The 52,585-nt window shown below is 35.9% G+C and overlaps 4 protein-coding genes across 4 annotated transcripts; 2 read left to right on the forward strand and 2 right to left on the reverse strand.

The window, feature by feature from the left end:
• Positions 1–29,797: 29,797 nt before the first annotated feature.
• Positions 29,798–30,715, reverse strand: LOC101897670 (uncharacterized). The gene is made up of 3 exons (XM_005178115.4): positions 30,622–30,715; positions 30,387–30,557; positions 29,798–30,326 (listed from the first exon to the last, which is right to left on the reverse strand). The coding sequence occupies exons 1-3, from the start codon at positions 30,644–30,646 to the stop codon at positions 30,004–30,006; spliced, it is 519 nt and encodes a 172-aa protein (XP_005178172.3). The 5' UTR covers positions 30,647–30,715; the 3' UTR covers positions 29,798–30,003.
• Positions 30,716–31,096: 381 nt separating this feature from the next.
• LOC131800443 (uncharacterized) lies at positions 31,097–31,942 on the forward strand. Its single transcript, XM_059121504.1, has 3 exons — positions 31,097–31,184; positions 31,249–31,419; positions 31,475–31,942. The coding sequence occupies exons 1-3, from the start codon at positions 31,160–31,162 to the stop codon at positions 31,795–31,797; spliced, it is 519 nt and encodes a 172-aa protein (XP_058977487.1). The 5' UTR covers positions 31,097–31,159; the 3' UTR covers positions 31,798–31,942.
• A 1,691-nt stretch (positions 31,943–33,633) lies between these two features.
• On the reverse strand, positions 33,634–34,316 carry LOC131802118 (uncharacterized). The gene is made up of 2 exons (XM_059121503.1): positions 34,032–34,316; positions 33,634–33,971 (listed from the first exon to the last, which is right to left on the reverse strand). The coding sequence occupies exons 1-2, from the start codon at positions 34,246–34,248 to the stop codon at positions 33,649–33,651; spliced, it is 540 nt and encodes a 179-aa protein (XP_058977486.1). The 5' UTR covers positions 34,249–34,316; the 3' UTR covers positions 33,634–33,648.
• Positions 34,317–34,802: 486 nt separating this feature from the next.
• On the forward strand, positions 34,803–35,445 carry LOC101897843 (uncharacterized). Its single transcript, XM_059121772.1, has 3 exons — positions 34,803–34,827; positions 34,892–35,062; positions 35,123–35,445. The coding sequence occupies exons 1-3, from the start codon at positions 34,803–34,805 to the stop codon at positions 35,443–35,445; spliced, it is 519 nt and encodes a 172-aa protein (XP_058977755.1).
• The last annotated feature ends 17,140 nt before the right edge of the window (positions 35,446–52,585 follow it).

Genomic DNA, 52,585 nt, shown 5'->3' on the forward strand with positions numbered 1-52,585 from the left:
ATATTTAATGCTCTTCCTCTATCTCTCTGTTTAACTGCCACACACACATTCGCATTTCAATTTCAAATTGTTGATTACATGGATTTAGACATTCATTTGACCCAAATAATAGATTATGCAAATGCCTCAAAATTGAACATTTCAGTTCGGTTATGGTGTTTAAATTAATTTTTAACTTTTCACACAATTCAAAGGATTTCGAGTGAATTTTCGATTCTTTGCAAATTATTGCAATGAGTCGAAAAGGACTAAAGGTTTTCTGGAAACGAAAAACCTAAACTTGAAAAGAAAATCCCTATTCGACAAATAAGTTGGAGAGTATGCACGTATGTGTGTGTGTTTTTTAATGCTGGGTATAAATGTCACAATGTTGTAAACAGTTTGACCACACAATGGGCGGTAGTCCTTGGTCAAAAGATAAACAAAAGGAGCAGAGGATACAAACAAAGAAAGAAAAATGAAAAAAACTATTACAACAAACATTGGTAACTGTGCTTAACCCTTTACTGTCAAATCATTTGCCATTCATTTATGTGGTAATTTACTTTTTGTTGTTGTTGTTGTTATGGTCATCGTTGTTGTTTCTTTTTGTTAACCTTACTTATATGCTTTGTTTTCGTTCGAATGCATGAAGCTAATGCAGACGACGACAGCGACAACGACGATGATGATGATGACAATGATAATGGCCCCAGACCAAGGCTTTTAGTCATTCATGCAAATTTAATGAATGATCAACTGATTGTTCGAACGACCATCCAAACGACCAACCCTTGGGTAGATGTCATTGTGGAAATACAATTTTCAATTTAACATTCTGTTAAGAGGGAAAACTACTTTTCGAAGAAAATGTTTGTGAAGTGGTGCCAGGATTCAAGGGAGAGTAACTATTTTCAAGATTACAATCCTAGTTAAATTTTAAAATGGGAAAATTGATTTCATTATTCAATTAAACATGATGATAGGAAGTATCGAAGAAAAATTTTAAAATCTTTAGACATAATATTTGTATTTTATATGCATTTATTTACAGTACAATGGTTTTGAATTCAATTTCTACAATCCTGGTTCTCATGAATAGATTTCAGGGTACAAAATAGTATCTGCTGTGATTTTCCATTTTTTCCTAATCGTGATTTTCCCAATTTTTTCGTAGGATGAAGAAGATTTTACGGTTTATTAAGGACCTCCTTTAGTATATTACAATAGATTTTTCGTATTATTTTTAATGAAAAATGTCACTGTTTGAAGTTTTCAATATTTTTTTTTGCAATTCTTGTCGACTTTTACTGTGAATTTTCAAAATTTTCCAAACAATGTAAGTTTTACAAACAATTTTAAAGGACTTCAAGTTGTCTATAACCATAGATATTTCTAAACGTTTTATGGACATCCAGCAGTCTATAACTGGGATTTTCCAAACACTTCTCTACAAGATCTTCATTTTTTATACCCTACAACACTATGTGTTGGGGGTATTATAAGTTTGATTGGGCCAACAATTAGGTAACACCTCTAAAAACTGGTTTCCAATATAGGAAAGTAGCTATGTATGTCCGTTCGTCTGTCCATGTTAATTTGTAATCACGCTACAGGTCGCAATAATGGGCCAATCCTCACGAAATTGAAAATGGAGGTAGGGTTATGGTTAGAATAGAAGCCTATTGCTTTTGGAGATGATCGATGATATTTAGGGGTTGAAATGGACCAAAAACTGAGAAATTTCCTGATTTTGCAGTTGCTCTACAGGTCGCATTTATAGACCAATCGACGCGGAAATTAGCATGGGGCTAGAGCTTAGGGCTGGGAAGAAGCCTTCCAATTTGGATGGTCATCGGGTAATATTTAGTTGGTGAAATAGACCATAAGATTTGTGTTAAATAAAAGTCAAATTTTCCACTGAACCGCGAATATTTTTAACCACCACCGAAATCACAATTAGACGAAAAGGTCAATTCTGACCGTTACGCCGATGGCAAATATATCGGATATACAGGGTGAGATGAAAAAAAACTGCAACCAACTTCGGACTGCTGTCAAGCCACTCCCCCGACAGCTGTTAAAATTATTCCAGTGACAGCTCATTATATTTTACAAGGGTACAAAAGCATTTTGGTGAGAATTTTTCAGAAAAAAAGTTATTCGTGATGGAATTCAAGCGTGATAGTGTGATTTTTTTATATTTGACTGGAAAACCATAAGTGGCTATCGTTAGGGCACTCCAGCATTTGAATGTGAATAAATATTTTGTGTCTCGTATCATTGCTCTCTACCATGATACTGGTAACGTAGCCCGACCTCAAGGAAGTGGACGGAAGAAAACAGCAACATCAGCAGAAATGGTTCAAAAAGTAAAGAAGGGACTTGATCGAAACCAGAAACCCGAAAATTGGCTCGTGAGCTGAAAATGTCGCATCGCAATATTCCATTCGGCAAATTTTTAAAAATGAGCTCGGGGTAAAGCCATTGAAATTCCAAAAAGTGCAAGAACTTACACCGCAACAGAAAAAACGTATACTCAAAGAACTGAAGAGTTGCTTCGATTGGCCGAAAAATGGCTCGTGCAAAATGAGCTCGGGGTAAAGCCATTGAAACTCCAAAAAGTGCAAGTGCACTCAGCAGACGCCTCCCAAGAAGTCCTTCCTCGGGAATGAACCAAAATACCGCAGAGCAACATTCGGGCAGTGTGTGACTGTTTCATTGGCCGTTTGAAGGCCATTATTCATGCCAAAGGTGATCAGTGACAGTGACAGTTTTTTTTTTTTCTTTTTTGTCTGACCCTGCATAGCAAGCTGTAAGGAATCCCTGTCATGTTTTGCAAGTTTTAACATATAAAAGTATTGAAGGGGTTCGTAGATATATACAATCTTCACAACAACTCTTGTGTTAGCAAAAATTTTGATTTGTGTGAAATTTGAAAGTTGTATGCTTATTTAGCTAGTTTGACGGTTTTGTTTTTCAAAATCTTTGGACCGATATTGTCCATTTTCGTACCTGATGGTTTTTTGATGGTTTTTGCCACATTTTTTCACTGGTTTGTCTAAAAATTGGTATTTGTGGGTCATAATGGGTCCTAACTCATGTGGCGAAACATTGTAATTATATAGGTCCACGTTTTGGTGTAGCCCCCATATAACGGTACCTCCCGATATTCGGCATTTTAATGGTTTTTGCCACATTTCTTCTAATGTTTCTTTTACCCTAAGGTGGAGGGTATTAAAAGTTTGGCCCGGCCGAACTTAATGTTTTTTTCATTTTTTTTTGAGAATACCAGAAGCAGTTGTCAGATATTGCTTATCTTCGAACTAGATCCAAGTTTTGCCAAGTTTTTAGTTGCAGATTTTTAAGCTGTGAATATCTCAATTTTACTGCTCATGTTATATCTAGTGCAAATATGGGTTATATTAGTCCACTCCTTACGCAAGCTCCTCGAAAAAATGTCAAAAAATGTTTTAAAAAAGCACAAATTGACTTCCTAACTTCATTGATCATCGATTTTTAATGTAATGACTCGGACACAAAAATTTGGAAAAACTGTGTAGTTCTTAAGAATGCGATGTCGTTAGTCATTCTAGTTCTACACACACAAACTCAATATTTGAATTTAAGTTATTTCAAGGTGCACCTACATTTCTGTAGGATTTGTTGAAAAACTTCTGTATTTATATCGCAAGCAGGTTTCCACCACCGATGTACTGTAGGGCATCCCACTACCAATCTGTTAAGAATGGAATATGAACATTTTTTTTAATGATTGCCAAGAACAAGTTCTTTAATTAACCTGGAAACTTGTTACTTGTCGGTGGTATTTACATCCACTTCATTCATTAGTCAGTCGGTCGGTTGGTTATGACACTTGACTTCCATGTCTGAATTGACAGCGAGAATGTTTACATTTTTTCTAGGTTTATGTTACAACTTAATTTAAAAAACAATATTTCTTGTAATCGGATTCGTATTTTTTTTTCTCTTCGCCAGTTTGCCCACCAGTCAACTATGGTTGTCTATCATAACAGATGCTGGGTAAATGTCGAATATGTACTTCTTTTTTTTTTCATTTTTGTCATGAAAAACGAAAAATATTGCAATGACTCCACTCTGTGTATCGTAATGATGACCTTGACCAATGTGTAGAGCAACTGTATTTGCTGACATAGATTTGGTCTAAGTAGTTATACGAAAATGTTATGCAATTTTATAAATTAGATTTTTGAAGAGACGTCAGATATTATGACTCGTCGTAATCATTCACACGAAAATTTGAATTTAAAAATTAATATTTGGTATACAGAGATGGTTTACTTGACCTTTAATTAACCGAGGGGGCCGTTTAACCTTTAATTATGCATATAAATCAACTTTTGATTCGATAATACATTAGATTTTTGTCATCTTACTAATTAATTTGTATTTAAATAAGAATTTGAAGAAAAATATATCATTGCTTAAACAATTTCTATTATCTACACAAATCTCGATAAAATATTAAAACAAATATTCTTGAAATATTAGAAAATAAAACAAAACAATTTAAGCAAAATGTGAGCATGCTCCGGCTTAGACATGTAATATCTTTGTAAGAAAAATGCAATAATAAGAATAGAAATAAATGTATTCAGCAAAAAATTCGTACTGCAATCCAAGATATTTGTTCATTTCTGCAACAACGTTACGAAGTAAATACAATATTATAAACCTTGTAATGTATGCATACTTTTATCAACATGTTTGTTATTATCTTTCGTATTAAGAGAAGAAATATTAGGGTGGGTATTAGAGGGTTTTTAAGAAACTGCAACCAATTTCAGACTGCAGTCATTTCTTGGCCACTCGTCCGACAGCTGTTAAAATTATTCCAGTTACAGTGAATGTTCCAGAAATAATGGTTTTCATTTGAGTGATAGCTTTCGGATTTTTTTTTTAATTTTCAAGTTCTTTCCAAATGGGGGAAGGCCGAACTTAGCTGCTACTTTACTTGCTTTTATTTATTTAGTTTTTATTTTTTTATTTATTTCATTATTATTATTATTATTATTATTATTATTATTATTATTATTATTATTATTATTATTATTATTATTATTATTATTATTATTATTATTATTATTATTATTATTATTATTATTATTATTATTATTATTATCATTATTATTATTATTATTATTATTATTATTATTATTATTATTATTATTATTATTATTATTATTATTATTATTATTATTATTATTATTATTATTATTATTATTATTATTATTATTATTATTATTATTATTATTATTATCATTATTATTATTATTATTATTATTATTTTTATTATTATTATTATTATTATTATTATTATTATTATTATTATTATTATTATTATTATTATTATTATTATTATTATTATTATTATTATTATTATTATTATTATTATTATTATTATTATTATTATTATTATTATTATTATTATTATTATTATTATTATTCATATCCTCCACCATAGTATGGAGGGCATATCAACTTCGTCATTCCGTTTGTAACTCATCGAAATAATCATTTTTGACTCAACAAAGTATATATATTCTATATATATGATCAGTGTAAAATTTTAAGACGATTTAGCCATGTCCGTCCATCTGTTGTAATCACGCTACAGTCAAAATTTTGCTCAGATCTGTCTTTTGTCTGCAGACAGGTCAAGTTCGAAGATGGGCTATATCGGTCCACGATATCGTATAGCCCCCATATAACGGTACCCCCAAATATTGTGAATACTTTACCCCCTGAATGAGAATTGTCTATATAGGTCCACAATATCGTATAGCCCCCATATAACGGTACCCCCCATTATTCGGTATTTTGATGATTTTAGCCACATTTTTCAACGGAATTTCCTGAAAATCCACACAAGGAGTACCTTAAGAGTACTTAACCCCCGGAAAGAGAATTGTATATAGATCCACCATATCGTATATCCCCCATTTAACGGTACCCCCCCCCCCCCCCCGATATTCGGTATTTTGACGATTTTAGATAGATTTTTCAACGGAACTGTCTGAAAATCCACACAAGGAGTTACTAGTGAGTACTTTACCTAAATGAGAATTGTCTATATAGGTCCACGATATCGTATAGCCCCCATATAACGGTACCCCCCGATATTCGGTATTTTGATGATTTTAGCCATATTTTCCAATGGTATTGTCTGAAATTCTACACAAGAAGTTAATTTTGAGCACTTTACTCCCTGAAAGAGAATAGTCCATATAGGTCTACGATATCGTATATCCCCCATATCATGGTGCCCCCCGATATTCGGTATTTTGATGATTTTAGCCACATTTTTCAACGGAATTGTCTGAATTCCACACAAGGAGTTTGTTTTGGGTACTTTACCCCCTGAAAGAGAATTGTCTATATAGGTGCACGATATCGTATAGCCCCCATAAGTGGTACCCCCCGATGATGATTTTAGCAACATTTTTCAACGGAATTGTCTGAAAATTACAAATGGAGTTCTTTGTGAGTACTTGACCCCCAGACATAGATTTGTCTATATAGGTCCACAATATCGTATATCCTCTTACTGCTTTTTTACTTGTTTTTTTATTGACACCATTTACTAACGTAAAATGTATACATTTCGGACTATCCTTGCGAATATTTTGAAATTCATGAGATACACGTGCTGTACAAACTCTTCCCGAAGAATACATCTTTAGCAGAAAGTAGTAGACCTATTTCTACTAAAGACCATATTTGGGTACCTGTTGGGTTTTGGTATTTTGTACACTAAATTACAAATTTAAAGTTTTCAGTTTTTTTAAAAATATATACGTTTATTTCCGATTTTTGTGTGCTGCTCAAACAGAAAAAAATGTCGAACCCACAGATCAAATCTATTCACCTACCAATCTGTATATTAGACAGTAGAAAGCAGAATGCTTAAATAATGAAATTCTTAAACCAAAATTGTTGCAAAATATAGGTGAGGAATTGATATATGGTATATCAAAAGCCCCCAAATCATCTATATCAACCGAATATTTATTTCCTCCTCACATATTTATATTCTCCAAATTGTTTAAGCTTCCTCGTAGAAAAAAAAAAACTAAAACGAATGATGCTTTATGACACTTTATTTCCTTTCTGCCATGATTTTTTGTAATAAAATAAAATGTGAGTTGCTATTGTTGTTGTTGTTATCATCACATTGCTTTATACACATAATAAAATATTGGTCCAAAGGATGGCAAAAAAGCAAGGATGCACAGCATCATTGTTGGCACTAGGTTTGTACGTTGGATACGGATGTTTTTTGTCTTTACTTCACTTTTGTTTCTTTTTTTTGGATTTTCTTTTATTTTTGCTGTTGCAGTTCAAAAAATAAATATTACTCATTTCCTATTTGTCCTTGCAGTCTATCCGTTTTATTTTTTATTTCTTTTGCTGGATGAGTTTTTTTTTTTTTTTTGGGTGACAATTGTTAAAATACGAGCAAAGTTCATATTTTTAACACATTCACATCATTGTTGGGGAAATTCAGCAACACTATCTGGTTGCAGTTACAGTCAAAAGTCAATTTAATAAATGCAATATTTTATTTGTTCCTGTAGCAAATTCACCCTGCAAATTTTATAACAAATTCCGTTCGTTATAGTTATGTTCCACTTTATGCCATATTTTTTTTTTGCAAGTTGACAATTTTTTTCCGGAGGTCCATCCCTATTCCACACATCGTTTTTTGTTCCTATTTTGTTTGATTTTCTTCCCAATTCGTTTTACAGTTTGGGCCATTATATGGTTTTGTTCATAGAGGGGCTGGTGATGATGATGCTGCTGCTGATATTACTTTGAGTAGAAAAGTGCACAAAAGTTCATAAGTTTTCATACTTTGTCAAGTGTAAATTCTAGTTCAATCTTTTTTTTTTGCTTTGTTTTCATGAGAATAGTCAAATGGAACGGAAACTCATGTTACACATACTCTTAGATATTAATACATATTTTATAGCTTTTCGGAATAGGTTCCGTTATGTTGTTGACCTATACACCAACTATATGGAGAACAATAGTTAGGGGCAGAAAATTTATCATATAAGTTGTATGGGTTACAATAGGAGAGTTAAAATCATATACCAGTAAAAGACAAATATATGAGACTTCCAAAGACAACTCCGCGAAAATTGGAAATAATTAAAAAAAAAAAAAAAAACAAAACGTTGCTGTGAAAAAAGATCTGCCAATAGAACTTGAGTCGAACATGGAGAGTTTCTAGTGTATAATTCGCATATGCTAATTTGCAATAAGTTCGAAATATATACCACTTTCCAGAGAACGGCCCTTGTAAGCCATCATCCACATCAAATATGCCTGATGAGCCGCTTAACCAACGGCGAAACGCGTCGCATAGTGGTGAGTGTGTGATAGTGTCTATCTGGCTTTCCTTTTCACTGCAAATTTCAGATCATTAAGCTCGTCTCGAAAGAGAAAACAAACACTTAAATCATAAAACATATGATCTTCGCCATAACAAGGCAAAACTCAATATTTTATTTACTTGATTAAATATATGTTGAATATACAGGGTGAGATGAAGAAAACTGCAACCAACTTCCGACTGCTGTCATTTTTAAGCCGCTCGTCCGACAGCTTTTAAAATTATTCCAGTGATAGCTCATTATATTGTTTACAAGCGTACCAAAGCATTTTGGTGAGAATTTTCCAGAAAAAGTTATTCGTGATGGAATTCAAGCGTGACAGTGTGATTTCTTTATATTTGGCTGGAAAACCACAAGTGGCTATCGTAGAGCACTTCAGCATTTAAACGTGAATAAATCTTATGTGTCTCGTATACTCGCTCGTTATCGTGATACTGGTAGCGTAGCCCGACGTGAAAGAAGTGGACGGAACATAACAGCAACATCTGCGGAAAGGGGTCGAAAAGTACAGAAGCGACTTGATCGAAATCCGCATCTTAGTGGCCGAAATATGGCTCGTGAGCTGAACATATCGCAATATTCCATTCGGCAAATATTGAGCAATTAGTTCGGGGTAAAGCCATTGAAATTCCAAAAAGAGTAAGAACTTAAACCGCGACAGAGAGAAAATAGACTCAAAAAAGGTAAGGAGTTGCTTCGCTTGGCCGAAAGTGGTGAACTGCCGAGTTTAGTTTTCTCCGACGAAAAATCATTCTTGTCCAGCAGTTTGGAAACAAACAAAATTATCGTATTTACTTGCCAAATGTGCACCTCCGGTTGACCACCAGAACTCAAGCGCCGACCATGGTGATGGTGTGGGCAGCCATAACAGCCGATGGTCGCGCTCCGCTCGTTTTAATCGCCTGTGGCATCAGAGTAAATGCCGAATATTATTGCGAAAATATTCTGGAGGGTGTATTAAAAACTTGGGCACGCAAACATTTTGACCCCAGACCATCGACATTCCAACAGGACTCAGCACCATCGCACTCAGTACGCGCCATCCAAGAATGGTTACAAACTGAGGTTCCGCGTTTTATTTCCTGCGCACAATGGCCACCAAAATCTCCGGATACCAATCCGTTGGACTACTGTGTCTGGAGTATTTTAGAAAGCAAGGTTGGCACTAAAAAATACCAATTTGTCGATCATCTCAAACAAGCGCTTCGCCGGGAATGGGTCAAAATACCGCAGAGCAACATTCGGGCAGCGTGTGACGGTTTCATTGGCCTTTGGAATGCCATAATTCGCGCCAAAGGTGACCAATTCGGACATATCTCAAGTTATTCTAAAATTTGATGCTACTTCGGACATTTTTTGCTTCCATTCAATATTTAAAAAAATAATGTAAAAATGATGGCGTTTCACTTTTTTGCGGCTATTTTATCTTACCCTGTATAGTCTAGATCAGCGTAAAATTCTTGGACGATTTACCCCTGTCCGTCCGTTCGACTCTCCGTCTGTTGTAATCACGCTAGAGTCAAAACGAATTATGGTAGGAAGCTAAAATCTTGCACAGATCAGTTTCTTGTCTCCAGATAGGTCAAGTACGAAGATGGGCTATATCGGTCCATGATATTGTATAGCCCCTATTTAACGGTATCCGCCAATATTCAATATTTAGATGATTGTAGACACACTCTTTTATTCGGTATTTTGATTATATTAGCGATATTATTTAACGATGTTTCAAATGTCGTATGTGAAGTGCAAAATTTGTTACTACAACCTATGAGAAAAAAATACTTATGCAGGTCGACGGACTTTTTTTGAAATTCTCCAAGATTCTTTGAATTGGTGGAGGGTATTAAAAGTTCGAATTAAATAAATAATTACAGAGTTCAACTAAGTGAAACTCAATATCCTTGGAATTTAAAACTTTTTTGATATTACAATCCCAAAAATGAGAATCTGATGTACTCTTAAATTATTATAGGTTTTTATACCCTAAGCCATATGGCTAAAGAGGGTATAAATCACTTGATACAGCCAAAACGTGCATCATAGAAATAACGGATGTAGACTCTAGGTCTCTTTGGACAATATCCATTTCAGGACATTTGGAGTCGATCGAGTTATCTCCGTCCGTCTGACTGGCTGGCTGGCTGGCTGGAGCGCACGATAATTCTCGAAGGGAGTATCCGCTTTGGTCCAAACTTGGTACATCGTAATATTATTATCATACTTAGACCGAGATCTAAGATGGGCAATATCGGTCCACAATTACTGGCATTACCTCCGCGAAAGGTCGAAATTTTCAAAAAAAAAAAAATAATAATAATAATAATAATAATTTTACTACACAGGAAGAAAACGGATAATCCGATTTTGCTCCAATCGTGCAAATCCTATTTTTTTATCAGTGCTAAGTCATGTGCGAAAGTGGACAATATCAGTCTACTCCATTAAGTACCTCCCGTACAAAGGGTTAACATTTTGAAGAATTATAACTCTTATAAAATGTGATGTAAGATTCCTATTGTCTTCAAATTAAATACATTAGAATATTTTTACTAACACAGGGTCTGGTGTAAAGATGGTACCTGGTACCTCCCCCACAAAGGGTCAAAATTTTGAGTATCCATGAAGTTCATAAAACTCGAACTTAACATCCGATTCAACTCACACTTGGCATATATCAACCTTTCTATCAAACCAAGATCTGTTATAAAGGTAGTAGTGATCGGACTATTCTTTCTGGTACCTTGAATAAGCAAAACTATTATAAAATCCGAAATAAGCATCCTGTTCTCATCATATTCCACACATCCCACTATTTCTAGTAATACAAAATCTGCTGTAGAGATAGGATATGTTGGTCTACACATTCTGGTACCTCCCCCATAAAGGGTCAACATTTTGAATAATCATGAAGCTCATAAAACGCGAAATATTGTGAACTACAAAACGCTCAATAAAAACGAAATAAGCATCCAACTCTCTTCAAATTTTACACATCCCATCATTTTTACTAACATAAGATCTTCTGTGAAGATGGGATATATATTTGCGAACCCCTTCTGGCACCTTACCCACATAGGTTCACAACTTTCAACACTTCTACCTGTCATAATTTTCGAAACCACTCAGCGATTCTTTACAACTTGCTATATCTAAATATTTCTCTCAACCGGAAACCTGAGATGAATATATAATTTATGATTTCGCATAAAATTGGATACAAATGTTCGATTTCTCTGAAATTTTGCTCATGCCAATATTTTTATCTCTTTTAGATGAGGTGTAAAAATGGAATATTTCGGTCGATTATATGTGGCACTTCACGTACATTTTCTAGAAGTAGACGATGTAGTTCAAACCCGACACATCGCAAATTTATATCATATTTATTTAGATATGATACGAAATGGACAACATTGGCCCATTCGTTCGGAACCTACTCCATAGAGGGCCAACAATTTGAATAATTATAACAGAAGTCAAAATATATTTAAATAATTGAACATTGGCTGAGGGTAAGCTCTATAAGCAAAACCGACTAATACTTCTTAACATGTTTGAATTATCATTAAATTTCCAATTCGCAGAAGTTTAATTCCCAATAATTTAAAGACGGTATTATATTATTTCCCTCTAAAAACCAAACTACTACATTACATCCTTACACCATTCACCTTCCTTCCTGTTCTTATCTTCCTGTAACAACAAGAACCAACCATGTACTTATTATCAACATGTTAAGCAAGTTATAAAAATAATATTTGTTTGGATATTAATGTCAGTTTAAGTAAAAATAACTTCATCTAATAATCGTTACAACGCAGCACTTGTAACAACAACTTTAATTATTGGCACAGCTTGCAACAAGATGTTTTCATACACAAGGTATGGTTAATAAACGCTAAGAAAATGTACTTCAAGAAAAGGAAGAGATGTGCAACTGAATAAGGACCAACAAGTTTTGTGGTACTTCATTTGTGTGCACGTGTGTTTTTTGTTTAGTCTGTTTTTAGTACGGGAATTTCCCAATGAAAATGGTGGAATCATGTGAAAATTTAAAAGAGATTTCTAAGAAAGTTGAATTGGAGCAAGTCCACGTAATCGAAACTTGCAAAAATGGATTTATGGAAATGTGTGAAAATATGTGACTGTTATAGAACTCAGGACTCAGATACCATATTAACAACTCAGCCAACCATACCCCAAATGTGTACAGCTCCAATTCAAGGTTTTCAGAGTTTTTAATGAAAGGTTCCAATTTATGTAAGACCGCAGAAAAACTTCAACAAATTTAGGACAAGTTTCTAATTTGTTAATATTGGAATCCTTTTATACAGGAACAAAAAGGTCATTGTTCTATACGCCGTGAGTCACAAACGTGCAAAAATTTCCACAAAACTGATATTTGTCCCCATAAACTCTATGTATAAAAAAGTCATTCGGGGTCGAAAAATATAAAGTAGTATTTTTCGTTTTTTTCCGAAAACGGCATGAATTATCAAAAAAAAAAAAAAAACTTTTCAAACAAAAGTTGCAGATGTTAGAATTCCTTGCAAAAATAATTCTTATAATTTTCTATATAAACGTCTTAATATCTTGGTAATTCTCGTAATTCTAAGAATCACACTGTAGAAAATATCCACACATATTAACGCCGTGTGTGAGGTATTCTATATGGTGCGTTTTCTCACGTGGTTTCCCCTGTAGGTGACTCCATCAAGCATTTTATAATTTAAAGTAATTAAATGAAACAGGGCCAAATAAGTTATTATCAAGTTAACATAGGAAGTTTTTTTGGCTGTAATTAAGACATTAGGGGTCAATCTTAAAATTAATATCATTTATATTTGATAGGAGGTTTAGTTTTGCGCCACCTTGAATACTCTATTCAGAATCCACAATGCCAAATTAGATCAAAATCTGTTGAAAAATTTTGCCAAAATCTGGAAAATCCCTCAAATCGGTAGTAGGGTTCTATGGGATCAATATCGAAAACATTCTTAATATTAACAATTTTTGGAACGCCAATTTGTTACCCTATCCCAAACAAAAATGTTAAATTTAGACAAAAACATAATATAAAAATCCTTGAAAGAAGTTAAATATTCAAATGAGGACCCATATTCAAATAGTTGTACAGAAACATTTTTGTCACACCATCCCATACATGTTGGACCACTGCGCATTCTGGTCTGGTATATTCCATTTTCGCACCTGATAAAAATATTGGAATTTGCTAAGTTTGCTCAAAAGGGGGCGACCCTGCCTTGTTATTTTTTTTCTGTGAAAATGTTGACCTTTTCTTGGGGAGGTTCTAAAAGATGTGGTTCGATACATTTCATCTTCACAACAGATCTTGTGTTAAAAAATATTGTGTTAAAAAAAATCGGACTCTTATTCGGACTCGGACTCTTATATTTTATATTTGACCAATTGTGGGGGAGTTACCTGAGGGGTATCCCAATATATCCCATCTTCACGTTAGGTCTTGTGTTTATAAAAATGTTGAGATGTACGAAATTTGAAGACAATCGGGCTCCTATTTCAAATTTTATATGAGTTATGATTATTAAAAATTGTTACCCTTTGTGGAGGAGGTACTTAATGGAGGGTCGGATATATTTAATTTTCGGAGCTGCCATAAAATCGAGAACAATATTGGGATTTTGCAAAGGTTGCTCAAATTAAATTGTTATACCCTCCACCATAGTATAGAGGGTATATTACGTTTATCATTCCGTTTGTAACACCTCGAAATATACATTTTAGACCCCACAAAGTATATATATTCTTGATCAGCACAAAATTCTATGTTGTCTGTGGAAATGACTCTAGCTTCCGAAGGAATTGAAGTAGATTGCTAAAATTTTACTCAAATGCATAATATGTCTGTCTTTTGGTATTTAAAATGGGCCATGTAGGTCCACATTTTGGTATAGCCCCCATATAACGGTACCTTCGGATATTTGGCTCTTTGTTAATTTTAGCGACATTATTCACCGGAATTCTTTGAAATGTGGTATTCAAATTTTGAAATGAATACTACAGCCAATAACAGAAACTTTGGTATTTGAAGTTCGTAGTAGATAATACAGCGTAGGATAGAAAATTGTCTGTGCAGGTCTACGTCTTCGTAAAGCCCCCATATAACGGTACCTCCCGATATTCGATATTTTGATGATTTTAGCTACATAATTCACCTTTTTTTTTTAAGTTTCGCATTTGAATATTGTAAAGGCATATGACAAAAGTTATCTATGCAGGTCCATGTCGTGGTATAGACCCTAATGTAACATCTACATTCGGGGGTTTTTTTTAAGATTTTAACAGAATTTTTAACGGATTTTATTGTTTTTGAGAATTTTCAAATTCGTTTCAAATGGTGGAGGGTATTCAAAGTTTGGCCCAGCCGAACTTACAGTTTTTACTTTTTTTCTTTGAACATTTTGACTTTTTATGTGGGAGATACCAATATTAGGCATCTCCGAACTTGATCTAAGTTTGACAATAATATTACGATGTACCAAGTTTGAACGAAAGCGGATAATTCCTTCGAGAGTTATCGTGCGCACCAGCTAGCTAGACGGTCATCGCTAAATCGACTTCAAATATTTTAAAACAGATTTGGTCCAAAGAGACTTAGGGTTTAAAATCGAAAATTGAAATCGGACTGAGATATATATGTGAGATGTATTATAATTGAGATCAATTATCACTCAATAGGACTTGTCCTTGACCCAAACTAATTTTTTCTGGAGAACTTCGTCTCAATCAGACAATTAATGCGACCAGCACTTTGTTTACAAAATACATGGAAAGATGGACGTACATGCCTACATCGACTTAGAATGTGTGTCCAAGAGTAATCGGTCTAAATATTAATTTTAGCAAAGCACTTTTTTCAACATCTATGATATATACCATTTATAGCCACAAGGCTTCCTACAAACTATTTTTAAAGTCAATCCACGTATTGTTATTGTCCTTATATTGATTACAGCCAGAACTTATGCATTTTGAATGGTTTAACCCAATTTGGGTTGATATTCAACATCTCAACATTCAGTATTCGAAATTTGGTCCATGTTATGTTATTCGAAATTCGGATGCTTTTTGAATTTCCACACAAAATTTTTGAAAATGTTTAACTATTTTTGATTGTATTACCTGGATATAATGAAAAAATTATCAACAACTTTAATTAGTTAATCTGATAGGAACCCAAACTTTATGCTAAATTTCGTGGTATATAGTCAATAATTAGAGTTTTATAATTATTCGTAAAGCCGGAAAATATGTGTACTCATATAAATCGGCATAAGACTTCAACTCATTGTTGTGAAGGGTATAGGAATTTAGAATTGCCTTTATGGCCGATTGCTCGTTATCAAAGGCGTCGCACATATCTTCATTTATTACTTTCCGTAGAATAAAAAAAAAATGCTTCGTATACTAAGCCATAAATACTCAGAGCTATAAGTCTTTCTGGTTGCTTAATATCGGTTATGTACTTTTAGTGTCCTATAGTACTAACAGTGACCTTGTACTTAATTTCAGGATTCAAATAGTTAGTCGATCACTTCACAACTTTATTAATATTACTTTAAATTTATAAATTTATTTAATAATAGAATTGATATTTATTTTCAAATCAATTGCTAAAAAATCTTGTTGGGTTATTTTCATGGCCACATGTTGTTTTTATTTGCCTTCTTTTTCTTCTTCTTATTTTTGCTAAATGTCAATTCGTATAGTGGGAAGCAAGGTTATGCAATAGCTGTGGCAAAGTAAATGACTTTTAGTAACTTCTAGTTGTTCTTTTGGATGTTCTTCTTGTTCTTGTTGCTGTTGTCGCTTTTTCAGTGCAACAATCATGTTTTGAGATGTTGAGGTGGCAGTGTTGCAGGTTGCAATGTTGTTGTGGTGGCATGTTTACCAGTAATTACAATCAATTCAAATCGTTGTCTCTACAGCCCAAACTAGAGGTTGCTTCAATATGACAAGTTCAGTGCAACGAGAAGGCGAATAAGAGGAAATAAAAAAAACAGTATCATTTGCTTTATTTAGGTTTTCCCCGGTTCCTTCTCCCCAGAGACCGAGAGAAGGTGGCAATGCAGCAAAGTACTGCTAAGTGCAGCACCAGCAGCAGGTACCTACTTACTTTTATAGTAAAAGTTAAGAGGACTTCCTTGTTCCTTTAACGGTGTTCTGCCACAACATACATACGTACCTACGTACATGCATATAACAACAAGCTGAAAACATGCTGTTACAGGCAACTGTTGCGAATAGCAGCATCACTTGCATGTTGTTGCTCTTTTCGTGTTTGTTTCTTTTTTTTATGCTTTCAAGTTTGATGCTATTAATACTGCTCATGGCGTTGCTGCTGCTGCCAGCTAGCCATACTAATTTTATGGCGTTTATAAGAGACCCTTTTATGGTATTCCAGAGAAACTTCTTGCCTTTTTTTCTTCTGAGTTCTTTTCTCCTCGTTTTGGTTTTATTAACTATGATTGGCCAGCTAAGTAACAGACAGTCAGTCATAACTACATACTTGTGTAGTGTTTTGTTGGTTGTGCTTCTTGTTTTTCCAATATATACTTTATGCAGAAAATGGAAAAACTTTCTTAAGGAAATTACTAAAATTAGATGGAGAGAGAGAGACAGACAGAGGGAAAACAGCAAAACGACACCAAAGCATCAGAGTTGGCTTTTATGGTCCAGTCAGATTTCCATTTCGAGTCGGATAGCAAAGAACAAACCAGTGTCTGGGTGAGCACTGAACAATGGGATGTTGTTGATAGAAAATGCAATGAATTCTGGCAATGGAGGATAAAATGCTGCACATAAGATTCGAAACGAGTAGATTTCTATTATTTACAATATTTGAAACCTATTGTGCAACAGCATACGGTGCTGTTGCTCTCAGTTATGAATATAAAAGTGAACAAATGGTTGCATTTAATTACAAAGAAATCATAATTAAATGTAATGATGGGATAAAGTGGACCCGACATGATATCGCCTTTCTGGGTAGAAGGGATTGGTAAATTGTTTTTAAATGATTATGGATCATAATGACAATTTATTAACGGAATATCATTTTAAGTGAATATTGTTGAAATTGAAAAGGTAGGAACAACCTAAAACAAGTTAGCAAAGGCTATAGTCGTGCGGGGCCCACTATGTAATAACCTACCCTACAACACTACAATATGTTAGAAACTCCCTTATGTCCAAATCCATTTTGGAAGATTTCGCTTTTGAAATTAAGTCACGGACCACTGCCCAGATATTACACTTGGCATTTCGACCAGGCACATTTGCCCAATATTTACGCACTCCGTCGTGCTGTTAGTTTTTGTGATCCATTTTACAGCTAAAAAATCAAATGGTCATAAATAATGCTAGACATCTTAGGGTTAGGGTTAGAATAGAAGCCAATTGTTTTAGAGATGATGCCATAATATTTTGGGCTTGAAATGGACCAAAAACAGAAAAATTTCCTAATTTTGCTGTTGCTCTATAGGTCATAATTAAAAACCAATCGATGCGGAAATCTCAACCTCAAATATCAAATGGATCTCAATATCAAATTTCAGGATTCCAACCCTATCCCTTCACCCCACCAAATTTAGTACCATTTAGTACTTTTCTTACAAATAAAGTACACACTTCCAAACTACCATCAAATTTCAAACACATACACAATTAATAATCTAAATTTCAAATTTCGGGATTCCAGGTCTATCCGTTTTTCCAATACCAAATGTAGTACCATTTAGTATTTTTCGTATATGTCCAGGCTAAACATGAACAGCAACCCTATTTCCAAAGTTAAAAAAAAATATAGTACCAGTACTTTTCGTACAATTATAGTACACATTTCTGAAACCACCTCCATATGTCCAGGCTACACATAAATATCGTCTCCTACACGAAATTTCAGATATCAAGCCCTATTAGTACTTTTCGTGAACTTGTAGAACACATTTTCAACAGAGACCCGAATACAAAGTGTGATAGTGTGATTTCTGTATATTTGGCTGGAAAAACACAAGTGGCTATCGTTAGAGAACTCCAGCATTTAAATGTGAATAAATCTATTGTGTCTCGTACCATCGCTCGGTACCGTGATACTGGTAACGTAGCCCGACGTCAAGAAAGTGGAGGGAAGAAAACAGGAACATCAGCAGAAATGATTCGAAAAGTAAAGAAGCGACTTGATCGAAATCCGCGTCGCAGTGGCCGAAAAATTGCTCGTGAGCTATAGCAAAATTGCATTCAGAAAATATTGAAAAGTGAGCTCGGGGTAAAGCCATTGAAATTCCAAAAAGTGCAAGAACTTACACAGCAACAGGAAGAAAATAGACGCAAAAGAGCTAAAGAGTTGCTTCGCTTGGCCGAAAATTGTGAACTGCCTAGTTTGGTTTTCTCCGATGCCAAAAACAAAATGATCGTATTTACTTGCTAAAGAGGTCTGCTGAAAATCTGCACCTTCGGTTGGCCACCAGAACTCAAGCGCCGGCCATGGTGATGGTGTGTGCCACCATAACAGCCGATGGTCGCTTTTCGCTCGTATTAAACGACCGTGGCATCAGAATAAATACCGAATATCATCGCGAAAACATTCAGAAGGTTGTATTAAAGCTTTGGGCACGCATACATTTTGGCCGCAGACCTTGGACATTCCAACAAGGCCCAGCACCATCGTACTCAGCACCCAAGAATAGTTACAAAATGATGTTCCTCGCTTCATTTACAGCGCACAATGGCCATCACAATCTCCGAATTGTGTCTGGAGTATTTTGGAAAGCAAGGTTGGCATTAAAAAATACTAAAATGTCGATCACCACAAGGAAGCGGGAATGGTCCACAATCCGCAGAGCAACATTTGGGCAATGTATGACGGTTTCATTGGCCATAATTCGTGCCATAGGTGACCAATTCGAACAAATGTAAACTTATTCTAAAATTTGATGTTATTTCCGACATTTTTTGCTTTCATTCAATAAAATTCGTTGCAGTTTTTTCATCTCACCCTGTAGTACTATTTAGTACGTTTTGTGCAATTTAGTTCATACAATTTACTTCTTTTTGTTTCGTTTTAGTACAACTTTCCGAAACACAGTCCCTTCAAAGTGGGCTTTTAACTATATTTTCAAAAAATAACCGATAACCCTATTTGGCTTGCTTGATGGTTAAAATATCTGACCAAAATAACCCTTTTAATGTAATGAATGCAATGAATCTCAATCCGAAAACTTCCAGAGATGTGGAAGAGGTGAGAACGTGTCCCCTCTATTTGGCCTACTTGGCGATCCACACTTTCAAAACGCCGATACACGTGTCATATTTTTAGTTCTACTAAAATGGCGGTCCATGTATTTTTGTAAACAAAATGCAGGTCCGAATTTTTATCCGATTGATATGCAATTTTCCCAACAATGCCAAATATGCACTCCACAACAATGATATTTGGTATCAGATAAAGCCCAGAAATGCCTCTGTCAAATTTTATTGAGATCGAATCAGATTTGGATAGAGCGTCCATGTATATATCATTATCCGACACAGAGTTATTTTGCACTTAATAGTTAATATCGGCCCAAATGAACTGAATTTTGGCAAATCGGATGGAATTCAGGCCGGAAACAAGTTATTCAATTTTGGTGAAAATCGGTTCAGGTAAAGCTATAGCACCCATATATATGATTCATCCGATTTGATGTTTATGTCCCTCAAATGCGTAATATACAGCACACAACAATGATATTTCATACCGGGCATCATTTACGGCTCGACAATACGTTTCAGATTTTTATGTACCTTTGAGATATCTCCGATTTTACGGTTATTGTTCACCATATATGTAATATTAGCCCAAATTGGATAGATTGTTCATATTCCATTTGGTGAAACTCGGTCCGGTATATCTATTGCTCTAATAAGTTTATTTGTAATGTAATTCCTATCGAAGTCATATCATGCACTATACAGCAATGTTATTTGATACTGGAGGTAAAAGAGCGTCAAACTTGTTTAAAATCGATTAAAAGTTGAATATCGTTCCCAAATTGTGATAACTCTAAGGACATGATACGTATTCTAATAGGGTTCGTAGTTGATATGACCTACTTCTCATAAATTACCAATATAAACTTTTTTTCTTACGGGAGGGTATCGTACAATCCACCCCGATCGATTTTTGACCTTTCCTTACTGGTTTCTAATAGCCATATTTTTAGATTCTTTTTTAGTCTGGGCATTGATAAATTTATATACTCCATTAATCGATTTTTCAAATCACTTCGTATACAAAAGCTCTGTATGTTGTAGGATATAGTATCTGCCAGCCGGACGATTTTAACACAATTTTAACTTTCTTTATGGTAATATTTTAGATTTTATTGTCATTATTAACATTCAAGGTGCTAAAAAATCGCTCTTTGAAATCCATTGTTACATTGTTCGGTAATCTTTTCAATGCAAATATTTTGACATAAAACACGCCGAGAAATGGAGCAAAGGTTCGTCGGTTGTTGATTCAGGCAAACATTTTATTTCCTTTTTCTTTTTAAACAGCCACGCTTTGATGATCTGTCCGTTAAAAGTCAACGTCTCCAGGAGCATTTATTCAATTGTGTGAAGGTGTTCCATATTTATTTTCTTGAGCATTACCCAAAAGCCACAGGTGTTTTTCATGCGTCTTGTTTTTTTTGTTTGTTTTCTCTGTTCGTTTGTCTTTTTCCCCTCTTGGCTTTGTCACGCTTCAGAGAAAATAACGTTTAAAAAACACACACACAGGTGAAATGTCTTGTACAACTTAAGGGGGGAAGGGAGAAGAGAACGGAAGAACAAACAGCCGCTTTAAGTCACTGCCACTCAAAATCATTGAAGTACAGGCTTCTCAACTCTCGAATAAAAGTGGAAATAACAAAGTCAAATTTATGAAATATGTTATGAATTCGTCGTCCTTATCAAAATTCATAACCATTTTTCCATGTCACTTGGCAAACACAATGCCAGGATTTGTTTTCAAACGCTTCGTGAGACTTTGATGTGGGCTTTCGGGATGAATTTCCAAGATACCATGCCATGCCATGCCATGTTTTTTTTTCGATTACATTCGCTTTGATGCTGATATTATGACCTTGACTCGAATATAGATATCAATAATAATGGCAGAAAGGTATTCTCGATGATGCCATGACATTTGTAGAATTTCATGAATTTATGAATGAATTTGTTTTGATTGTACACACAATGTGTATTGATATTGAAATGTTAAATAAAGTCAGGCAGTCATTCAGTTACTCAGTCACTCAGCCGCCAATAGCCATGACAGTGACAATAATACAAATATATATGTATGTGTATATTTTTAAGGCTTATATTCCCATGAAATTTGAATGGGGAATACATTGAAAGGTTAGGTAATTCAAAATTATTTGTGTAGTCCGCCCCCTTCCCACAATTCCGATAATGAAGATTCTGCTCCGGTTGGTTTAGTTTGTTTTGTCAGTTGTCTCCTTTTACATGTTAAATATGTAAGCAATTTCCACGGTCAATGCTGTGTTTTTTAGTTCTTCCTTTTCTAAGCCAGGAATGACAAAGAAAATAGCTTAGCAAAGCATGATTAATGCAGACAGCACTCACAAAAAAAAAAAGAAAAAAACTGTATCAACAACCATCAGAATTTAATATGAATAATTCAATTTACATACATACATAGAGTGGCAACCATCAACAATTGTTGCTGGTGCTGTTGCTGCTGGTCGCCCGCCACCAAAATGATAATGAAATGAAAAAGAATAAAATTCAACGATGCATATCAAGAAATTACATATTCAGGTGGTTTGTTCTTCGACTGTTACAAATGCAAGTGTTAAATGCATGACTCATCGGCACTGTGAGAAAGTTTTGTTTTTTGGAAAATGTTTGCATTTCGTGATGCAGGAACTATAATCTTAAAGCTAAAGTTGGAAAAAGAGCTCAATTCGAAGCACCTTGCCGCACATGGATTTAGAATCAGTTTTTTCTCATTAAAAATTGGCACTGTTTATTTAAAAAGTGGCCCTTTTTCTGGTACATATATTCCGTATAATAGTACCCATGATTTTCGATATTTTGAAATTTTCTGTGGCAATCTACAATGAAATCGGGTTCAATTTTACATTTCAGATTTTAATAGGTAAAATTTCTCTCCGCAAAAATATTTCTGTATAGGATATATCCAGTCACATTTTTCTGCCGAAAGGCCATGAATTTAGTAATTTTGAAGATCCTAACTCACTTTTCAACTGAATGGAGAAAAACTTATAATCTTTAGGATGAAGAATATCAATTTTAAGGCAACTCGCTCCAAAATAATAAAAGTTTTCCAATGATTCGGCCGGGCAGAACCGTTGTTTGTTTTTTTTTAGTTTGTTAATGAAGTCAATCAGTCATTATGTGATAGCTACACAATTATAGCCTACAACACTATGTGGTTGCGACCAGAGTAGAAGAATATACTTATATGGGGACTATACCAAAACGTGGACCTATACATACAATGTTTCGCCACACTATACCCATTACGACCCACAAATACCAATTTTAAGACAAATCAGTGCAAAAATGTGGCAAAAACCATCAAAATACCTAATATCGGGAGGTACCGTTATATGGGGGCTATACCAAATCATGGGGGCTATACCAAACATGCAATGTTTCGCCACCGGAGCTGGAACCCATTATGACCAAAAAAATACCAATTTTTAGACAAATCCGTAATAAAATGTGGCAAAAAAAATGAAAATACCGAATATCGTGAGGTACCTTTATATGGGGGCTATAACAAAACGTGGACCCATACATGCAATGTTTTGCCACACGTACAGGGACCCGTTATGAACTACTCCTACTACTATCTACGGAGAATTTTAGTTCTGTCTTCAATAGTCTAGAGGAGAAGACCTAAAATTTTTCTTTTTTTTTGTCGAAGACACCATAAAATATATATTCATGATCATCATATAATTTTGTGTCGATTTTTTTCTAATAGGTATAGCTTTCAGAAGATCTTTCAAATTTTAGAGCCTGTAAATCTTTCATGCAGACATTTTAAGACATGGTTTTGAATTTTTTTCTAGCCTTCAGTACAAATTGTTTTTCCACGGCATTTTATTAAAAAAAAAAAAAATAAAAATCAGCTAAGTTCTACCGGTCCGAAGATCACTTCTGACCATTACAGTGATGCTGATAGCCAAGATATGAAATATGTAGCAAATAGGTACAATTTATATGTAAAATATATATATCTTAGTTGTTCTTCTCATAAGTCAACAACCACTGGACTGATTTTCACGATTCTCGTAAATTCGGAGTGGTCTCTTGCCAGAAAATAAAAAATCTGCAACCAACTTTATGCTGCTGTCATTTCTAAGCCACTCGTCCGACAACTGTTAAAAATATTGCAGTGACAGCTCTTTATATTTTTCACAGGCACTCAAAAGCATTTTGGTGAGAATTTTCTAGAAAAAAAGTTATTCGTGATGGAATTTAACGATAGTGTGATTTCTTTATATTTGGCTAGAAAGCCACAAGTTGCTATCGTTAGAGCACTACAGCATTTAAATGTGAATAAATATTTTGTGTCTCGTACCATCGCTCGTTACCGTGATTCTGGTATCGCAGTCCTACGTCAAGGGAGTGGACGGAAGAAAACAGCAACATCAGCAGAAATGGTTCGAAAAGTAAAGAAACGACTTGATCGAAACCTGCGTCGCAGCGGCCGAAAAATGGCTCGTGACCTGAACATATCGCAATATTCCATTCGGCAAATATTGGAAAATGAGCTCGGGGAATTGAAATTCCAAAAAGTGAAAGAACTTACACTGCAAGAGAAAAAAAAATAGTCTCAAAAGAGTTAAAGAGTTGCTTCGCTGGGCCTAAAGTGGTGAACTGCCGAATTTAGTTTTCTCCGATGAGAACAAACAAAATTACCTTGTTTACTTGCCAAAGAGGTCAGCTGAAAATGTGCACCTTCGGTTGGCCACCGAGCTCAAGCGCCTGCCATGGTTATGGTGCAAGCGCTTCGCCGGGAATGGGACGAAAAACTGCAGAGCAACATTCGGGCAGCGTGTGACGGCTTCATTGGCCGTTTGAAGGCCATAAATCGTGCCAATTCGAACAAATCAAACTTATTCTAAAATGTTATGCTATTTCCGACATTTTTTGCTTTCATTCAATATAATTTAAGAAAAATGTAAAAAATATAGCGTTTGACCTTTTTGCAGTTTTCTTATCTCACCCTGTGCATACCTTGTGGGGTCTACAACGAATATTTAAGGATTTTACAAACGGAAAGTTAATATAACCTCTTTTTCAAGGTGGAGGGTATAAAAATGTTAAACTTTTTGGAGAAGCTATTAAAAGGAATGAGTGAATTATTTCGTGTTTTAGAAGAGTTATGACTATTTAATATTTTAAACCTCTGTAAACTTGAAAACTTCAGCTTTGAGGTACTCAATGACTTTATCTACCTCGGTACCGCCATAAACAAAACAAATGACATCAGTTTGGAGATTCGGAGAAGGATAGTGTTGGCCAATAGATGCTACTATGGTCTATGTAGGCAGTTCAGAAACAACGCCACATCTCGCCAGACAAAACTCACACTCTACAAGACACTGATACTACCCGTGCTGTTGTATGGATCTGAAGCATGGGTACTTGCGCAAGCAGATGAGGCAGCGCTTGGAGCGTTTGAGAGAAAAATTCTCTGAAAGATCTACGGGCCGATCTGCATCAACGGTGAATATCGACGTCGAACGAACCACGAGCTATACCATCTATACTCGGACATCGACATAGTCAGATGCAGCGACTACGGTGGCTAGGTCATGTTGTACGAATGGATGAGGATGCCCCAGCACATAAGGTATATAAGAGCGAGCCTACTGATGGTTCATTCAGAAGGGGCAGGCCAAGAATTAGATGGAAAGACCAAGTAGAAGACAATATATCGGAACATGGTCTTTCAAATTGGAAAAACTGCGCACAAGACCGACGCGCCTGGAAATCGTTTCTAAACTCGGCTTATGGAACAAATGTTCTGTCTCGAGCCAGCTAAGTAAGTAAGTAAGTTGGGGAATATCACAATGAATCAGTCAATATTGTATATTTTCAGAGCTGATCTATATCTCATACGATTAACGGCCAAAGCCGTTATGTCAAGTGTGTCAAATTTGTGGAAAATCGGCATTTCATCCGATTTGATGTTTAGGTCTCCTAATACGCACTTCATGAGAATGGTATATAAATCGATTTTATATTTAAGTTCAATATTTAGTACGCAAGTGGAGTATGAGAAACCTCCATCAAATTAAGGGGAATTTGATTATATTTTCATTTCTATGATTTAAAATTTAAATCGCTCTGAACCCGAATTTCCAAATCAATAAGGACCATTACAACGATTTATTTTTCTTAAAATACCAATATAAGCATTTATGTGTTACGGGTAGTCCCGGCCGAGATTTGCCCTTTCTTTACTGAACTTTAAGTCGGGATATTTCATAAAAAATTGTATTTTTCTCAGTGTACTAATTCTTCCCCAATACTCCTGCTACACTGGCTACGCGATTATGTTGTTTATTGTTTTTATGCTGTTAGTTTCAGCCGCTTCTTCTGATAATTGTTTTTCCACCCGCCTGTTACAATTTTATTTTTGACCCGGCTTTTGTTTTTTTGTTGAGTTTATTATTTATAATTGCATTTGTTGTTGTTTATTGTAATGAGAAAGGAAGCGTGTGTTTGAGTGTGAGCGTGTGTGTGAAATAAATTTGTCCATGCATTCAATTCAAGTTGGTGAGATACTGCCACAGGGGGAATAGACCACTACGACACTAGGGATGACAAGTGGTTGGTTGTCCGTAGTTGGTAGTGTTGAACGCTCATGATGATGATGATGATGTTGCAGTAAATGACACAGGCTGACGACGAGTGCAACTAGAATGACAATGACAACGACTGGTTGCGCTTTGATGCCTCTCAACTGAAAACAAGTGTTTTATGTTGTCGAATGAAGGAAAATGTGTGTATGTGTGTGTGTGGAAATAAACAATCGAAAAACGAAGAAATAACACAATAATAGGAGAAATAAAAATAATAGTAATGACATTGAGGATAATGCCCTCCATCGGGTTTTGTTATCCCAATTCGAAATTCCTTGCCTTCCATTGTGTTCTACAACAAATTATTTTTCTACTATCTAAACATCTGAGGGTGCTGTTTTGATGTCATTACTATTTGCATTTTTAATGAAATGCAAGAATATATTCGTCTAATTTCTTTTCGTGGAACAATGCGCCTCTTAACGGCTTTGCAGTGTAACAGGGTAGTTCGGATGAATTAAAATTGAATTTTTATAACACACTCGAAAATGTTTTGGGGGTATTATAGGTTTGATTGGGCCAAAAAATTTGTAACACCTCGCAATATTGGTTCTGCACATAGGATGTTATATATGGATCTTCCTATCTCGCCGAGCTGAGTCGATTTATCTATGGATGTCCGTCTGTCGATGTAAGCCACATTTATGATCCGATCATAAAAAAATCTATTATTTTTGATGATCCGAGAATGTTTTGGACAAAAAAATAGAGAAAACTTCCTTGCATTTGCTCCACAGGTCACAATTATAGGTCAATTGATGCGAAATTTCTCATAGGGGCATTGCAGAAGCCAACCACTTTGGATGGTCATAGGATAATATTAAGAAGAGTAAAATAAACCAAAACATTTGTGTAAAAAATACCAAAATTTCCATTAAACAGGCCGACTCTATAATACCCTACACCACTATGCGTATTTAGTAGAGCTCCCGTAGCAAAAAACGTTTATTTAGTGAAGTAGATCATACCAACTATGAACCTTATTTGAATGTGTATCATGACCTAAGAGAAGTCACAATTTGGGAACTATATCCAACCCTGATTCTTTTTTCAACAATTTTGACGGAGGCTTTTCTACTTCTAGTAGCGAATTACATTTATGTAAAGTTATGTATAGAATTTCATTTAAAAACCAATTGATATAACGGACCGAGCTTCACCAAATGGAAAAATTCCGTTGAATATGAAAAAATTTATCGAAGTTAGGCTGATATTATATATGGTGGACAATAGTCGTAAAATCGGATAAAGATGTATATCGAAAGTATATAAAAATCTGAACTGATCTCTATAAAATTTGGCAGAGGTATTTTCAAATAGTATCGGTATCAAATAGTATCGGATGAGATATACACATGGGAGCTATAGCTATATCTGAACCGGGTTCACCAGAATTTGAAGGACTTGTCGAAGCACTTCTGTCGGAAGTGCCAAAATTCAGTCTGCTTGGACTGATATTAGTCATTTCGTGAACAATAAACCTGAAATCGGATAAAGAAAACGGAGCGATATCCAAATCTGAACCGATCTTGACACTTCTTTCTGAGCTCTATCTAATATCGGGTACCAAAGATTATTGTTGTGGAGTGCATATTACGCATGTGAGAGACTTAAGACCCTAATCGAATAAAACATAAAATTTAACAAATGTATTTTTGAGCTCCATAAGTTATCTGGTACCAGATATCATTCTTGTGCAGTGCATATTACGCATGTGAGGGACTTAAAACCCAAAATCGAATGAAACATAAATATGGGAGCTATAATTATATCTGAACCGATTTTCTCCAAGTTTGATGTTCTTGCTTCTGGACTAAATCAAGTGTGCCAAAATTCAGATAATTTGGACTGATATTAGCCATTTGTTGCACAATAAACCTGAATCGTATAAAGGGTATGTATGGGAACTATATTCAAATCTGAACCGACATGTATAAAAATTCTCAGAGGTATTTTGGAATGTATTTGACATGGTACCAAATATAATTCTTGTTTAGTGCATATTACGAATGTGAGGGACTTAAAGCCCAAAATTGGATGAAGCAAATATATGAGAGTTTTGATAATACCTGAACCGATTTTGACCAAATTTAATGTACTTGCTTCTAGACTGAATTCGGCCGGATGTGCCAAAATTCATTGGATAGATATTGGCCATTTGGTGCTCAAGTAACCCGAAATCATTTGAAGATATATATGTGGGCTATATCTAAATCGATTTTCATCAAATTCAATAGGGTTCGTCCTTGGGTTAGACTAATTGTTTAAAAGCGGTCAAAAGCATTTTGGTGAGAATTTTCCAAAAAAAAAAAAAGGTATTCGTGACGGAATTCAAGCGTGATAGTTTGATTTCTTTATATTGGCTGGAAAACAACAAGTGGCTATCGTTAGAGCATTCCAGCATTTAAATGTGAATAAATCTTTGGTGTCTCGTACCATCGCTCGTTACCTCGTTCTCTGGTAGCGTAGCCCGACGTCAAGGAAGTGAATGGAAGAAAACGGAAATGGTTAGGAAAGTAAAGATGTGACTTGATCGAAACCCGCGTCTCAGTGGTCGAAAAATGGCTCGTGAGCAGAACATATCGCAATGTTCCATTCAGCAAATATTGAAAAGTTAGCTCGGGGTAAATCCATTGAAACTCCAACAGTGCAGGAACTTACAATAGAAAAAGGCTCAAAAGAGCTAAAGAGTTTCTTCGTTGTCTAGCAGTTTGTAAACAAACAAAATAATCGTGTATTCTTGCCAAAGAGGTCAGCTGAAAATGTGCACCTTCGGTTGGCCACCAGAACTCAAGCGCCGACCCTGGTGATGGTTTGGACCGCCATAATAGCCGATGGTCTCTCTCCGCTCGTATTATTCGACCGTGTCATCAAAATAAATGCCGAATATTATCGCGAAAATATTCTGGAGGGTGTATTAAAGCCTTGGGAACGCAAATATTTTGGACCTTGGACATTCCAACAGGACTCAGCACCATCGCATTCAGCACGCGCCACCCAAGAACGGTTACAAAATGAGTTTTCTCCCTTCATTTCCAGCGCACAATGGCCACCAAAATCTCCGAATACCAATCTGCTGGACTATTGTGTCTGGAATATTTTGGAAAGCAAGAAAATATTACATCGAGCAAGCGCTTCGCCAGGAATGGACCAAAATACCGCAGAGCAACATTCGGGTGGCGTGTGACGGTTTCATTGGTCGTCCATTGACCGAAGGCCATAATTCGTGCCAAAGGTGACCAATTCGAACATATCTAAACTTATTCTAACATTTGATGCTATTTACGACATGTTTTGCTTTCATCCAATAAAAGTTAAAAAATGTAAAAATTATGGTGTTTGACTTTGTTGCAGTTTTTTTATATCACCTTGTAAACGCCAGGAATGTGTTTGCGTTTTAAAATGACAATTGTTTTAATTGTTTGCATATGTAAATAATTTTATTTGAATATATTTTTACAAGTTTATGAATTGGAAAAAATATAACATGGAAATTGGATATTATAGAATTATCAGACTTTAGACTAAGTTAAAACACGATTAAAAAATCAATTAAATTTGATATTCTAATGACATATCACCATCAGATTTATAAACCGTTTTATAACTCAACAACAGTCTGCACATCTCCATATAACTTCTTAACCCCTTTTGGGTAGAGCTTTACATTTTTGCAATTTCTGTCCAGCTTTCATGCCAGCACAACGGCGAGTATCGGTCCAGCTCAACAAATTCGATCGGCCACGTTGACAATTAACGCGTTGCAATTGACAGGCGGTCAATAGCTGACAATTGTTCTTTTTGGAACGATAACATCTCAGCACCTTGCTAGGGCTGCGGCATTTCAAACGATTACAGTTTGGTGTTGCTGAGCGTGGACTACGTGGATGGGCGGGGGCACATTTACCTCTGCCATTGGGTGATTTAATGTTACGGCAACGTATTGGGTCGACATTGGAAATGGCTAAAAGTCGAAAAAATTAAGAATATAAAAATATTTTTGAAGGTGAACATGTTCTCTTACTTGGTCGCTTGGCGGCTCGTCGACGACAATTCTCCTCATCCAACTGACATTGGCTCATGCGGAAGCACATTTGCTGGTGATTATCAGCGGCACAAACGGCTGGACTGCTTACCCTGGGCCTGCATACCGGACGACATTTTTGTGCCTCACAGGTGGCCACGATAACGAGAGCTATATTGAAATAATTTTGATCTTTCATAATGGAACTATCCTCCATGATAATTTTAGAGCTTACCGAAAATGCAAATAATTTTAAGCATTGCAAGAATTTGAATGTATTCTTAGTTGGACAACTGGAAATTGACTGATGATAATTTTGATAAGTTTTCGTTCATTTATATGGAGTTGTCGAAAATTTTTGTTTTGAAAAGAACCCGGGAAATGGGTTCAGACGGTGCTACATACTGTTTTACATCTGCATCTATATTCCTTCATCCGATAAAGTTGATAAATATAGGCTAACTTCGCGAGTAGCTATAAACACTTGCACACGTGTGAGTCTGCATGTCTGAATTCGATAAAAGCAGACGTTCCAGATACTAGTTAATGCCCAGACAACACGTGTTGGCTGTCAGGGAAGCTCTATTTTAACAATAAAACAATCAATAAATTCCTTCTTTTTCTGAGATTAATTGTTTACTTTCCACGTGTTTTATGGATTATACTTTGACAGTTAATACAATTTTTTCGACACCGGTATATAAATCAACGAAATTTTATCAAAATTATTATCAGTCAACTGACCAGCTACAGAATACATTCAAATCATTGCAATGCTTAAACTTATTTGCATTTTCGGTAAGCTCTAAAATTATCAGGGAGGATAGTTCCATTATAAAGGATCAAATATTCTTCTATATAGCTCTCGTTATCGTGGCCACCTGTGAGGCACAGAAATGTCGTCCGGTATGCAGGCCCAGGGTAAGCAGTCCAGCTGTTTGTGCCGCCGATAATCAACAGCAAATGTGCTTCCGCATCAGTCAATGTCAGTTGGATGAGGAGAATTGCCGACGACGGGCCGCCAAGCGACCAAGTAAGAAAAAGAAGTTAATAATTATTTCTTTAACCGCTATTCCATCCAATTTCAGCCATTTCCAATGTCGATCCAATACGTTGCCGCAACATCAAATCACCCAATGGCAGAGGTAAATGTGCCCCCGCTCATCCCCGCAGTCCACGCTCAGCAACACCAAACTGTAATCGTTTGAAATGCCGCAGCCCCAGCAAGGTGTTGAGATGTTATCGTTCCAAAAAGAATAACTGTCAGCTATTGACCGCCTGTCAATTGCAACGCGTCAATTGCCAACGTGGCCGATCGAATTTGTTGAGCTGGACTGATACTCACCGTTGCGCTGGCATGAAAGCTGGACAGAAATTGCAAAAATGTAAAGCTCTTCCCAAAAGGGGTTAAGAAGTAATGTGGAATTTTACGTCCAGGATATTCAGGCTGATGTTAAGTTATTAAACGATTTGAAAAACTTACGGTGCTATATTAATTGAATATGGAACTATTTTGATTTTTAAGTGTTTAATAACTCAGGCACTGATCTGATAATTCCATAATGTTCCATATATTTTCTATATTATTTTCCCTGCTTTAATTTGTGAGTAAACAAAATTGTAAAAAATATTCAAATACACCTATTTTCAAAAGCAAAAAAGTTTTGAAATTTGATTATTACCGTCTGTAGGCTGAAAAAATGATTTTAACTTTTCTGTTGACTCCAAATAGTTCTTTGCTGTTTTACTACCAATACAGCTTAAAGAAGCACCCGTATCCATTAAACCCAAATATAAGTCGTAAACTTATGCAGCAAAGACAAAAACAAACAGATTTTTACAATTTTAGTAGATTTTTAATTAGTTTAAAAAGTGAAATAACCAATATATGAAATAAAGAGTGAGATGAAAAAACTACAACCAACTTCAAACTGCTGTCATTTCTAAGCCACTCGTCCGACAGCTGTTAAAATTATTCCAGTGACAGCTCATTATATTATTTACAAACATACAAAAGCATTTTGGTGAGAATTTTCCAGAAAAAAAGGTAGTCGTGATGGAATTGAAGCACGATAGTGTGATGTCTTTATATTTGGCTGGAAAACCACAAGTAGCTATCGTTAGAGCACTCCAGCATTTAAATTTGAATCAATATCTTGTGTCTCGTACCATCGATCTATACCGTGATACTGGTAGCGTAGCCCGACGTCAAGGAAGTGGACGGAAGAAAACAACAACATCAGCAGAAATTGTTCGAAAAGTAGAGAAGCGACTTGATCGAACCCCGCATCGCAGTGGCCGAAAAATGGCTCGTGAGCTGAACATATCGCAATATTCCATTCGACAAATATTGAAAAATGAGCTCGGGGTAAAGTCATTGTAATTCCAAAAAGTTCAAGAACTTACACCGCGATAGAAAAAAATAGACTCAAAAGAGCTAAATATTTGTGGTGAACTGCCGAATTTGGTTTTCTCCGATGATAAAACATTCGTTGTCCAGCAGTTTGTAAACAAACCAAATGATCGTGTTTACTTTCCAAAGAGGTCAGCTGAAAATGTGCACCATCGGTTGGCCACCAGAACTTAAGCGCACAATGACCACCAACGCACAATGACCACCAAAATCTCCGGATACCAATCCGTTGGACTATTGTGTTGGGAGTATTTTGGAAAGCAAGGTTGGCACTAAAAAATATCACCTCAAGCAAGCGCTTCGCTAGGAATGGACCAAAATACCGCAGAGCAACATTCGGGTGGCGTGTGACGGTTTCATTGGTCGTCCATTGACCGAAGGCCATAATTCGTGCCAAAGGTGACCAATTCGAACATATCTAAACTTATTCTAACATTTGATGCTATTTACGACATTTCGGCTTTCATTTAATGAAAGTTAAGAAAAGTGTAGAAAATATGGAGTTTGACTCTGTATGTATGTCAATAGAACAACAATTCGTTTTTTTAACAACTCTGTTGCCATTGTAGTGAATATTTTTGTGTGTAAAAAATTACTAATTTTTAAATTATTTGCATATGTATATCATTTTATTGGAATATATCATTAACTTTTTACAAATTTATGATTGAATGAAAAATAATATTTATATTTATGGGACATTGGATATTGGAAAATTTTCAGACTTTAGTCTAGGTTAAAAAATGATTAAAATTCAATTAAACTTGATATTTTAATGATATATCACCATCAGAATAATAAACCATTTAATAACTCAGCATCGGTCTGCGCATATCCCCATGTCACTTCTTAACCCCTTTTGGGTAGAGCTTTACATTTTTGCAATTTCTGTCCAGCTTTCATGCCAGCGCAACGGCGAGAATCAGTCCAGCTCAACAAATTCGATCGGCCACGTTGACAATTAACGCGTTGCAATTGACAGGCGGTCAATAGCTGACAATTGTTCTTTTTGGAACGATAACATCTCAGCACCTTGCTAGGGCTGCGGCATTTCAAACGATTACAGTTTGGTGTTGCTGAGCGTGGACTACGTGGATGAGCGGGGGCACATTTACCTCTGCCATTGGGTGATTTAATGTTACGGCAACGTATTGGATCGACATTGGAAATGGCTAAAATCGAAAAAAAATAGGGATATAAAAATATTTTTGAAGGTTAACATGTCCTCTTACTTGGTCGCTTGGCAGCCCGACGACGACAATTCTCCTCATCCAACTGACATTGGCTCATGCGGAAGCACATTTGCTGATGATTATCGGCGGCACAAACGGCTGGACTGCTTATCTTGGGCCTACATACCGGGCGACATTTTTGTGCCTCACAGGTGGCCACAATAACGAGAGCTATATGGAAATAATTTTGATCTTTCATAATGGAACTATCCTCCATGATAATTTTAGAGCTTACCGAAAATGCAAATAAGCTTAAGCATTGCAAGGATTTGAATGTATTCTTAGTTGGACAACTGGAAATTAACTGATGATAATTTGGATAAGTTTTCGTTCATTTATATGGAGTTGTCGAAAGTTTTTGTTTTGAAAAGAACCCGGGAAATGGGTTCAGACGGTGCTACATATTGTTTTACATCTGCATCTATATTCATTCATCCGATAAAGTTGATAAATATAGGTTAACTTCGCGAATAGCTATAAAAACGTGTGAGTCTGCATGTCTGAATTCGATAAAAGCAGACGTTCCAGATACTAGTTAATGCCCAGACAACACGTGTTGGCTGTCAGGGAAGCTCTATTTTAACAATAAAACAATCAATAAATTCCTTCTTTTTCTGAGATTAATTGTTTACTTTCCACGTGTTTTATGGATTATACTTTTACAGTTAATGCAATTTTTTTCGACACCGGTATATAAATCAACGAAATTTTATCAAAATTATCATCAGTTAACTTCAGCTGTCCAACTAAGAATACATTTAAATCCTTGCAATGCTTAAAGTTATTTGCATTTTCGGTAAGCTCTAAAATTATCACAGAAAATAGTTCCATTATAAACGATCAAAATTATCTCCATATAGCTTTCGTTATCGTGGCCACCTGTGAGGCACAGAAATGTCGTCCGGTATGCAGGCCCAGGGTAAGCAGTCCAGCTGTTTGTGCCGCCGATAATCAACAGCAAATGTGCTTCCGCATGAGCCAATGTCAGTTGGATGAGGAGAATTGTCGTCGACGGGCCGCCAAGCGACCAAGTAAGAACACATTTTAAACTAAAAAAATATTTTTGTATTCTTATTTTTTTCGACTTTTAGCCATATCCAATGTCGACCCAATACGTTGCCGTAACATCAAGTCACCAAATGGTAGAGGTAAATGTGCCCCCGCCCATCCACGTAGTCCACGCTCAGCAACACCAAACTGTAATCATTTGAAATGCCGCAGCCCCAGTAAGGTGTTGAGATGTTATCGTTCCAAAAAGAACAACTGTCAACTATTGACCGCCTGCCAATTGCAACGCGTTAATTGTCAACGTGGCCGATCGAATCTGTTGAGATGGATCGATAATCGCCGTTGCGCTGGCATGAAAGGTGGACAGAAATTGCAAAAATGTAAAGCTCTACCCAAAAGGGGTTAAGAAGTGACATGGATTCATATATAGGAGATATAGAGGCCGATGCTAAGTTATATAACGATTTGAAAAACTTACAGTGCTGTATTAATTGAATATGGAACAACTTAATAATTCAATCTACATTTTTTCTATACACTTTTCCCTACTTCAATTTGTGAACATGTAAAAAAAATTATAAAAAATATTCAAATACACCTATTTTCAAAAGCAAAACAATTTCGAAAGTTATCCTTCCTTTAACCAGTATATAAAAACATTTTATACTAAAATGTTAATAGTTTCTCCATAACGGGTATTTCTATACCCTACAACACTATGTGTTGTACTGGGCCAAAAATTATGTAACACGTTGAAAAATTGGTTTCCCATATAGGAAGTTATTTATGGATCTTCTTATCTCGTCGATCTAGCTATGTATGTCCGTCCGACCGTCTTGTAATCACGTTAGAGGTCGCAATTATAGCCCGAACCTCACGAAATTTGCTATTGCTTTTGGCGATGATCGCAAAATATTTAGGGGTTCAAATGAGCCAAAAAAAAAAATAGAGAAATTTTCCGGATCACACAATTGAAAGCAATTGACATGGAATTTTGCATGAGAAGAGAGTTAAGCACAGGGAAGAAGTCTTGCATTTTGGATGACAATTGAATTATATTTAGCTGTAAAATGGATCACAACAACTAACTACAAAATGGAGTGCATAAATATTGGGCAATTGTGCCTGGTTAAAAAGCTAAGGGTAATATCTGGGCAGTGCTCTATGACATAATTTGAAAAACGAAAACTTCTAACATCGATTGGACATAAGGGGGTTTCTAACATATTGTAGTGTATTAGGGTATCACATGATCGACCCCACATGTCTACAGCCTTTACTTTTTTTTTTTTTTTTTTTTTTTGTTGAATAATTATTGTGTCTTTATTTTTATTGTATGGATGTACATTTTGAATCTTTTGAGCAAAAAATAAATTAATTTTCAATTGAAATCGTTTTGCAACTAAAGTATTTCCTCCATTGTTGTTTCACAACTGTTGAATGTTATTTATATTTAAATTTTTATCAGAGAATATTTTTTTCATAACATATTTTATGTAAGCAACCCAACGCGATTCACTTTAAAATAAAATTCAGACTTACCTCATTACTTTTCCATATGTCACAGAGAAAATATTCCTGTTTCACCCTAATGTAGTAACAATTTCTTTGGAAGAAGATCTTCTAAGGGCGATGGTCTTCAGCAATGCTCCAATAATTTTCGATTCTAGAAAGACAATAAGAAATTTCCACAATTAGAACAGGTGTTAGGAACGTAGTTATAAATAAAATAAAAAGGGCCATGACTTCATCATTTGTATAAATTATTTAAATGTAAAATGCGGGGTATGTAAATTGTGAGTCTTCTTTAGATTAAAGCAACAGCATTGCGTTTTGGGAAACCACCCCCATAAGCACTTAATGTTATTATGGAAAATATGTTATATTCTGAGATGTACAGCCGACAGAAAAAGTCGGCTACGTGGAACCTGAAAATTTTTCAACCAAAAATTTAAAAACAAAATACCATAGTGCTGGATTAATTTAAAATAATATTCAAATTAGGATTAAAACGGAATATTTCGAATTAACAAAGCCATCCCAACAAATAAATGCAAACCTTCTTATACCCTACACCACATAGTGGCAAGGGTATTATGTCGTTGTGCATTTGTTTGTAACATAAAGAGAGAGAGAGAGAGAGAGAGAAGTGAGAGAGACCTTTGAGGATCTTTATAGAATCACTTTCTGAGTTGATTTATGCATGTCTGTCCGTCTGTCCATGTATTTTTGTAAACAAAACGCAGGTCGTATTTATTATTCGATTTCGATGAAATTTTCCAAACAATATTTGTTTGGCCCAGGGACGAAGGCAATTGAATTTGGTGAGAATCGGTTAAAATTTAGATATAGCTCCCATATATATCTTCAACCGATTTCGGGTTAATTGTGCAACAAATGTCCAATACCAGTCCAAATGACCAGCATTTTGGCACATCCTACAAAATTCAGTTTAGAAGCAAGCACATCAAAATTTTTTTGCAAATCGGTTCAGATGTAGCTATGGCTCTCATATACAGGGTGAGATAAAAAAACTGGCAACAAAGTCAAACGCCATAGTTTTTACTTTTTATACCCTACAACACTATGTGTTGGGGGTATTATAAGTTTGATTGGGCCAAAAATTATGTAACACTTCGAAATATTGGTTTCCCACATAGGAAAGTATATATGGATCTTCCTAGCTCGCCGAGCTGAGTCGATCTAGCTATGTATGTCCGTCCGTCCGTCTGTCCGTCTGTCCATGTTAATTTGTAATCACGCTACAGGTCGCAATTATGGCCCGATCTTCACGAAATTTAGAATGTAGGTGGGGTTAAGCTCAGAATAGAACCCTATTTCTTTTGGAGATGATCGCCAAATGTTTAGGGGTTGAAATGGACCAAATACTGAAAAAATGTCGGATTTTACAGTAGCTATACAGGTCGCAATTATGGACCAATCGACGCGAAATTTCGCATGTAGATAGAGTTTAGGGCGGGGAAGAAGCCTACTAATTTGGGTGGTCATCGGATAATATTTAGCGGGTAAAATATACCATATCTTTTGTGTTGAAAAAAATCAAAATTTTTCATTAAACCGTGAATATTTTAAATCCCTGCGAAATCACAAAGCCATCAAAAGGTTACTTCTGACCTTTACATTGATGTTATTATCCAACAAATCGGATATATAGCAAAATATGTGCGATATATATGTCTATCAAAGGAGATATGCTTAAAAAATCTCTTATATGTCGAGAACGGCTGAACTGATTTTGACAGTTCTCATTAATTCAGAATGGCCTCTTGGCAGGAAAGAAAAAACGTCTAAAAAAATCGCAAAAAAATATCTCTCTAAGGATGAAAATATTGATTTTGTAACATTTTCTCATATTTTTTCAAATTTTGTCATATTTTTTTGGCATATTTTCATTTTGTTTTGAATTAAACATTTGGTAATATTTCTACAGCTAACAAAACTAAGTAGTTAGGATATCTGGATATCATATACAGATCTCATTTATGGCCCGATCCTTACGAAATTTTGCATGGGGATAAGATGAGGGTCAGAATAGAAGTCTACTCTTTTTGGAGATGATCGCAATATATTTAGGGGTTGAAATGGACCAAAAAACTGCAAAATTGTCGGCAGGTCGGAATTATCGCCCGATCCTCACGCACATTTGAATGGGGGTTACCGCACATTGTAAAAGCCAAGCTGTTTTGGACGGCCATCCAAAAATATTCAATGTGTGAAGGAGTTTGCCAACTTTTGTAGACAAAATATGAAAATGTCCATTCCAGTGACTTTTTGGAGATTTCACAAATACGGGAAAGACGCACTTCCGACTATTTCCTTAACGCTGATTTCGTTGAAGAATATAGTTAAATGGCTGTATCTCATATAGATGCGTTTCAGTCAAAAACCAATAATAAATGTTAATCTTTTGTCACTTCTGATAGATTATAGGTCTTTGGGAAATATTGGTTCCAGATCTAGGAAGACCATTTACGTGCAACATCTACCAATAAATTGGAAATGAGCAAATTAGTTAAAGTTGCTATTATTCGAAAATTAGAGAACGAAACCTGATGGTTTTCTTTTATTATTTGTCACAATATCTTGTGTAATTCTTTCGAGTATCTCGCCTATATGAACTGTATCGTTTATTATAGTGTTGTAGGGTATTCAACGGTCGGCCCCGATCGACTGTAGCCTTTGCTTACTTGTTTTTATTAATTTTATTGAATGAAAGCTAAAAATGTCGAAAATAGCATCAAATTTTAAAATAAGTTTAGATTTGTTCGAATTAATTACCTTTGGCACGAATTATAACCTTCAAACGGGCAATGAAACCGTCACACGCTGCCCGAATGTTGCTCTACGATATTTTGGCCCATTCCCGGCGAAGCGCTTGCTTGAGGTGATCGACACTGTGGTATTTTTTAGTGCCAACATTTCTTTCCAAATACTCCAGACACAATAGTCCAATGGATTGGTATCCGGAGGTTTTGGTGACCATTGTGCACTGGAAATGAAGCGAGGAACCTCATTTTTGTATCCATTCTTGGGTGGCGCGTGATGAAATTTTTTCGTGCCCAAGGCTTTAATACACCCTTGAGAATATTTTCGGAATGATATTCGGCATTTATTCTGATGCCACGGTCGATTAATACGAGCGGAGAGCGACCATCGGCTGTTATGGCGGCCCACACCATCACCATGTCTGGCGCTAGAGTTCTGGTGGCCAACCGAAGGCGCATTTCAGCCGATTTCTATTGCACGTAAGCAATATCATTTTGTTTGTTTACAAACTGCTGGACAACGAATTTTTTCTCATCGAAGAAAACCGAATTTGGCAGTTCACCACTTTCGGCCAAGCCAAGCAACTCTCCAGCTCCTTTGAGTCTATTTTCTTTCTGTTGCGGTGTAAGTTTTTGCACTTTGATATTTTAATATTTGCCGAATGGAATATTGTGATATGTTGAGCTCACGAGCCATTTTTCGGCCAATGGGACGCGGGTTTCGGTCAAGTCGCTTCTTTACTTTTCGAACCATTTCTGCTGATGTTGCTGTTTTCTTCCGTCCACTTCCTTGACGTCGGTCTACGCTACCAGTATCACGGCAACGAGCGATAGAACGAGACACAAAAGATTTATTCACATTTAAATGCTGGGGTGCTCTAGCGATAGCCACTTGTGGTTTTCTAGCCAAATATAAAGAAATCACTCCATCACGAGTAACTTTTTTCTGTAACTGCTTTGTAAGCTTGTAAATAAAACATAGCATGGAGGGTATATTAAGTTTGTCATTCCGTTTGTAACACCTCGAAACAGACGTTTTAGACATTATAAGTCGATTTAGCAATTTCCGTCCGTCTGTGAATATCACTCTAGCTTCCGAACGAATTGAAGTAGATTGATAAAATTTTACTCAAATGCATGTTATGTCTGCAGGCCTTTTGGCATTGAAAATGGTCCACGTAGTCATATAGGTCCACGTTTTGTTATAGCCCCCATATAACAGTAGCTCCCGATATTCGGTATTTTGATGATTTTAGCGAATTGATTCACCGGAATTATTTCAATTTTGAGATATAATGTTCGTAATGGATACTACAGCCTATGACAGAAAATTGTTTGTGCAGGTCCACGTCATAGTATAGGTCCCATATAACGGTACCTCCCGATATTCGGTACTTTGTTGATTTTAGCGACATTATTCACCGGAATTGTTTCAATATTGTTATTTGAAGTTCATAATGGATACTACAGCCTATGAGAGGAGATTGTCCGTGCAGGTTCACGCCTTCATTAACGTAACGTTACCTTCCGATAATAGGTATTTCAATGATTTTACCGACATTGTTCACCGGAATTGTTTTAATTTTGAGAGGAAATTGTCTGTGCAGGTCCACGCTTTCGTATAGCCCTCATATAACGGTACCTCCCATTCTTCGCTATTTTGATGAAAAACAGAAAATTGTTTGTGCAGGTCTGCGTCTTCGTATAGCCCCCATATAACGGTACCTCCCGATATTCGGTATTTTGATGATTTTAGCTCATTTTTTATCGCTGTTTTTTTGTTTAAGTTTCGCATTTGAATATAACAGCTACATTCGGTATTTTTAAGATTTTAATAGAGTTTTTTAACGGATATTATTGTTTTTGAGAATTGCCAAATTCGTTGCAAATGGTGTAGGGTATTCAAGATTCGGCCCGGCTGAACAAACAGCTTTTTTACTTGTTTTTTTTTTTCTAGGTTTAACTGCATTTTCCAAACAGTCTTACTGGTATTTATAGATTAAAGTGGAATACGGTTGAATTAAGATTTTTCTATATAATAATACTTTTTACCCAATGGCGAAGGCTATTAAAAGTTCGTCCCGCCCGAACTTAATGTTTATACCCTGCACCATATACTGGTAAGGGTATTATGTCTTTGTGCATTTGTTTGTAACATGGAGAAGGTGGTGAGATAGACCCATAGTTACTTTTGATGATCTGCATAGAATCACTTTCTGAGTTGATTTATGCATGTCAGTTCGTCTGTCCGTCCGTCCGTCTGTCCATGTATTCTTGTGAAAAAAATGCTGGTCGCATTTATTAACCTATTGTGATGAAATTTTGCACATATTATTTGTTTGGCCCAAGGACGAACCCTATTGAAATTGGAAATAATCGGTCAAAATTTAGATATATATATATATATATCTTCGTCCGATTTGCCTTTTATCGTGCACCAAACGTGCACTATCAGCCCGAATAGTATGGAATTTTGCACATACAACCAAATTAGGCTTAAAAATTAGTATGCCAAATTTGATCGAAATCGGTTCAGATATAGCTATAGGTCCCATATTGTTCATCCGATTTGTTATTTTTGTCCTCCGCAGACGTAATATGCACTCTGTAACAACAAAATTTGGGCAAATATATTCAATGCAGCTCAGAAATACATTTGCTAAATTTTATCGAGATCGGTTCAGATTTGTATATATCTCCCATATATAACTTCGTCCGATTTACCTTTTATTGTGCACCAAACGTCTAATATTTGCCCAAATAGGATGGAATTTGCCACATGCGACCGAATTGAAGCTAGTATGCCAAATTTGGTGAAGATCGGTTCAGATATAGCTAGAGCTCCCATACATACTGTTCATTCGATTTGTTATATTTGTTACCCACAGCCGTAATATGCACTCCATAACAACGATATTCAGGGAAATATATCAAATACAGCTCAGAAATATCTTTGCCAAATTTTATCAAGATCGGATCCGATTTGGATATAGCTCCCATATATATCTTTATCTGATTTCAAATTGATTTTGGACCAAATGGGCAATACAAGTCCGAATTTAAAAGATACAAATGCTTCGACATATTTAGTCCTTTAAACTTTAAATTATAATTATAATCATGGCGTGTATGATTGAATTCTCCCATGAAAACTTTTAATTGTTATGTGGAGCTCTACTAAATTAGCAAAGTGGTGTAGGGTATCAAAAGTTGGCCCCGCCCGACTTTAAGACTTTCTTTACTGGTGCATAGTTGGTATGATCTACTTCACACAAATTGCCAATATAAATTTTTTTGTTACGGGATCTCCACTATCATATAGTTGGGCTCGCTCGATTCTTCACCTTTCCCTATTGGTTTACTGTAAATTTAACACGTTTAATTTCTAAATCAAAATCTCCCTTTATACTTCATTTTTTAGGGAAACTGTCAAGGGAAAAACTATTCTATATCCAGAAGTAGATAATTGTATTTCACTTTTTTTTTTTTTTTCGAAAAATGTAGAATTTTTTCCGAATTTTCTATAAGTACTACTACAAATATAAAATAGCCAGCCTAGATTATGGTAAATTCTAAGTGCATTTTATAGGACATCTAAAAAGTCCTTATATTGTGTTCAGTAACATGCAGCAGTCCTTATTTTATGGGAATATTAATACCTACTGCTCCTATTGTTTTATGCCTAGTCACCATGTCAGCATAGACAATATTGTAATGTGGAGATTTATGTTTTTCCTAACATGGAACATCCACATAAGGATCTCTTTTTTTGGGGTATTACATCATTTCAGACTATTATCAACCATGAATAATTGGATTAATAGCCTAAAGAAATAAATCAAGCAATGAAACACATCACAAATTGATCTAAACATCGAACCTAATTGCCATGGAAATGTGAAGAAAAAGAAATTTAAATGTCATGACGCTATTTTCCCGTCCATTACAAAGGAAATTAATCCTCTCTACCAAACCACATAGAATGCATGTCGATTCAACCTTCTATTTTGGGATGGAATTATCAATCAATTTGGACGTTTAATTATGACTACAAGACTTCTTCTTTCTCTTGGCTTGATGTGAAAGGCGCAACAACAAAACGAAGACGCAAGAATGTTCATTAGAAAATGTCAACATCATTAGCAATTATGAATGTCATTAACATGGAAAGCCATGAGAAAAACGAGATGATTGGAAGGTTTTCCTTGGTATTCACACTGTATGTACGTCCATACGTTCTTTCTTCGTAATTCTGCATTTAATTTTTTTTTTGAAACAAATTTACAAAGAGACCACAACAGCATGTATAAACTCTGTCAATGCCTTTGTCACACCGGGACATGGCTTAAACCACACAACAACAACAAAAAAGAAATATAACAAAAAAAGAACCCCATATAACACAACAATGAATCATCGTCATCATCATGAGAATCATCGTCATCAAAAACGTCACATCGTCATGAGGCTTATTTGAAAAATACCCAACATTCACATTAAAGAAATGATTTAAACTCAGAACACAAAAACAACAAAAAAAAGTATCCATAAACTGACCTTCTTAGAATTTTTGATGTTTTGGTCTCATCTCTTCCTTTTGGGGTCATCATCAAAATTTAGGTTTTTTTCATTTTGCTTTTTGTGTTACCACATAATGCCTGGCAAGTTTTTTTTTTTTGGTTGAGGAAGGAGAATGTTATTCATAACATAATAAAGGACATGTCAAATGAAAATTGACACTTAAACATACATATAATATGTCCATTTAGACATACAAACATTTCCTCTTACTCTTACATTTTTGTATTAAAAAGTTGTCACTCCTTTTGAGCAGAGATGGAAAATTGACACACTTCTTATACCCTGCAACATACATAATATGGAGGGTATATTAAGTTCGTCACTCGGTTTGTAACTCATCGAAATTATCATTTGAGACACAACATGTATTCCTGATCAGCGTAAAATTCTAAGACAATTTAGCCCTGTCCGTCTGTACGTTTGTCCGTCTGTTGTAATCATGTTAGATTCAAAACGAATGAAGATAGGAAGCTAAAATTTTGCACAGATCAGTCTTTTGTCTGTAGGCTCCACGATATCGTATAGCCCCAGTAGAACGGTATCCCCCGATATTCGGTATTTTGATAATTTTAGCCACATTTTCCAATGGAATTGTCCGAAAATCCACACAAGGAATTCTCTCTGAGTACTTTACCCTATGGAAGATAATTGTTTATATAGGTCCACGATTTCGTATAGCCCCCACACAACGGTTACCCACCCCCCCCCCCCCCCCCCCCCCTCAAAATTCTGTATTTCGATGATTGTAGGCACATTTTTCAATGAAATTTTCTGAAAATAAACACGAGGAATTCCTTTTGAGTACTTTACCACCTGGAAGAAAATTGTCTATATAAGTCTACGATATCTCATAGCCTCCTTACAACGGCACCCACGATGATTGTAACCAAATTTTCCAATAAAATTGTCTGAAAATAAACACGTGGAGTTCCTTCTGAGTTTCAAATTTCGTATTTAGAGTTCGTAATAGGAACTACAGTCTATGACAGAAAATTGTCTATGCAATTGTCCAGGCCTTCGTACATGCCCCTTATATTAGTACCTCCCTATATTCGGTATTTTGATGACTTTAGATACATTATTCAAGGATTTTTTCAAGTTTCGTACTTCAATATTGTAATGGCTTATGACAAAAGTTGCCTATGCAGGTCCCCGTCTTCGTATAGACCCCAATATAACGGTTATATTCAGTATTTTTAAAATTTTAACAGAATTTTTGGCGAATGTTTTTTTTTTTTTGGAAAATTTTCAAATTAATTCCAAATGGTGGAGGGTATTCAAAGTTCAGCCCAGCCGAACTTACTGCTTTTTTACTTGTTAACTCTGGGTCTTCTGTAAGACCTACTGTTCTTCTTCTAGAGAAGACATCCTGGTCTTCCTCTTCGAGAAGACTTGGTATTTTTCTCGACATGTTTGCAGGAGGTCTTCTTTTACGAGAAAACCTCTTCTACGAGGAGGTCTTCTTTTACGAGAAAACCCCTGGCCTTCGAGAAGACAACCTGGTCTTTTTTTCGATGTATTTGCAGGAGGTCTTCTTCTACGAGAAGACTTTTTGATCTTCTACGAGTAGACCTCCGGATCTTCTTCTACAAGAAGACCTTCTGGAATCCTACGAGAATACCTTATGGTACCTACGAGAAGAACTTCCGAGAACTACGAGAACACCTCTTCTTCTTGTATGAGAAGACCTCGTCGTCTTCTATGAGAAGACCTTATGATCTTGTATGAAAAGACCTTCTGTTTCCCAACGAGAAGACCTTCCGGTCTTCTATGCGAAAACCTTCCGGTCTTCTATGCAAAAACTTTCCGGTCTTCTATGCTAAAACCGTCCGGTCTTCTATGCGAAAATCTTTTGGTCTTCTACGAGAGGAGATTTTTTAATACTCTGGAGAGAATTTCTTCTGGTCTTCTATGAGAAGACCTTTTGGTCTTCCAAGAGAAGACCTTCTGCTTTTCTAAGAGAATACTTTCTGCTCTTCAAAGAGAAGATATTCTGGGCTTCCACGAGAGAACCTTCTGCTCTTCTACTAAAAGACTTTGTGGCTTTTTTCGAGAAGACCTTCTGCTTTTCTACGAAAAGACCTTCTGCTCTTCTATGGGAAGACCTACGGCTCTTCAACGAGAAGACTTACGGCTCTTCTACGAGAAGACTTACGGCTCTTCTACGAGAAGACTTACGGCTATTCTACGATAAGACCTACGGCTCTTCTACGAGAAGACTTACGGCTCTTCTACGAGAAGACTTACGGCTCTTCTACGAGAAGACCTACGGCTCTTCTACGAGAAGACCTACAGCTCTTCTAAGAGAATAGCCTCTGCTCTTGTACGAGAAGACCTTCTGGCCCTCTCCGACTAGTATTTTTGGTCTTCGACGAGAGAACCTTCTGGTCTTCTACGAGAAAACCTTCTGGCATTCTACGAAAATACTTTATGGCCTTTTGCGAGAAGACCTTCTGGCCTTCTATGAGAAGACATTCCGCTCTTCTACGAGAAGGTATTCTACTCTTCTGTGAGAAGACATTCTGCTCTTCTACGAAAAGTCATTCTGCTCTTCTACGAGAAGACCTGCTCGCCTTCTATGAGAAGACCAACTCGTCTTCTATAATAAGAACTATTCATCGCCTTACATGGGAAGTGTGTGTAGCCGTGTGGTCTTCTATGAGGTATTTGTGGATAGGAAGACCTTTTCCACGTAGATTTTCTGTTTTTTTTTTTCGGATAATATTTTCTGGCCTTCCATAAGAATGTCTTGTGTGTCCACCAAAAAAACTTTTTTTGTCGTTTTCTATGTGCCTTAAATAGTTTAACAAGAAGACTAAGATTTTTTGGATTTAATGTTTGTGTAATTTATTTTCAATTTTATTTTAAATTGTATAAGATGTCACACATCCATCCCTGCTTTCAAAATATTGTAAGAAATCCCCATGCATACTCACACCCACAAGCAAACGTGCTGATGTCCATGTGAGAGTTAAGAAGGCGATGAACAACTCTTCACGGCCAGCAATTTCATGTTTAGGTGTCGCTGATATGTTTGTTGTTGTAAGGAGTAAAGAGCAGAACGTCTTGGCTGTCAAAATGACATGTGTAACATGTTTGCTAACCCATTAAATTTCTACCTCCTCCTCCTCCTCTCCTCCTGCTAACAGCTCATGGTGGCTCCTACACTCACTTTGATGTTCTCATATTTTGTAATGATCTCCTCTCGTATCAAACATCATGTGAGTAGATGTTGATGTTTTCTTTTTTTATTTTTTCTTCCAGAATTTCGTAACGCTGGTTGGGTAAAGTGGAAGCAAATGTGGCATGCACCGTAATGCCATCACCACCCGTAGGGTAGGGTAGGTATTGCAGTTCCACACGAAGTCGCCTGTGTTTTATTGTAAGTAAGTGGGAAATTGCGCTTGAGAATGTGACAGGAATGCGATGATCTTAAATCAGACTCCTTTTGTTTGCTCCTTATGGCCAGGCACTTGACTTGCAGAAATCCACTTGGAAACAATAGTTTACAGTTTTGTGTCGAAGAAGTTTTTTCTGTCCTTTTGTTTCAATTGATTTGACAACAAATTAGTTTAATTTGTTTTGAATGTTCATTTGTCAAATTTAAATTGATTTTTGATGTTTCTTTGTGGTGGGTGCTGAATGATGATGCATGAGTAGTCATTGGGACATGTTTGTGGGATGACATGTGTTTTTTTTTGTGACAGATAAATTCGGAGCTCTAAAGAAATATTTGTTTTTAAAGTGCAGTGAAATCGAAAGTGCAAAGGATAGATATTTGATAGATAGAAATATTGTGACGACCAAAAAGGGTATAGGATGAGATGAAAAAACTGCAACCAACTTCAGACTGCTGTCATTTTTAAGCCACTGGTCCGACAGATGTCAAAATGGTTCCAGTGACATCTCATTATATTGTTTACAAGCGTACAAAAGCATTTTGATGAAAATTTTCCAGAAAGAAAGTTATTCGTGGTGGAATTCAAGCCTGATAGTGTGATTTCTTTATAAAAAATAACCACAAGTGGCTATCGTTAGAGCACTCCAGCATTTAAATCTTTTGTGTCTCGTACCATCGCTCGTTACCGAGATACTGGTAGCGTAGTCCGAAGTCAAAGAGTGGACGGAAGAAAACAGCTACATCAGCAGAAATGGTTCGAAAAGTAAAGAAGCGATTTTGTCAAAACCCCCGTCGCAGTGGCCGAAAAATTTCTCGTGAGCTGAACATATCGCAATATTCTATTCGGCAAATATTGAAAAATGAGCTCGGTTAAAGCTATTGAAATTCCAAAAAATGCAAGAACTTACACTGCAACAGAAAGAAAATAGACTCAAAGGAGCTAAAGAGGTGCTTCGCTTGGCAGAAAGTTGTGAACTGCCGAATTTGGCTTTTTCCGATTGTCCAGAAGTTTGTAAACAAACAAAATGATGGTGTTTACTTGCCAAAGAGGTCAGTTGAAAATTTGCACCTTCGGTTGGCCACCAAAACTCAAGCGCCGGCGATGGTGATGGTGTGGGCCGCCATATTAATCGACCGTGGCATCAGAATGAATGCCTATCATTATCGCGAAAATATTCTGGAGGGTGTATTAAAGCCTTGTACACGCAAACATTTTGCCCGCAGACCTTGGACATTCCAACAGGACACAGCACGCGCCACCCAAGAATGGATACAAAAATGAGGTTCCGTGCTTCATTTCCATCGCACACCAAAATTTCCGAAGACCAATCTGTTGGACTATTGTGTCGGGAGTATTTTGGAAAGCATGGTTGGCACTAAAAAATAGCAAAGAGTATGTCACCTCAAGCAAGCGCTTCGTCGGGAATGGGCAAAAATACCGCAGAGGAACATTCGGGCAGCGTGTGACGGTTTCATTAGCCGTTTGCATTCACTTTCTGAATTGATTTATTCATGTCAGTCCGTCCGTCCGTCTGTCCATGTATTCTTGTGAATAAAATGCAGTTCCCATTTATTATCCGATTGAGATGAAATTTTCCAAACAACATTTGTTTGGCCCTAGGAAGAACCCTATTGAAATTTGAGATAATCGGCAAAATTTTAGATATAGCTCCCATATATATCTTCGGCCGATTTGCCTTTTATTGTGCACCAAACGTGTAATATCAGCCCGAATAGTATGGAATTTTGCACATACAACCAAATTAGGCCTGAAAATAAGTATGCCAAATAGCTATAGCTCCAATATATATTGTTCATCCGATTTGTTATTTTAGTCCTCCGCAGCAGTAATATGTACTCTGTAACAACAATATTTGGGGAAATATATCAAATACAGCTCAGAAATATCTTTGCCAAATTTTATCGAGATCCCTTTATCTGATTTCAAATTAATTTTGCACCAAATGGGCAATATAAATACGAATTTAAAAGATACAAATGTTTCGGCATATTTAGTCCTTTTTAAATTATAATTATAATCATAGGGTGCATGATTGAATTCTCCCATAAAAACTTTTGTGGAGCTCAAATAAATTAGCAAAGTGGTGTAGGGTATCATAAAATCGGCCCCGCTCGACTTTAGGACTTTCTTTACTGGTTAATTATTTATTTATTTCTTTTTTATTTGTAATTAAAAAAAAGGGGGAAAAATAATTAACCAGCAAAGAAAGTCCTAAAGTCGGACGGGCCGACTTATTTTCTTTTTTATTTGTAATTCAAAAATTCCAACTTTGCCGAATATATAGATTTTTCGAGAGACGGCACAATTGGGGGCAATTCAGACCATTTTTAATTCTTTTGAAATTCTAAAACTGCAACTCTATGAGTTTTTCAAAAACATATTTTTCCGAATATGTTTTCTGGGCACATACCCACCATAATTCAGCATAGTTTCCCTTTTTCGAAATTCGAAAATTGCAATTCCCTTATTCTCCATATTGATGTTTCCTTCGAAACACATCAAAAACCCCATTTTCCATCAACTAAAAAAGCTGTACGTTCGGTCGTGTCGATCTTTGAATACCCCCACCATTTGGAACGAATTTGGAAATTTTCAAAAAAAAAAAAAATCCGTTAAAAACTCTGTTAAAATCTTAAAAACAACGAATGTAGCCACTATATTAGTGTCTATACGACGATGTGGACCTGCATAGGCAACTTTTATCATAAGCCATTACAATATGCAAAAGCGAAACTTGGAAAACAACTTTCGGTGAATAATGCCGCTAAAATCATCAAAATACCGAATATCGGGAGGTTCCGTTACATGAGGGCTATACGAAGATGTGGACCTGCACAGACAATTTTCTGTCATAGGCTGTAGTATTCATTACGAACTTCGAATACCAAATTTGAAACAATTCCGGTGAATAATGTCGATAAAATCATTAAAATACCGAATATCGGGAGGTTCCGATATATGAAGGCTATACGAAGACGTGGACCTACACAGACAATTTTCTGTGATAGGCTAGAGTATCCATTTCGAACTTCAACTACCAAATGTGAAACAATTCCGGTGAGTAGTGTCGTTTAAATCACCAAAATACCGAGAAAAGGGAGGTACCATTTTATGGGGGCTATACCAAAATGTTGACCTACATGACCCATTTCCAATACCAAAAATCCTGCAGATATAATACACAATTGAGTAAAATTTTATTAACTTACTATACCAATACCAAAAGACCTGCAGACATAATACATATTTGAGTAAAATTTTATCAACCTACTTCATTTTGTTCGGAAGCAAGAGTGATTTCCACAGACGAATAGACGAACGGACATAGCTAAATCGACATTGAATTTTATGCTGATCAAGAATATATATTCTTTGTAGGATCTAAAATGTATATTTCGAGGTGTTACAAATGGAATGGCAAACTAAATATACCCTCCATACTATGGTGGAGGGTATGACAATGACAACAACATAATCATAACAACTCAAATTCGAAAATATTCAATGTACACACTTGTTGGAGCTGTCCTGGCATGTTGTTATTTCCCGACGATGTCTTTGTTGTAAATATTTCGAAACTGGGGGTTTAATTTTCATTTACCGACTTAAGTTGTCGTCGTTAGTATTGCAACTTGGAACACTGATGTTGTGGTTTTCCTATAAAAAAAAAAAACAAAAGCAACAACAAAACGTGAGCAATGGAGAGCATTTAAGCTTCCCCATAATACGCCTTAATACACATTTTATTTATTTCATTTTACCCCAAGTTTAATTTGCCATGGCCAGGCAGGGCGGCAGGCGACCAGCCATGTTCGTTGGCTGTCGCTGCCATATGGCCAACCTCGACCACAATAGACATTTTTTAAATGGCCATGGCTTTTTTGTGGGTGGTATTGGTAGATCTCCACTATGCTCCACTCCACTCACTGTCAAGGCACTATCGGTCGGCCTTCTTTCTCCAGAATGCCGCTGTTGTTGTTTTTTGTTTTTAATTCAGTGAAAATAAATTCCTTAACAAAAGACCGGGAAAGACTGAAATGCGAGTAATTATGCAGTCAATTTATGATGTTGCTGTTTCTGATACTTTGCTCGTGGCCCCCTGTTTGTTGTAGTTCTTGTTGTCGTGGTCAAGTGGTTTTTGTGTCATTTTTCATTCCCATTTTTTAACATTTGAAGTAGTTTATTATGCTTGGCATTTTTTGCCTTTATTTTTTCATGATTTAATTTCAATTTCAATTTAATTTTTGTTTTTTTTTTTCTAGAAAAAAAAAAAGAAAATAGTCAGGAATCAATTAAAAGATTTATTGATGGAAAATAAAAACAAAAAATGCCCCTCCAAAGAGAAAAACACCAAAACATTGCCACCAATTTGGACCCTTCAAATTGCGAAATAGGAATAAATCGGGGGATGTGTGTTTTTCTTTTCCCAGAAATGAAAAGCTTTTTTGCCTAGCATTTGACGGCTACTTTACGGAAAGAACACCAAGCAGCACACGCACACGACACTTAAGATTAGCCATAATCAGTTTTTGATTTTCTAATGCCTCAAATGGAGGCATTGATGGATGGTTGGCACGAGCCACTTTAAACAACGCAATACAGCCGTGTTTGTGATCTTCTGCAAATGTGGCGTGTTCTATTTTGTTTATTATACTTTTAATTGAGATAGGTTAATACTTGAAATATTTGGGTGTTGATCTATGCAAATATGTACAAAAAAATGAACGTGAAGTTGATAACTGATTGACAGTCTGAAGTTTTTGCGTTTTATAAAGGCGTGAATGACATAGTTTTTGAATATTTTGGTTAAAGGATACAAAAGCTACCAAAAAGTGGTTTGCAGTACCGTTGATATGAGAGAATATACTCGGAAATTGCACTGTGGACAATTGGAACAACATGGAAAGTTTACATCAGAGAGTTACCTAAATAGAGGGGGAAGATTCCCAGCTCTACCACAAATTCGGATATTTTCAAATTATAATTCATTGGAATCCTTGTACTTTAGGTACATAGTTTTTGCAGCAATATTACTGAATACCGTTAAAAAATTTGCCAAAATGTAAACCCTTAAACGAGTCACCAAAGGGGTCTTTTGATCCTTTTTTCTTCTCTTTATGGTTAACAATTTTTTTAACGGAATCGTAGCAATTTAAAATATCCTACAAAATTATTTTTTCATAAAATTCCACCATAGGTCTCAGAAGACATTAAGAATCTGAATCTTACCAAAACGGCAGAAATACAGGGTGAGATA

This window comes from Musca domestica, unplaced genomic scaffold, assembly GCF_030504385.1.
Source record: "Musca domestica strain aabys unplaced genomic scaffold, Musca_domestica.polishedcontigs.V.1.1 2, whole genome shotgun sequence".
Lineage (NCBI taxonomy): Eukaryota > Metazoa > Arthropoda > Insecta > Diptera > Muscidae > Musca > Musca domestica.

What these genes read in the sequence shown, in the direction of transcription:
- LOC131800443 (XM_059121504.1), top strand. Translation starts at nt 31,160, where the DNA reads ATGCTTAAACTTATTTGCATTTTCG. An exon ending in TAAACTTATTTGCATTTTCG is followed by an intron (nt 31,185 to 31,248) that starts GTAAGCTCTAAA and finishes TCTTCTATATAG; the next exon opens with CTCTCGTTATCGTGGCCACC. An exon ending in ACGGGCCGCCAAGCGACCAA is followed by an intron (nt 31,420 to 31,474) that starts GTAAGAAAAAGA and finishes ATCCAATTTCAG; the next exon opens with CCATTTCCAATGTCGATCCA.
- LOC101897670 (XM_005178115.4), bottom strand. Translation starts at nt 30,646, where the DNA reads ATGCTTAAAATTATTTGCATTTTCG. An exon ending in TAAAATTATTTGCATTTTCG is followed by an intron (nt 30,558 to 30,621) that starts GTAAGCTCTAAA and finishes ATTTCAATATAG; the next exon opens with CTCTCGTTATCGTGGCCACC. An exon ending in ACGAGCCGCCAAGCGACCAA is followed by an intron (nt 30,327 to 30,386) that starts GTAAGAGAACAT and finishes TTCGACTTTTAG; the next exon opens with CCATTTCCAATGTCGACCCA.
- LOC131802118 (XM_059121503.1), bottom strand. Translation starts at nt 34,248, where the DNA reads ATGGAGGATAGTTCCATTATGAAAGATCAAAATTATTTCCATATAGCT. An exon ending in TCGGGCTGCCAAGCGACCAA is followed by an intron (nt 33,972 to 34,031) that starts GTAAGAGGACAT and finishes TTTCGATTTTAG; the next exon opens with CCATTTCCAATGTCGATCCA.
- LOC101897843 (XM_059121772.1), top strand. Translation starts at nt 34,803, where the DNA reads ATGCTTAAAGTTATTTGCATTTTCG. An exon ending in TAAAGTTATTTGCATTTTCG is followed by an intron (nt 34,828 to 34,891) that starts GTAAGCTCTAAA and finishes ATCTCCATATAG; the next exon opens with CTTTCGTTATCGTGGCCACC. An exon ending in ACGGGCCGCCAAGCGACCAA is followed by an intron (nt 35,063 to 35,122) that starts GTAAGAACACAT and finishes TTCGACTTTTAG; the next exon opens with CCATATCCAATGTCGACCCA.